At 40.9% G+C, this 68,806-nt stretch overlaps 1 protein-coding gene across 1 annotated transcript; it reads left to right on the top strand.

Annotated features, from left to right (window-relative positions):
• The first annotated feature begins 305 nt into the window (after positions 1 to 305).
• plpp4 (phospholipid phosphatase 4) lies at positions 306 to 58,740 on the top strand. Its single transcript, XM_075475703.1, has 7 exons — positions 306 to 807; positions 32,503 to 32,611; positions 37,527 to 37,617; positions 43,501 to 43,564; positions 43,692 to 43,816; positions 51,947 to 52,117; positions 53,438 to 58,740. The coding sequence occupies exons 1-7, from the start codon at positions 719 to 721 to the stop codon at positions 53,644 to 53,646; spliced, it is 858 nt and encodes a 285-aa protein (XP_075331818.1). The 5' UTR covers positions 306 to 718; the 3' UTR covers positions 53,647 to 58,740.
• Positions 58,741 to 68,806: the final 10,066 nt, after the last annotated feature.

The raw sequence follows: 68,806 nt of genomic DNA on the forward strand, positions 1-68,806 counted from the left end.
CATTGTTTACCCACAATGTTTCTTGAATGCAGAGAGGACAAGCAGACATTCACTTGTCATAGTCATGGACGTGTGCTTTGAACTTGTTTATCAAGCTTTCTGTGAGGTCCCAAGTGGTCTTCCAGAAACTTCTAGTCATCTGATTCTTCATAAGCCAAGGGGTGCAAGCAAAATACACACACACACACACACACACACACACACACACACACACACACACACACACACACCGAGCGATAGAGAGAGGGAGAATCTGCACACGCAGTGACGCTCGGAGTCTTTCTGTAGTTTACCGTCTCTCATTACTCTCCCGCTCAGTTCTGTCCCGCACCAGAACGTTTTTCCAGATTTGCCGATGTCCTCTGCACCCCGAACTCCGACCCAGATGAGCTAATTTGAAGGAGTGGAAAGGGAGCTGTCAGCAACAGAGTTGCATTAAAGAACATTCGCTCGAGGGGGACTGAAAACAGTCGAAGACGAGCGCAGACAGGCTAGGGAGGAAAAGAAAAGACTGCTTCAGGTGACCGAGTTGCAATGGAGGCGCGTGGCATGCGTGATTAGGATCGCCTGTGGAAGCACTGTTTTCAATTTTCTTTGCTTCTTTGCTTCTTTCTTCTTATTCTTTTTTTGTTTGTTGGGATTATTAAAAGTGAACAGCCCCCAGCACAGACCGGGACTGCTTTTCCATCCGCTCCAGTTGACAGATTTTCTCAAAACCATGAATGTGTCACCCACAGACCGCAGGAAAAGCATGCGACAACTGGCTTTGGAAATTGGCATCCGAGTTCTGCTTTTTGGAGTTTTTGTGTAAGTAAAGGCTCAACCAGTCTGTGTTGTCTGTCCTCTGAAAAAAAACCCAAAAAACCCCAAGAAAACCTGAATCTTTCACTGTGTTCTTTTGCAATGACTGAGTTTCATGACAGATGTTGTCTACATGCCTTCCCACGATTTAGGCACAGAAGTGAGGCATTGGGATTTATTTGTCGCGAGTGTTGCTGTAAAAGCGGGTCCATCTGTTAATCCGCAGTTCAGCACCATGGACAGATCTCATCAAGGCGCCGCGTTAACAGGTTGCATCAGCATTTTACTTTCTGACATAAATCAGTGTGTAACGATTGGACGATTTCATTTCGTTTTTGTTTTGTTTGTTTGTTTTTCCTTGTGGTATTTTGTTTCTTCTGAGCGTAGATGCCTAGAAAGGGGCACAGGGCGGCTTCTTCGATCACTTCACACGAAACAAAGTAACCACAAAGGAAGCCCACAGTGAGCTCTGATACGCTGTAGTGAATCTAAGATTTTATGAGAAGATTGTGCCTCACAGGCGCGACCTTAAACACTTGCATGAACATTAATTATTACTTGACTGCCTTGCCTTTGAGGTATTAAGTCTGTTTGCATCATTGTTGTGTCATTCATTGATTTTTCCAGCTTTATCTACAGGGGGTGAGGAGAAAAAAAGCCCCCGAGCTTTGTTATCTAAAATGACTCACCTTGCTGTGGCTTTGATTCTCTGGGAAAATAAAGTCAGAAATAATCCTGCTGGAGCGCTTAGCTGCACTGCCGGCATTGCTTTTTGCATTATCATTAATATCTGTCCTTGGGCAAAGTGTATGTGTGCTGTCACAGTAAAGGGATAATACAGCCAAAATAAGCCCAATAGTGTAAATGCAGTGGTTTTTGATATGGGCAAACTCAAGTGGAGGGACCTGAGGCAAGAAGATCCTTGGTTTGTTTATGTGAGGGAGAGAGTCTAGTAGATTTGAATTTGGGTTAATTTGCTTGAATGAATCAGTAACCAAGGTTGAACAATAATAATTTCACACAATATCATCATTAACCAAATGAAAAAGTCTATGATTATCATAATGAAGTGAATTTGTTCTCTCCTCACTGCAAACTAAAGCTAATACTAAAGCTAATACAATCGTGTCTCTTATGAAGCTCCATCAGTAAACTTGATCTGCTTTGTATACGAACAATGCCTAATCTGCCAATGACTATTTAGAAAGCATCTAGTTGCCTTCCTCTGTGTGTGTGACCATGCACAAATACACCCATGCAAAATGTGCCGATTCATATTTACACTTTACGTTGATCAATCTTGAAAGAGTTGTGACCTTTCGGCAGGGCAACATATTTATAATCATATCTATCGTTACATTTCAACAACTAGATTGCAACGTAAAGTCATACAAGCCCAATACCTCTGTGTAGTTTAATTTAGCTTAATTGGATCTAATTAAGAACAATAGCAGAACATTGTATTGAGCTCTCTGTTTATGACTGAGAGCCTTTAATCTTGATTGCAAGTGTCAATCGTGTAATTTGGCAGGAAGGTAGGACTGTGTTGTCAAATGGATTTCTCCAAGACTAGCTGTAGCTGTTGCATCGAACAACCTCTAATCCCAGCAGACCAGACAAAGTCACTCTCTGGCCTCAAGGGTGGCAGATGCTGTTCCTGTTTCAACTCTGAAACCATTGTGAAAGCAGGATAATTGAGGTCACCAAGATCCACTGTTTTCTTCGCTGGAGATATAAAGGACAGTTTTCAGCTGTCACCTGCTGTTCAAGTGTAGATGTTGCTCACTTGTTCACTTTATGTTGGGAGGGAAATGGCTGCTTCGTGTTTACCACTGAGATTTAGAAGTCATGTATCTCTATACTTCATTGCTTTGTGTCTCCCATCTGAATTTAATTTCAGTGTTTCCTTCCTCGGCAGCTTGGTATCAAATTTAACAAAATGGAAGAAAATAAAAAAAATAACTCTTTTCTCATTTGCTCTTCCTATCTCTTCATAATCGTGAACGTCCAGGGATGCTGGAAATAATTAGTCCTTTAGTTAAAGTTCATAAGCAGATATGAATGCAGCAGAGTGAGTCTCTCACCAAAGATCGCACTCACAAGTTATGTGATTATGTCAGTTTCTGGTTGGGATTAAATGAACCTGACTGTAATATCAAAGTTATTTTCTATTCTTGATTTGTCACCCACACATACAGGAGGATTTAAACCTGAGAGCCATCAATTCCCTATATATTAAGAATTTAAATTTTTTACTAGAGAGAGAGGATAATGAGATTGGTTCTTTTTTCATGTAATGAATGTGCACAACAAGAGCAAGTTTAGACAAATACAATGAAGTCATTTCTCCCTTGAGTGGTTGTACTCTGTCAACATAAACTCATTGTGTTTGTTCCACGCTCATGGTTGGACTCCTGAATATGCAATACCCATAAATATCATAAAACTGCTTAAATATAGAACAGAAGATGAATCAAGAAGGGCAGAGACAAAGATATAGAGGAGCAGGATAAGATGGAGTACATGCAGCTGGATTGTTCTAAGATTTTACAGATAAAGATGTAAGGCACAGAAAATAGAGAAGACCAAAACCACTCTGATGATTCTCATCAGTGCAACCTAAAAGCCTCTTGATAGACTGATTGGCCCGAGCAGAGAGCAGTTGTTTTACAGAATGACATTTGTGCCAAGAGCTGCAATTTAGGTTTAAGAAGAATTGATTCTTTCATTTGAGAAAATGATGGTGGTAAAGAAAAGACTTTGTTAACTGAATGTTGTGACATCAATGCATACCAAAATTTCCATTGTGGAATGAGTATGAATACAATCTGATGCAAGCATTACTTTGAGGATAATTTTTTAGATATGGTTGTTGTCAAATGAGATTAATGGCAGGTATTCTCAGACAACACAGAAATGTTTATATCACTGCAAACTTGTGCGGTGCTCAGGACTGTGGCCTCACAGCAACAAAGTTCTGAGCCTTATGGATGGCTATAGTCATTCTGGGTTCAGTCTGCAAGCTCTTACCTGTGTTGTGTTCTTTCTCAGTGTTCTGTTTCCTTACCACAGTTCATAAACATGCATATTTAGTTAACCTTGCCATCGTGAGTTGGGATATGTCCCAAAGGATTAGATGGGTATACAGTCGCGAATGCACAGATGGATGCAATTTTGATTGAATCATTCTGCAGATGGTTTGGCTGCAGGTTACAGGAAGCATAGTTTAATGGCACATCCATGAGCATCAACTTCTCACATGAAATACTAAGTCAGTGAGTTTATCAATTTTAGAGTATTGGTGGTGAATATTAACTTCATTGTTAACAGTTTGTCCAATCAGGTCTCAATTTGTTTCCTCGAGCCCCAACTCTTTTTTTCATATATGGTCACTTCTAACTTCAAAAACACCAAGGAAGCCATTACCAAACGGCATACTTGATACTTCAACACTGCAGCTCAAAAACCAATAGATGACACCACACCTCTACCCATCAAGTATACAAACCAGATAACAGCAAGAGGGCTCCCTCACATCTGTCTTGCTTCTTAGCCATATTGTCCACTTTTCTGTTTATTGATAAAGGTGAAAAAATTGTACAGTGACTACTTTCTACTTCATTAGTGCCCAATAGAAATTTAGAGCACATCTAACATTTACATCTTGCGACATGTTGATGTAGACACTGCTAACCAACAGTGCTAATTTGGTGCCAAACGCTTCTAAGAATTAAGGATGTTGTCACGCCCAGAGACTCATGTTTTTAGTTTTCATGTTTAGGTTATGTTTCTTTTCAGTCCATGTTTAGTTTTCCCTTCACTTCCCTCACTCAGGCCATTAGTTCATTCCCCTCACCTGTTCATTCCCCACCAGCTGCACCCACTCACTTAATCACTCAATCCCTATTTAGTTTCCTGCCTCCCCTTTCAGTTGGCCGGATCTTTGTTGATGTCACTGGTGTTGTTGATGTTACTGATGATGTTAGTTTCCACGCCACGTTTCCACGCCTCGTTTTCTTCCAAGCTAAGTATTTATTCCATGCCATGTCCTTGTTCTTTTGTTTTTGTTTATAGCTCAGTTTTTCTCCGGCTCTGCCGCGTTTTATGTTGTACTTTGTTTTTTGTTAATAAATCACCCTTTTCTTTATAAGTCCGCATCCGTGTCCTCCCCTTCTACACCACATGTGACAGAAAGATCCGGCCAGAAATGGACGCGGCGGACTACACTGCCTTCTGGGAGCTGGCTGGGGACTTCTGGTGCCTAGCGGGATCGAGCTGCACCTCCTGGGAGAAACTGAACTCTTCCAATGAGCTCATTGACTTTTTTTTACAGAAGCAGGTCCTCCTGCACATGTCAGGAGTGACGCACATCTGGGAAGAGGTGAGGTGTGTACAGCGCGCTGCCATGCTGGATATCTTTGGCATGGAGCCACAGAGGGTAGCCGCGCTGTACACACCCTCCCTCACCACTCCAGCATCCCAGGCCCCAGCCCCAACCGTTCCAGAGCTGGCCCCAGCCGTTCCAGAGCTGGCCCCAGCCGTTCCAGAGCTGGCCCCAGCCGTTCCAGAGCTGGCCCCAGCCGTTCCAGAGCTGGCCCCAGCCGTTCCTGAGCTGGCCCCAGCCGTTCCTGAGCTGGCCCCAGCCGTTCCTGAGCTGGCCCCAGCCGTTCCTGAGCTGGCCCCAGCCGTTCCTGAGCTGGCCCCAGCCGTTCCCGAGCTGGCCCCAGCTATAGAGGCCTCCGGGCCTGACTCCGAACTCGACCAAGAGGCCGCAGGGCCTGACCAAGAGGCCGCAGGGCCTGACCAAGAGGCCGCAGGGCCTGACCACGAGGCTTTAGGGCCTGACCAAGGGGCTTTAGGGCCTGACCATGACCACGAGGCCACAGGGCCTGACCACGAGGCTTTAGGGCCTGACCATGACCACGAGGCCACAGGGCCTGACCACGAGGCCATAGGGCCTGACCACGAGGCCTTAGAGCCTGACCACGAGGCTTTAGAGCCTGACCACGAGGCTTTAGAGCCTGACCACGAGGCTGTAGAGCCTGACCACGAGGCTTTAGAGCCTGACCAAGACCAAGAGGCCACAGGGCCTGACCACGAGGCTTTAGAGCCTGACCACGAGGCTTTAGAGCCTGACCACGAGGCTTTAGAGCCTGACCACGAGGCTTTAGAGCCTGACCACGAGGCTTTAGAGCCTGACCAAGACCAAGAGGCCACAGGGCCTGACCACGAGGCTTTAGAGCCTGACCACGAGGCTTTAGAGCCTGACCACGACCACGAGGCCACAGGGCCTGACCACGAGGCCGCAGAGCCTGACCACGAGGCCGCAGGGCCTGACCACGAGGCCGCAGGGCCTGACCACGAGGCCGCAGGGCCTGACCATAAGGCGGCAGGGCCTGACCATAAGGCGGCAGAGCCCGACATGGACTCACTAGTTCGAGCCCCTCCCTCCCACCCCCAGACTTTGGGGATGTCTGGGATCCATCCCTTAAAGGGGGGGCTCCCCCCCCGTCGGAGGTCCGTCCGACCGGGGGACGGTCTTCGCCTCCTGCTGCCACGCCACGGGATGTCTGGCCGCCCGCCAGACCACCGCTTCCTGCTGCCACGCCACGGGATGTCTGGCCGCCCGCCAGACCACCGCTTCCTGCTGCCACGCCACGGGATGTCTGGCCGCCCGCCAGACCACCGCTTCCTGCTGCCACGCCACGGGATGTCTGGCCGCCCGCCAGACCACCGCTTCCTGCTGCCACGCCACGGGATGTCTGGCCGCCCGCCAGACCACCGCTTCCTGCCGCCACGCCGACGGAAGTCTGGGCGTCCGCCAGACCACCGCCGTCTCCTGCCGCCACGCCGACGGAAGTCTGGGCGTCCGCCAGACCACCGCCGTCTCCTGCCGCCACGCCGACGGAAGTCTGGGCGTCCGCCAGACCACCGCCGTCTCCTGCCGCCACGCCGACGGAAGTCTGGGCGTCCGCCAGACCACCGCCGTCTCCTGCCGCCACGCCGACGGAAGTCTGGGCGTCCGCCAGACCACCGCCTGCTCCGGCTACGCCGTCTGCGGTCTGGGCGTCCGCCAGACCACCGCCTGCTCCGGCTACGCCGTCTGCGGTCTGGGCGTCCGCCAGACCACCGCCTGCTCCGGCTACGCCGTCTGCGGTCTGGGCGTCCGCCAGACCACCGCCTGTTCCGGCTACGCCGTCTGCGGTCTGGGCGTCCGCCAGACCACCGCCTGTTCCGGCTACGCCGTCTGCGGTCTGGGCGTCCGCCAGACCACTGCCTCCTGCTGCCCAAAGCCGGTACCACGCCCGTTTCTGGTTCCCCGACCGGCTTCGAGCCCCTCCCTCCCACCCTTGGACTTTTTTGGGATGTCTGGGATCCACCCCTTGAGGGGGGGGCTCTGTCACGCCCAGAGACTCATGTTTTTAGTTTTCATGTTTAGGTTATGTTTCTTTTCAGTCCATGTTTAGTTTTCCCTTCACTTCCCTCACTCAGGCCATTAGTTCATTCCCCTCACCTGTTCATTCCCCACCAGCTGCACCCACTCACTTAATCACTCAATCCCTATTTAGTTTCCTGCCTCCCCTTTCAGTTGGCCGGATCTTTGTTGATGTCACTGGTGTTGTTGATGTTACTGATGATGTTAGTTTCCACGCCACGTTTCCACGCCTCGTTTTCTTCCAAGCTAAGTATTTATTCCATGCCATGTCCTTGTTCTTTTGTTTTTGTTTATAGCTCAGTTTTTCTCCGGCTCTGCCGCGTTTTATGTTGTACTTTGTTTTTTGTTAATAAATCACCCTTTTCTTTATAAGTCCGCATCCGTGTCCTCCCCTTCTACACCACATGTGACAGATGTAGTCAGAGAATAAGAAGTCCTGAACTCTAGAGCAAAGTTACAGTCCCATCCAACACAGTGCTTTCTACAATCCATTTGCATTTCTGCTTTGGTTTCAGTTATGAACAGTTAGCATTTTTTAAATAAGATATCATTAATATATGTCGGAAAGTTTACATTTTACTCAATATATGGTTAGGTTAAAAGACCATACACGTTGAAGATTTACACTGTTTACTATTTACGAGTTGTGGTTCCATGTCATGTGGACACTGCCCAACACAAAACAACAGCCACATCATGATTTACAACCTTGGATTGTGACACTGCTATGTTTTAGACATGTGACATTTATGCATAATTTTACAGTTTACAGATCAAAACAGTTTAAATCAAATTATGATATCATGCTTGTACGAGTAGCTATCTGCACAAGAGTGACAGTTGAGATGTTCACCACGCTCTGTGGGCACCCCTTCTTGTTCCTATTAACATTTGAAAATGATCCACTCATAAAATGGTTCAAAAGAACAATGCAATTCAATTTAGTTTTATTTATATAGCGCCACAACAAAGGTCATCTCAAGGCATTTCAATAATACAGTCCAATTCAAGCCAATTAGAGTCAAATTCATTGTAATCACAATCCAATCAAATCCAATTAATTTAATTAAAAATTTGTCCAATTCATACATACAGAGCCAATTCGAAAACTATTTCCTAGCTAAGGAAACCAACAGATTGCACCGAAACTTGTCTTCAGTCCAATCGCCCGTCCTGAGCATGCATGAGGCGACTGTGGAAAGGAACGACTCCCTTTTAACAGGAAGAAACCTCTGGCAGAACCAGACTCAGGAAGGGTCACCTGAGCCATCCCTAACTATAAGCTTTGTCAAAAAGGAAAGTTTTAAGCCTAATCTTAAAGTTACAGAGGGTATCTGCTTCCCGGACATTTACTGGCAGCTGGTTCCACAAGAGAGGGGCCTGATAACTGAAGGCTCTGCCTCCCATTCTACTTTTAGAAACTATGGGAACCACAAGTAAAGAGCAATCTGAAAGTGCTCTGTTAGGAAAATATCTCATAATGAGATCTTTAAGATATGATGGAACTCGGTCATTAAGAGCTTTATATGTGAGGAAAAGAATTTTAAATTATATTCTGAATTTAACAGGGAGCTAATGAAGAGAAGCTAAAACTGGAGAAATATGATATCCTGTTAGTTCTCATCAGAACTCTGGCTGCAGCATTTTGGATCAGCTGGAGGCTTTTCAGAGAACATGTGGGACAGCCCAATAATGAAGAATTACAGTAGTCCAATCTTGAAGTAACAAATGCATGGGACAGTTTTTCTGCATCACTCTGAGACAGGATGTTCCTGATTTTGGCAATGTCATGAGTGTGAAAGAAGGCAGTCCTAGAAACCTTTTTATGTTTTATATGTGCATCAAAAGATAAATTCTCGTCAGAAATAACTCCAAGGTTCCTCACTGTAGTACGAGAAGCCAAGTAAATGCCATCTAGAGTAACTATTTAGCTAGACAATTTCTCCATGAAGCGCTCAGGTCCAAAGATAATGATGAATAATAAGCAGTTCTAGCTTTAGGAAGGGCTTTCTTATACGTTATTAAACTATCTTTCAAGACTAATTGAGACACTTCTAAATTATAGGAACGCCACTGTCTCTACAGCTTTTTTGCAGTCTGCTTTAAAGCCCGCAGCTGTGAAGTATACCAAGGAGCCAACCTCTTCTGACTGATTACCTTCCTTTTCAGAGGGGCAACATTATCCAATGTTGTACGCATTGAAATTGTAGTGCTGTCAACAAGAGAGTCAAATTTTACTGGAGTAAAATTTAGGTAGCTGTCCTCTGTATTATTTGCACATGGCAGTGAAGAAAAGGATGATGGAATTAACTCTTTAAATCTAGTTACAGCATTCTCTGATAGACACCTTCTATATGCAAATATCTTCTCAGAAGCTGTATAGTCAAGTAATGTAAACTCAAAAGTTATCAAAAAATGGTCAGATAAGACAGGATTATATTATTATTATATTATGATGGAATACTCTTAACTGTTTAGTTTCAATGCCATTGAATTAAAGTTAATATTTAGGCTGTCATTTTCAACATCTACGTGAATATTAAAGTCACCCACTACAATGATTTTATCTTTACTCAACACTAACTGGGATGAAAACTCAGTCTGAAACTCAGAATAAGGGTCAGGTGGACGATACACAACAACAAGTAGAAGAGGTTTTTGTGATTTCCACTGTGGGTGGGAAAAACTGAAAATCAGAGATTCAAAAGACCTAATCTTGGGTCGAGGACTGATTAGTAACCATGATCTGAAGAGAGCTCCCACTCCTCCTCCTCTGCCTGTGGTTCGAGGAATGTGAACATTTAAATAGTCAGAGGGAGTTGATTCATTAATGCTAACATGATCCTCCTGCTGCAGCCAGGTTTCTGTAAGACAAAATATATCAATATGATGATCACAAATCAAGTCATTCACTAACAGAGATGAAAGGAGAGATCTGATATTCAGCAAACCACATGTAATAGTTTGATGTTTTTGTTGAGTTACATTTTTCGACTAATAAATTTGTCCATATCTCTAGAAATGAGAGCTGCCCCTTCCAAAGTGGGATGGATGCCGTCTCTTCTAATCAGACCAGGTTTTCTCCAGAAAGATTGCCAATTATCTATCAAACAACGTCCACATTTTGTTTGCTGGTCACCATCTGGACAACCAGCGGTTGAAGGATGACATGCGGCTGAACATGTCATGGCTGGTCAGATTTGGCAGGGGTCCAGAGAAAACTACAGAGTCCGACATTGTTTTGGCAAAATTACACACCAATGCAACATGAAAGGGAAAGTTTGTTTTTTTCAAAGCTGGAGCTTATTTCTGGCATAAAATACGTTCATCTACTCACCAATAACAGTTCGGTGAAAGTCTGCATCCTTCGGATGATATTTAAATTACTCGAGATCTGCGTATATCCATATAACGGGAGAGAACACGGTATAGACAATACAGCCTCTAAATAAGGCATTGTCGGTCTTTATTTCACCAATACTTTAAGACGAATGAATGAATGAACGAGTACTATTGCACTGTTAGCTCATAGCTGCCGTGTTGTTGTTATCGGGGGCTTTCTGCACATGCGTCTACTGGGATGACGTCATCGACACGCGCCGCTGCAACACAGCTTATTTTTCGGTTTAAAAAAAACTAACTTCCCCATTAAATTTAGTGACATGCAATGAAATCTGAAAAATGTTAAACTTCCCACATAACCAACTTGACAAGACTACCCATGTTTTTCCGACTTTAGATATGTGCGCGCAACTCAAGGAGTTGGCATCAGATGACCAATCACAATTTTTATTTGGCAAGTGGAAAAGCAACACAGCTGCTGCAGTCAAACCAGGAGGAAAAGCTGACAAAAAAACAAAAAATAAACATAATTCGAATAATGCTGACTGGGTATGTATGCTTAAATTAATAAGTTAATCGATATCACTGCATGTCATTAAAGCAGGAATAGATTCAATAATTTGAGACTGTGTATTTCATTAAAATGCATGTGTTGCAGGTGTATGTGAGAAGCACTACTGTCAGTTGCAACACTGTCTGTTTCAAATGATATTTTCACCATATAAAGAACAAACATGAAAGTTATTCAAACAGTTAGTGGACATTCTTATCCAGGCTCTATGGTGAAAGAAGGGGTTTTAATTCTCCACCGATTTTGATAAATTCTAAGAAATTTTTTAAGGTAGATGTAGATATGAATATGAATGTACAGACACCATTTGATGCAGTTTGGCAAATTTGATAGGCTGCACATACACGGTATGAGAAGATGGCAGGAAATCTTTTATTGTTCAGTGATCATTTGAAAAGAAAGAAAAACAGAATTAATGTTAGTTTCAAATCGTTAAACACCACCAGGAGCTAACTTTAGAGAAATCAGTCTCTGTTTTAGGCTATTGAAGAATCCCCTGATAATGAAGTCACTCTCTGACTTCAGTCAGATCCGGAAAGGAACTCTTTCACTGTCCACACACTGATATCTCTTTTATTTTCTCATTTTCTAAGAGAACTGATTGGTCGGGAAATCCAATCTCTTTTCTTGAAAAACCAAACCTAAACGATTCCAGTATGAGTTGTCATGGTGACACAGCTTGGTAAAAAGTGAACCAAATTTGCTATACTTAAAATCCAAAGCTGAACCTCACCAAGCCACTAATTCTGCTTTGTAGTACAGGACAGTACAGTACATAAAGAGCAGAATCAAATACTATCAGTCAGCATGTCTAATATAAAGCAGTAACACTTGGATATTGTTGAGAGTTGTATTGTTGTAAAGATACAGGCAACTCAATATTGGAATACCAGGCAGACACTAACTGGTGAGAAAGGACAGTCTAGAGGTATGCTCATGTTGTTCTATTACTGTTCACACAAATTTTCCAGTTGTCTTTTTCTTTTTGCACCTTTTCTTCTTTGTGACAGATCTCTAGCCCTCCGCCAATCCCTTGTGCCTGCACGATTATCATACTGTATTGTTTTTTTCTGCCGCTAGCTTCTGAAGTACTGCCAGGCAGGTCATCCAATCTATAACCCTCATTATCTTGGATATTAATGAAAAACTGATTGTGCTTGTCTGACAACTGACTGTGGCTGCACAGACAAGGGTAAACCTGAATGCTGTCGACACAAAAAACTGAACAGAAGCAGACGGCAAAAAATAATTACAGAGAAAGCGTGACCTCAACGATAGTTCTTTCTTAGATCTTTTCAGAAACAGCACAGGGAGCTTATCCATTGTAATACTTCAATACATAGGCAAATATTAACCTGATTAACGACCTACTTTTTGGAGAAGTAGCTGTTGTAAAGTGGCAGTCCATTTACAGAAAACTAATCAAACCCAATCAAAGTAAAATAATTAACCGCGAACATTTGGAAGGAAATCAAAATACAAAGGAAAAAAGCTAGAGTATAAAGTATTTCATGATTAGGGGTCTGTTATGAGAAACCACATGACGTCCAGATAGATGAACAGACCCAGGCAGAGAAGAGGATCCATACAGAGAAGAGGGTAGAAGAGAACCGGCGGGAAAGGGGAGAATTTTTGATCAGCAAACCGGGCAGGTGCTGTGACAGAATTAAAACATGACTTTGAATGTGAGCAGAGGCAGCTGACTGTCACACCAGGACCAGGGAATCCCTGACAGCTCAGTCTGTGGCTGCTCTAAGCCACTCCGGCATTTCATTTGATCAGCTCATTATGTCTCACTGTCCCTGTAGCCATCTATCCCACCCCATCTCTTTATCTCTCCTCTGACATTAGACCGCTCAGTCACTCTGTCTCTGTCTGACATGTTTTTGGTAAAGACTGCCCTGTGGGTCAACCTGCGCGTTAGAGGCGTTTACAGCAGGCGCAAAAGTGACAGGAGAGTAATGAGGATAGTGGTCTTGTTTTTGTTGAAAGCGGAACAACATGAAATTGATCAAAACAGACAAGTCTGACTGATTTGTTGTGAGTGAATTGCATCATATATTCAAATATATATATATATATATATATATATATATATATATAGTCTGTACATGTATCACATAACAATTTAGGAGCAGCTTTGTGCAATTAATGAAAATGTCACCTCTGTGAAATGTTCCCCTCAGCAACAAGCTAAAATAATTCCCAACCTTACGGTCTGGCCTACGTGCCGCAAAGTAACAGAACTAATGTATCATGATGAATTTTGTTTGGCTATCAGAATTGTAAAGTGACATACTGTCACAGTTTTACTAGAATTTGAAATGGCCTTTAAGTGTTTTGCTCTTACTGTGCAGATGGCATGTTGTGTTTGTGGAATGAAATCAGGTTCTGTAAGTCTCTGTGTCTTTCCCCAAAGATAGTACAACATACAGTAAATGGATTGGACATTGCCGTGTCCATTTAAAAATACAGAGGCAATCACAGGTCTAAAAATTCAAATTTTTGGACAGTCACTTTGTAAATTTGACCCAAAGACAGCTGTCTTTTGCCACAAAACTAATTATCTTGTCTGATGCCATTCTAATAATTTATCATTGTGACACCACAAGTACAAGTGGGCATATCCTTCAACCGGTAAGTCTATCTTATTAACATGTTTCAATCTATTCCCTGTAGTCTGTAACTCCTGCATGAGGCTACATGTCAGCTCTGGGCCTAGGAGCTTTAGCACCTCCTGTTGTGATAGATGCAAAATCATGAACAAAGGAAGGGGATAGGACAGGAGCCCTGGAATCTAGATGCTGTTGGTAAAGGATGAGCAGTTAGCAGGTGGCTTCAGATGACACTCTTTGGGCATCATGAAGAGACGAAGATGAGGAGCAGGTGGGTTACGTGAAGAGGTATAGGGGAGTATGGCTGAATTAAATCAAATTTAAGAGGAGATATTAGGCTGATTGATTCACATAAAGTGGGCAAAGAGGTCATTGAACTTGAGGTGTGTAATGAGAATTAAGAATGAGGTGAGTGTGACAGCGTGGGAGTGGAAGTGGCTAATGGAGAAACAAGGGGAAAGAAAAATACACCCTGGAATAAGAGTAGATAGGACAAAACAGGTCATCTTTATTGAACTTTCACCAAAACCTTCATTTTAGCTTCCTCTTCTTGAGAATCGCTGTGTGGTTCAAACATGTAAGGCTTGATTACCTCAGTATTAGTCCTGCAGGCCAGGAACTGCAGTGTCATCTGCTGACAGGCAGAGATGTGGGTTAGATTAGTATATTTGTGCTCTAACTATCCTCTTATTTACTCATGAACCCGCTATATCATTAGTGTTTGCAATATTACGGACCCACTAGGGGACAGCGGTAACTAAGTCATGCTGCATTTTTGGACACTACTTAAATGCAGACACTGCTGAGGTTATGGACAGCATCAGTTTTTGGTTGGGAACACCTTGCAATTGACATTTATCTCCACAACATACAGTAGATGTAAGACTTTATGACACAAAATCTAAAAGCAAAGTGCTTTTTGGTTGTAAAGACTCATATGCTTCAACAGACTAATTATGAATTGATATAACTCACAAAAGAACCATTAAATTTTAAGAGCCACAAAGTCTGCGCTGCTAATAGGTCACGTGCAAATATTTCAAAAGCAAGCGACAGTGCAACTTGTCCCTAACATGTTTGCTGCTTAGACTAAAAAAAAACACGCAAATAATTGACCAATATTTTCCAAAAACTTATGTCTCTTGTGCAGCTTGGAGTACAAACACTATTCAAACCAGATCGCCAAAATTACTCTTTACTTTTTTTCTTTACTTTTACCACTGTGACTAGATTTGTTCACACCACAGCTTATTGTATCTTTTGGGGATCAATAATTGTACTTTTCAATCGAGGATAGAAATGATATCAGACTGTATTATTTAATAATGGGACCCATTTTAAAGTATTGACCAGAGAAAATAAAGAGAATCCGCTCCTGAAAAATAGACAGTTTTATGCTTCTCTATCTCTCTTTTGAGTATCTGTGACTACTGTTTAACTAAAATGTTACTAAAGATTGCTCTTGAATATCAAATCTAAATCAGCTGTAAAATGTAAAACTTACATTATTTTTCCCAGTTTACTAGTATTAGTTTAATGGCCTGTTTGCCATCTCCATTATTGCGGACACGTCGACATATTGCATCATCTGGCTGAGGCAGTCAATATGGCGTCTATGCAAATGTGTCTATGTACACGACGAGTTTGTAGTGCAGAAAAAAATTGATGAAAAGTGAAGGTTGAATTATTAAACAGCACAAAAAATGGCTGACTTGCTGCTTAACCGGGGAACATTTTTAAATAACCATAACCCTTTTTGGTGGTAAAAAGGTATGAAGAGGTATGAAGAAAATTAAAAAAAAGATCATAATATTAAAGTGTATGTAACGCATGAGCTACTCAAAGCACAGGGGGTCTGAAAACAATGATAGTATAAAGATAAATAGTATCATAAAAGATGCATGGCATTTGCTTCCATACAGTTTTAATTGCTTGGAAATGTTCTATAAGGATATGAGTTCCCTCATTATTGTAGAAGACGAAGAAATATTTTTAAATATTTTGTACGCAGCAGGTGTAAGCAGCGAGGAGGGAGGACACTGTAGACCTCGGTGCAGGGAGAAAGATCCCTACACTGCTCTGCACCTCTTCCGATCTCGATATTTCTGTCTATATACATCCTTTATCTCTTTTGCTTATTGCACCCTTTCTCAGATGTTTCCTTTTATCTGCTCCATTACTGTCATTTGCAGCATCTTGCGCAAAGACAAATGAGGAGCTGAGGAAATGAAGGAACCTTGCTCCAACACACACACACAGAACAACATTTTCAAGCTTATTGGCCTGAATCTCAAAATATAAGCAAGCCCTTCTCCCTCAGGAAAAGCCTTCATTGCATCTCCATGCGTGCCCCTCAGGCCCCGAGGATATGCTGTCAGACCGCTCTTTGTATTATGACTCAACCATTGTTTCCTTTAGTCAGTGGACTGCAGAGCCAAAGCTCACTTTTTTGCCATGGCAAGGTGAACTCCTTTCGGCTTTCTTTGAAGGCTTGAGTCAATTGAAAAAATAAGATTAAAGAAAGATGCTAGTTATGACCAACATGGGCAGAAGCAGGAAACATTCATATCGGTGAAAAATTAAAAAGTAGACACTTCGCCAGATGACTGTCACTGACCGCACACAAAGATTGCAATTCAATCTACCAACTGTCCACAGACACCGGCATTGTCTAATTTACCCTTTTAATCTGTAAATGCCACACACGTCACTGCCACATAGACAGGTAATGTGACTAAAATCAATTACAGCACGCTGATTAGTCCTCATCTCAGTAATGCGCAGTGAAGGACTGCTTGATTGAAATGCCCTTGACTTCAGCATGTATTTGGAGCTTGGTGACCTTTGTTTTTTCCTGTGTTTGTTGTGGCTAAATTAGAGCAGCACTGATCTGTTTCCACAAAGCTTTATGAGCCTCAGAAAGTGACCACAGTTGCCACGTAGAAGACCTTTATTTACTCTTGTGACCTTCCATCACTGGAAATACACAGATGCAGCGAACCAGATTAATGATGGCCCTGCTTTACCTCTTTGTTTTAGTCATTTTGGTCAGTCCGAACGCCTGCATGCACAGAATGGCTTTGTTGAACCGCAGTTTCATAACGCAACAGAACATAATTGAACACAAAATGATGATACAGAATTAATTAGGAGCATCTGTGGAGGAATCACACTTCAAACAAATGAGAAAACATTCAGGTGGGACAAATGGGGCTGAAGATATTCATTTTTGAGTCATCTTACGAACAATCATGAACCATTGTTCTCAACCAGGATGGACAACAGTCCAATGCTCTGCACCACCATGTCAACCAAAACATGTAATTCCAATTATTCTATGTAAGTACAGCTTTTTGACATGATATAGTTATTAAACACAGGTGTTCCTGATATTTATGAAGCTTTTGTCACACTTTGGTACATTGACTCAAATCTTTAGAAACGTCTGTATCAGCCTCCTATATCAGGTCAAAGTGTAAAGGGAAAAAAAAGAAGAAATGTATTACTGCCTGAAATTGAGTGACTTTCAGCCAATTCCAAATAATCTGAAAATATGTGCGGGCTTATAGGACATTTAAGATATAATGTATAAACTACACCATACATAAAGCTCCCAAACAACATTTCTCAGTGGAATCAGATTGTTATAAATTGATTTCCACGGGATTGTTGGAAGCCAAAAAAGAAGACAATAAAAACCTGAGCTGTCTGAACAGATTCACAGGTTTGCCTGCTTTCTTTTGGTGCCTTGTCAACCCCAGTCTTTTCCTTAAAGGCATTCATCTTGCCAGAATATAAAGCGAGAGGAAGAAAGAAAAAGGGGTTTCACAGGATTTATCTCAACATTCCTGTATACGAGCTGCATGCGGAGCAGTGCTGTCCATTCACTCAAGCTGATGCGAAAAAAATCTGAAAAAATTTCATTCTTTTCCCTGTGACACATTGCTTTCAAAGCACTTTCCTCTAGACAACTGACAAAAAATCCTGGTGGAGAAGGTTGATTTTCCTCAGTGGAAAGGAAAATCAAAATGATGATAAAACTTAGAATGGTGAATGGTAGGCACAAAACAACAAAAGAAGCCCAGGAAGAAAAATAATATGAAGTCAAGCCTTACTCATGAAACTTACACGGCCTGGGGCAAGCAAAGTTAGTGTCACAGTGAGAGAACATTCACTATACCCGCTTTACACATTGACAGCTGTGCAAGTGATTAAAGATCCATAAAAGTCCAGAGCTGCTGTTTGCAATTGTGTATGTATACATGTGTGGAAGAATAAACTGGATTATTCGTGTTGTGAACTTGGCTTCTGATGCTGCTAGAAACCGCCTTTAGTGCTCTGTGAGTGTAACAAGGATTTGTATTTTCTTTTGCAAGAAAACTGAAATCTGTCTCCTGTTTCTGTCAACTTTGACATTTACCAGAAGGAACAATGAGCGCGACGCCTGAGACAATTGTGTCCCAGTCCCACGTCTGTATATCTCTGTGAGCCATCAGTGTTTCTGTTTAATTCCTTCAATGTTGCTCCTCCGCTCCCTTTCTGTGTCTTTTCACCTGATATGCCACAGATGGTTACCTGCAAGCCTATCTTTATAAACTTTGCAGGCAAGCAAGACCGCATGCATACATAAACACCCAACCAAATGCCTTTCTGTATCCTCTGCTTGTTGCTTGCTCTGAACTGAACACACACTTGATGACCTTAGAGGTGACTACAGATGCCAGTTCTTCTGCTTACTGAATTAATTATCTCTGCTTGAGCAGGCCTGTTTTATGTCTTGAAAGTCAACAGTTTCAAAGGAAGAAAAATGAAAGTCATCTTTCTAGATTAAAACATCTCAGGATGAACTGAAACACAAAGTCACCCTTTGGAGCTGGGTTTTATCTACAGCTTGTGGCAAAGCAGTCACTGCTGCAGTGAAAAAAAAAAAAAAAGAATAGCCCAAATGTGAAGTGAGTCATTTCAAATATAAAGTTAAAGATAAAAAAACCCGAATAAAAGTTATTTCTTTTTACTTTTTCTTACAGACAGTATATTATTATTATATATATTTGAGCATGATTTGTCTCCTCAACCCTGTCCACTTTGTTAATATTCAATGATGGGAAGGGGGCAATGATGATGTCATGATGTCAGCAGGCGATTGCAATCGGCATTTGATCGGAAAATGGTGTCCATGAAAGACAGTCCTTGAGAATATGTATGAGAAAATTATTCAAACATTTCAAAGATTTCTACAGTATATAATATCATCATATGATTAAGGGAATTTCAGTGTGTAAACGATAAAGGAACAAGCCCAAGCTGGAAACCTGTGGTCACAAATTCATTGGATTGCATCAACAACTGTCACTTATTGGTAGCTAATATAACCACATGGGCAAAGGGTTACTGGGAGGGACCGCCATACAAAGGGGAAGTTCAATTCATAAATGCCATTCAAGGCTTTATCGTGCGAAAAAGAAACAGCTTCATGTAACATTGTCCAGAGGCAGCTTCAACTTCTCTGGGCTCAGAGGCATGTGTGTGAGTGTGGTGAGACCAGTCAGTGTTCCAGATCTTTTTTTTTTTAGAAAGAAATGGACATAATGTGCTCCAGACCAGAGACATAAAGGACTGTCTGACTCTGATGGTATGGGGTCGTATCAGTGGCCTTGGCTAAAGTAGTTCACACTTCTGTAAAGGCAGCCTTCACATAGGCGAGCACAAGGATATTTTTCAGGGTGGCATGTTTTTCGTGGACGTCCATGCATTTGTCAACAAGACAATGCAAAGCCACATTCTGCTTGTTTTACAAACATATGGATGAGGAAGAAGAAGCTACGGATACTGAACTGGTCTGCCTGCAGTCCTGACCTGTTCTCAACAGAAACTGTGTAGAATTGAAAAAAAAATTAAAAAATGCAAAAATTATGACTCAGTACTGTTGTACACCTTAAAATGTATTTGCAGATAGAATTAGACAAAACTACACTTTTTGCTTCATCACTTGCTATCCTCAAAGCCAGAACATTGTAAGAACATGGTCAAAATTTTACAATTTCATCTTTGGAAAGTGTTTCAGGCCTGAAATGCAAAAATAGATGTTTTCTAACAAATCCAATGAAGGTGAAGAGACAAAACATCTTTCTGAAATATCAATGATGAAGATCGATTTTGAAATTATCCCTTGTCCTAAAGCTTTAGTGTTGTTTGCACCAACACATTGTCACATTATAAGCTACGGATTGAATGCACAAAACAGGGCCATGGGATGATTTTATAAGCAACTCATACCCCTGGGACAGATAGACTATCCTACTTCTTCTGTCAGCAAAGTTGACAATTAGTGCTCATTACGTCGTGATATTGCAGTACTGTCATTATGTAAAGTCATTACTGAGAAGTAATAGTGTTATTCTTAATATTGAAAGACTTTCTCAACACTTAGTCAAGACAGGCTAGCCACAGATATTTCAGACTGCTAGCAACTAGCTTGAATAGCCTGGTTGAAAACAAACATAACAATACTTCTAAATCCAAATGAAATATGGTGGGCATGATATGGTGGGTTTGATCTCTCCATACAGTCAGAAATGTAGATATAATTTTCACTTTCAGGTCATTTTCTAGGCAACAGATGAACAGAGTTTCTCTTTAACAATGTCACACACATTGTTGTTTAACTGGATTAGAATGGATCCTTTTTTTCCCTTTTTGCTGTTTCCTATTGTTCCTAGTTATTTTCATCTGTGCTAACTAGTAGCTGGCCGTCACTAGCAGGAACGTTGTCAGGCATGAGAAAGACGAAGTTCATGCTTTCTGTTTATTTCTATACGGTAATAGTGAAGCCACTGTGAGAAACTAAAAACTTAGAAAGACTACATTCATCAGTACGAAAAAGTAGTATTTAAAGAATAACTGCTTTTGCGTGATGCTGTATAGGAGGATTAAAGGTGATCATTTCCACCATACAGTAGAATTGAAAGGAAGTTAGCTCAATAACGCTGATAAGCCGACACCAAAGGGCCCTTCAGAGTCTCTGCATTTTCCTAGCAAGCTTAAGCTTTGAACCTGTGGAGCATTAAGAATAGCCTCCTGGAAAACCTTCAGTGCGTGGCAGCCTGACTCAATTTCTTTCCTGCTGTGGGGTATCTCACTATGCCCTCCCACCATGCTCGCTTGAATCCTAAATCCCCTCCATGTCCCTCTGGCTGTGTCCTGCCAGCGTCAGACCCGTCTCAAACAAAGTCCTATGACCTTTTTGAAGGTGTCGCTGGAGCTTTGATCCTGAACAGACATCTGTAGCACGACCAACTCAGCCCCCATTTGGCTTCACATTATAATGTAGGATATTAATGCACTCCCCTGAATCAGAATGCATTAGTGGGTGATTAAAATAAAAAATAAATAAAGAAGTCAGTACTTTCCACTGCATCCCCTTCCAGGATTTTGTGAGACAAGTGAAGGCTCTTTTTTTTTTTCTCTTTCCCTTTTAGTCATCTTGAGAGGGGATATCTTCAGGGAGTTTGCTGAGTGTCACTCAGCATCTATCCAGCTCGCCACTCCTGTCAGGACTGATGCTGTGTATTCCTGACACGTTCGTCCAATGCCCTGACTGTAACCATTAACACAGAGAGAAGAGACAGAGAGACGGGCATGTGACATTTAGTGCACAGGCAGAATTCTGAATTGCATAGCAGAGTATATGAAGCCCCCAGGTCAGGAAAACACTTAAAGTATTTTCTGAACACATCCTAGTAATTACTTTGCTTTACTGTAATTAGGTGTGCGGTTTACTCAGTTTGGTTGCTAGTCTAACGAGCTAACTAGTCTGACTATCGCAGTACCGAGTTTCACATCCTCAGTTCTCTCTTGTTTACCATCTCTCAGGTCTTTTCTGAGCCAAGTAAATTAATAAAACAAATAAAAAGCAGATTTGAATATAATTGTTTTAGTTGCCTCCAATCCTGTGGGATTCTGCATGGTAGATTGCTCCTACATTGATTGAACCTTCTGTTCTAGAAAAAAGTTGAACTATCCCCCCGGCACCTACTAATTCAACAGCACAAACAGGAATACATTCATTTTTAAGACAGCAGAGCTGTGTGCAGCTCCAGTAGTGGCTGAAATAAAGTGTCATAATTAAATCCAGAACGTATCCTCAGTTTGCTGGTCACCCCCCCCCCCAAAAAAAAAAAAAAAAACCAATAGCAGCAGCAACTTTATTAAATCATCTATGCATATTGCAATCCAGTAATGCCAGAGGGGTAAAGATCTGATTTTGTTGGAAAAGCAGATGCAAGATTTTTTTTTTTTTAGGTGCAGAGTTAGAAATTGTTACTTAAGCACAATCTGTGCTCTCCTTTTTCTTCCAGCCATGCAGTGTTGAGTGTGCTAAACTGTGGATTTGTGATGAATTGGGGCACATCTGCTGCATCTCTCATCCATTTATTAGAAAATTATTTTTGTACGTTAAAACATTGTCACAGCATCTTTCTTACATACAAATCCTTAGAAAAGCTGATTTTGGCTGATTAGTGTAGGCATGCTGCACTGTCGCGAATTGTCTCTGAGAATTGGAGAATTAAATAATTCACTTCACAAAATTCTTCGGTGAACATGCTCTTTGTAATAAAAGCAAACATAGTAACCTGACACTTAATATGTCATTTGTTATGGTCGGTTTTGTGGTCATTAAGGGATCTGTGTTAAAAGCACTTTCAGCAAACAGAAAGAACGGTTCTGACTTAGTCAGAAATAAGAAAACTCATCCGCCATTATTAGTAAATTCAAATCCAAAGCAAAGAACTCCAACATGAGTCAAACTTCAGATTCATAGACTTACATGTTCCTTTGAATACCAATAACATAAAGTGTTTGTAACATCTTAAACAGAACCTAAAACAATATTGTTCGTATAAATTTCAATAGTGCTGCCCCTTGTTAACACAACACTTTTGGCAGTTACCAGTACCATCTCCTGTTTTGATGCATCTTATTTTTTTGGTTCTCTGTGTGATCTGATATCCATATGTTTTTAAGCGGGATCAGCTTCATGACGATGATAACATCTTCAACAAACACTTTTTTCATAGCACTTCATAGAACATCTCTTTTTGATAAGGATAATATATTAATCAAAGACTTGAATGAACAGTACAGAAGTGCAGCATTAAACATATTCTAAAAGCAATGAATTTTTAAATATAAGCTTTTTTCACAATCTCAGCATTATTTGTCCTACTTCTCGTGTTTGAATGTCCTTTGTTCAGACAACTAGAAAGCCATTCAAGCATTATGTTACTCATTTGGCAATTCCAGAACTGCCTGTGTTAGCTCCAACCACCCCAGAGACAGAACTTGGCCAGAAATGGAAAAGCCCCGGCTCTTCTGCTCCCTCCATTCACAGCAGTTCTTATGTCTCCTAGTTTCTTCATTTTCCACAATGACCGCTGAAAATTTTTGGTATATTGAACAGTCCAATTCTCTAGTTGCATTCGATGCATTTTAAGAAAAGGATCTGGAATTTACCAATACTAAAGAAGAACAAAATATGAGACATAAGAGACTTTTCAGTAACTCCCAACTGCCCGATTAAATGACAGGAGTTATGAGTAGGGGGAGACATGTGGGAGCCATCAGAATGAGCGAAAGGCAGTAATAATCATTCACCTCTGGAGGGAAAAGTGATTGTGAATTCTGTCCCAGATCTGGCAGATGGTCAGAACCCCACTCCAAACCTTTCACAACACACAATACTCGCTCTTAAAAGCTCAGATGATTACCATTTGTGCACCTGCTGAGAGAGCAAATGCAATCAAATGTGAATGGACAAAATGCCCTGCATCCTTCTGAATGTGTCCCTTGATTGCAGAGGGTAGCGCATTGTGACTGTGAACAACTTCAGGGCAATGTTTACCAGAGTGAGAAAAACAGCTTGCCCCTTAAGGTATGGCAAGACTTAACAGAGAGTTTAACCAAAATCACTGCATTAGACTACTTGCTGCTGTGCAGTGCTCTAAAACTGAACATTGTTAATGTTGGAAACTTCACTGATTTATTGTTCCCTGGGAGCATTGCTCTGTGGCCTCCTGGAACTGCAGACACAGTATATTCTGTGAGGCTACTGGAGTCGTAAGGTTGGGCCTACATTGGACTGGTAGACATCAAGAAATATAGACAAAAATAGAAAAATGAGGACCGAGGGTCTCTCATGTATGAAAATGCAGCGCAGTCTCACAGAAAAAAGTGAACAAAAATCTGAGGAGCGTTGCCAGTAATCCAGGAAAACGATATTTTGATGCACTATGCATCAAAATATCGGATCAGCTTTAAAGCAAGTCATGATGTTTGACGAATCTCAATTTAATATCCAACCTTAATCCAGTACTTTTTTATACCTTACCTCAATTAAGCAGTGTGTTATTTGTAAAAAAAAAAAGTAAATGAGTGTGGAAGGAAACACTGAATGCAAAAGTGACATTTCGAAACGAAGATATTTAAAAGAACCAGTGGTTTGGATGCGGCTCATCTCGACTCTCCCATTTGTCGGCCAGGTGTGTAGTGTCATGCTCCAGCTCCTCCGACCTCCAAACGCAGACTTCTGTCTCCTCTTAAATGTAAGGATGAAGCCAATATGGGACTATTTGATCAAATGCTGTGGAACTGGTGTTTTGTATCATAGAAAAACAGTGATAATCATGTCTGTGGATGCAGATCAATAGTTAACTAATCAACGTTTGTTGTGAGACCCAGAAGTTGACGGACCGATTCAAAGTATTCTACATATATAACATCAAAATACTCTCAAATCTATGAACTGGGTTTTTTGCAGCAAGTCATATTATCTTCTTAAGATTTTCTACTGATTTTCTACTGAGTTTTTTTCTGTGAAAAAGTGGATTGTGTGATGTGCTGGTGGTATAATAACTTCAGGTACTTCTGGCATATCCGGTGCGTTGAGTCATCATGCCAACTGGAAAGTTGTCTGCATGTAGAAGCAACTATTTGAACTATCGAAATCCCAAGTAATGCCTAGAACAAGACCTCAAAGCCAGACAAGTTAAAGAGGTGACATTGCCGATGTGGAACAGGAGCAACACACAGAGCAAGGAGGAAGTTGAAATCATTTCTTGCTTTGATTGTCGTGGAAAATGTTAAATCCCAGGCAAGTAAAGTGGACAAAAAGATGAGTACATAGCAGGGATTTCGGGAATTCATACTGAGGGTTTCGCATGTGACTGCTGAAACATGTTCTAAACTCCAGTGCCTCTTTACTGGGTTTTCAGACTATACGGGCAGACAGAGACAGCAAACAGAGGGGTAACAATAAAGGAGCAGGTGACTGCAGGGCTTGTAACAGAAAACAGGGTAATAATGAGGCATCACTCAATCTAATTCAGTTCAGTTCAGTTAGGCTCAATCCACAGATAGAACTTTTTATCTTGCACAACATGTAGTTCATGAATGGATACAAAGTAGTGTGGAAACAGAGCGTCTGGGAAAGTTAGTTAGCTTTGTTAATTGGAAAGTTGGGGTAATGGTTGGTGCTAAGTCCTGAACCTTCAAGTGAGCGATTGCTGGTTCAGATCACATCCTTTACAACCCTTTTCTCAGTCTGTTCACTTTTCTATATGTGATTTCCTACTTTTCTCATTCGGTCCCACCTGCTAATGATTAAAGTTATGACTAAAAAATATATGATTAGGGTTAGATTTAAAACATAAGGCTCAGTTTAGGGTCGGAAAAATGACATCTTCATAGATTATGAAGTTTTTCTGTAGGTGACTAGACGCTACTCAGCACAGAAAGTTTTTTAAAGCCTGGATTGTGAAACTATCGTGTATTAGAATTGTACACAGAAGTTCACATACTTTCAGGGTTGTACTGGAGAAAAATGTCTGACTTGTGCAAATGGAAGTTAAATTAAACCAAAGGATTGTACTCTTCAGTATACCTAAATGCTTTGAAGCATATGAAACTGATATCTTAAGATAATGATATGCTACTCATTTTATCCTCAGATTCTGCCCACAGTCCGTTGAAAAGCAAGAGATTTCCAATGAGCTGGCCGTATTGTTCTTTGTTTTGTTGTGTGATACTTCTCCTACATCTTTCCGCTTGGTGGAAAGGGAGGAGACCTTGAGAAAAGATTCAGTTTTATTTTGGTTGCTGTGGCTGTGCTCATCAGACAAGCATCTAGCAGAGACGAGCAGCAATCAGTGATGATAAATCGGTCCAATTGCAAATCCTTTTTGGGGAGAAATGGGGATGAGGCATAGTTCTAAAATATCATTGAGTTATAACATTTCAGACAGTAGGACAATTGGGGTCCTTTATAGAAAGTAATGTGGATAGTGTGGCAATCTCTGTGTGCACTCAGCTTGAATGGCCCTGGAATTTAGGACTTTAAAGATAAATGAAGCTTCTCACTTAGATCTCGTTTTGAAAACGAAATTAGACCTTTTTTCAATTGTAAGGTTTCTCATCCAAATATTAATAATTGATATAACAATAAAAGGACAAAATACAGATACATTGTGGGAATAGCTAAGAACACCACACGACTCAACAGCTTGTATAACCTCCTTTTGCAATAACAATAAACTTGAAAAATCATTTTCAGTATCAGTCTTATCAGTCTCTCACAACACTGTGGAGGAATTTTGGCCCATGCCTCTTTACAAAGTTGCTTCAGTTCATTGAGGTTCGCAGGCACTTGTTTATGCTCAGCTCTCTGAAGGTATGAAATGGTCTGACTGAGTCTGACTGAGGTCCGCACTTTCACTGGACCATTGCTGCACCTTGATTCTTTCATTTTTCTGCTATTCTGTTGAAGACTTTCTGGTGTTGCGTGGAATCGTTGCCTTGCTGCATGACCCAGTTTCAGCCGAGCTTTAGCAGTCAGACAGACGGTCTTACATTTAGCTCTAGAATGCTTTGGTATATAAAGGAGGTTATGGTTGATTCAATGACTGCAAGGTGCCCAGGTCCTGTGGCTGCATAACAGGGTAAAAATCATCTCCTCACACAATCATCACAATTTTTCTCCTGTCTGTCCAAAGGACAGTTCCTGAAGTTTTGTGATTTTTTTTTTTTTTAAGTTCCTACATCGAAACAGCATAGGTTTTTGATTATATATTCTCATTTGAAAAAGTTTTCCCTAAAGCCCAACCTGTTCAGACTTTCTCTAATTATACAGCATGAACTTTAACATTTAACATGTTAACTGATGCCTGTAGAGTGTGAGATGTACAGTTGCTCGGGGTTCTTTTTGCAATTTCTCATTACACAGTCTGACCTTTGGTTTAACTTGCTGGGAATTTCCTTTCTGGGTATATTGACAACTGTCTTGAATGTTTCCTAGTTGTGTGAATATTCTTTCTCACTGTAGAATGATGGATCCTAAACCGTTTGGAAATGGCCTTGTAACCCCTCCCAGACTCTAAGATCATTGCTAATGTCTTACCTTCTTAACATTACCTTAACACACACAACAATGCTCCAGAACAGCAAACTGACCAATCTTCAGCTTGTATGGAAGTGCTCACTTTTGCTGACGATCGATAAATCAATCATTTTGGTTAGCAGCACCTGGCCTACGGAAACAGTAGGGGGGTAGCTATTTTTTTCACAAAGCACTTCTTCAATTTGGCTTAGCTTTTGTTAGATAAAAACTGACATGGTATAATATGTCATGGCTTGTTGTTTAGGTTGTATTTACTTGGTAAAATCTTGGTACTTTCTTTTTTCACATGACTGCACATGTATTGGATTTTTCTGAATAATGATCCAACAGAAGGTAGGGAAGCAGTTGCCTCCATGGCAGCCAGCAGGCCGTGCTGATTTCAGGACATTTTGTGTTTTAAATTTGATGGGTACTTAGAGAACTGTTTATTTGGCCCAGAGATCAAGTCAGGCCACTGATTAGGCTGCCTTTGTAGGAAAACTGTCTTTATTTTTCTTGTGATGGATTTCCACACTGATGCAACTTTTATCACTTCTCTATTGCCTTACTACAGTCTCTCCTCAGTGTGACGATACTACATTAAGGCATCATGGTCACTCCCAGTAGCTGCTGTCATCTTCTCACAGTCAGAAGAGTGACAACAATTCAACAAAAAAATACAGAATATCGCAAACAAAAGCCATAAATCACATATCTAAAAACAAGCTCTTTCAACAGATTTTTGTTTACCCTGTTTGTTTTGTTTTTGATCACTGTTGTTACATTTATTTCTGGCAGGATGAATCGAGGCCTATGCTTTGTATGTCATTACCTCTCCAAATTCAGATATTAACTGCTAATGTGTGTGGAATCAACATTGCTCTTACCTCCCCACATAGACACAAAGGTATCCTCAATCACCGCCTGGAAATAAACTCAAATAACAATAAAAGCAAAATTAGTTCCAACAGAAGACAGACTGCTACATCCAATGAAATAAGGATTAAGTCTTGATTAGTTCCGAGTTTAATGTTTAGAGCCAGGGGTCCTCAATGTGTGCCCAAACAATATTGGAGTTTATCTTTTAATAAAGATCATGAACGGAAAAGAGAAGATAAGCAAAAAATTCATTCTGAATCTCCTGTCAAGGAAAACTCTTGAGGGAAGCATTGATTTGTTGGAGGTGATTTGATGCTGATTCTCCAAAAGAAGGAGGAATATTACTTGCCAAAAAGGCATTTCATTTTGAACTTATGAGACTGTGCAGTCCCAGATAATAAAGAAAAATACTGTGACATGACGATGTGAAAATTGAAGTATTCGTTGCTATCTGCTGCTGAATTTAGCTGTCCGCCTGGATGAATTTCATCATGAATTATTAAAAATGATTGTTTTTATAATAGCTATTTCTGAGCAGATTACAAAGTCTGCCTCTTCCAATGATGTGCTACCTTTGAGAGTAGTAGTAACACACCAAAAATTGTTTGTGTAGGTCATGCAGTCTAACTTGTAACTTCTAACATATATAAGAAAACGCTGTCAAAATAAATTGTAACTATCCGTTTACCATGGGGGGGGGGCTGTATGCCTCAAACTCATTCAGATGTTTACGGCTGGATGCAAGCTAAGCCTTACAGATTGACAAATTGAATTATGGAATGACCCAAGCGCTCTGTTTGTCTCCACAATGGAGGTTTTCTCAGTCTGTTTTGTGTACGGAAGTGTCAAAATCGAGGCAGAGGTCCGTGCCAACTGACTCTGTCTGTCAGTTCTCTGTTTCCCTCCATTTAGTCCCCGGGAACTGTTCCCAGTCACTGATGCCTGAACAAGAAGGCTGAGGAGAGGACAAGCTAAAAAAATGGAGTAATTCGTGAAGCATACTGCATATCATTAGCAGCGTATCATTTATTGCACACCCCGTAGTAAGAATGTAATGTGACTGAAGTGAATCATGTACCCGGGCTCAGCAAGGTGTAAAATGAGCTTGTACTGATTCGGCTGCTCTTCTGCAAAAACATCTTGACATGTAGTTATCAGCAGACCAACAAAAAGACCACAGCCTGCGCTTGAGGCAATGTGCTATTTGTGCGCAGTGCCATGATGTCATGTTGGCTTGTCACTCCTAGAGACATGTTGCATGTCTTTCAGAAAGCTTGAATATGTACATATGGTTTCCCAGCAGTGATGAGAGAACAAATGGAAAAAATGAGCTGAACATTCATTTTCATGTTGGAGAAGTCGGCACGAGATGCATGTACCATTTATTTTTTTTACCTTATTAAAGAGAGATTCCCAGCAACAGGTTACAGAGGAATTAGGATAGATTTTCTGTTTCTGGAAAGAGATCATTACTACTAGAACAAATAAATGTGAGGCTTAAGGTTATGGAGTTCTTTCAGGGAGCAGTACTCAGTTATTAAGGCTGATTAATGCTTCAGACGCAAAGCCTCTGACGCTCGGACGCAGAGCCTCTGCGAGCGTCAAAATCTTGACCACTCCCCCACGCAGAGGCTCTGCGCGCGTTGTCGTGCACCTCAGAAAAATCCTGACTACGCGACAGACGCACGCAGACCACCAACGGAAGTGCGCAGACAAAAGCGGCTGTGATTGGTCCTCCGTGTGCCTTTCCGGTTGTCTGTGTGGCTTCCTCCTTTGCATTTTCGCCAACTCCAATAAAAGAAGCTGTTCTTCTTCGATGTCGAGCAACTCCAGATCCATATCTTGCATACACTTTTTTTTTTTTGAAAAATAAACACTTCCGCCGGCGCCCCCGAAGTTCTCGTCACCGCCCACCGAAATTCTCGCGAGGGGAAACTGCTGTGCGTCCCGAGAAATTCCAGACCGAGGTTGCAGAACCATAACATGAAAAGTGGTTCGCGACCAGAGCAAAGCAACACGTCAAGACGATAGACGCAGAACTATAATCCGCCCTTTACACCTTCTTTTTCTGCTGCTCTTCTTCTTGTGGATTGACGTAGTTAATCTGAACATTGACCTGCGAGTTCTAAGAATTCTACCACAAACTTAAGCATTGGGTTATCATTTTTTTTTAAATTTAATGCAGAATTTTAGATTTTTTTTTTTCTTTAAAGCTGCAGTCGGCAGGTTTTCAAAATTGCGAGTCTAAAGTCGGAAAATTCGAACTGATACAACTTTCAGGTCCCTCCCTCAACCTCTAACAAGCTCCGAATCGCCCCCCAAACCCCTCCCCCTATGTGGACGAGGTTGTGCACGTGAGTTCACACCAGTGTGAGCGCACACAAGCTGGGGCAGACTCACGCTCAGTAGCGTGTGCACAAGCTGTGATTGACAGGTAGGATTCCTCCACCCTAACTTGATTGGTTAAAAACAGCCGGGAGCGCTCGATTTTTGCAAGCATGATTACAGGCTTCAGAGGGAGCTACAGATTTCGTTATTTTTTCTAAACAGCCTATTTAATATTCTACTTCCAGAATCCCATGACAGTTCAAGCTAATATGACTAAAAAGAAGTTGCCGACCGCAGCTTTAACAAGCAGTACCTCATTCTGTCTATACACCCCCCCCCTCCCCGGTACATTAGCACAGCCTACACATCTCAATGGTCTAATGGAGTGTTAGCAATTGATCCTTTGCAGTTTGAAGGTTGTGGGGTGCGTTCTTGCTTCCCACAAATGCCATTGGAACCCATCGGATTGGGAACTGGGGAGTTCAGAGTTAACACCTTGAAGTCTTTCGTCGTGTTCTTTGAGCCTTTCCTAAGCGGATTTTGGATTTCAAAAAAGGATCATCCAAGTGATCATCCTGCATTGTAACAACATAAACTCATTTCAGCTATCAATGGTTATAATGTTGTGGTTCACAGATGTAGGAGTCAGCAACACCATGTATCAGGCATCAACGTAACACTCAGTCCCAGCAAAACACAGAGAGAGATTAGCTTCTCCAAACAGGCAATGTCATAGCACCGTGTGCTGTAAAACATGCCTGAGCAGAAAGCCTATCTGTTCCTTTTATTTGTTCTTGAACAACAAACATTATTTTCAGAACAATCAGTTTTTTAGAATAGGTTTAGAATGACTTCGACATTGAAAATGTTAGCGAGTCAAATGTAACTTCATGTGGCCTCTGTGTAAAGTTTGAATTTGTCAGTTTGAAGAAGTAGCACATCTCCTTACACGATCAAGTCAGATCTATTGAGCATCCGAGTTAATACAAAGACAGCATTCAAGGCTGCTCCCATTGATGTAATACTTTGTGCACATGTTTAATGCATTGCAGTTAAATACTTAGTCTTAATACATGTTTATACATTAATTGTGACTTCTTATCTGAAGAGGAAGTGCAGAGGAAGCAGCTCAGTTCCACCAGTCAGCACAGTTTGCATAGTTTCACTGAGAGAGGATGAAGTTGAATATTTAAAACACTTTCCATGATATGGCCATTGTTTTCTTGGAGCTCTGAACAGAGTGGATTATTGATTGTTTTAGAGCACATTGACAAAAGACTTTGTTAAAGGAAAACTCCGGGGCATTTGAAGCGCAATCCCAATTTTATTACTGGGCATGTATTGTTGTAATGTTTTAAATACTTGAACGCAGTTTTTCTAGAGAAGATAATTGTTTTGTATATGTGATTATCGTCCATCGACTCTTTTGGGCTTTCACATGCGCGAGCGTACAACCAGCCGGTGAGTTACATGCTGTTTATAAAGTTGTTTTGTAACGTCCCCATGCCAGTAATGTGAGAACAATGGATATGGTTTTGATGGTAAGGCTTGTGACTTTATTGTCGGATGGGTTATAAAGTGGTGTGACGTTTCTGCAGTGTGCAAGTTGTTGTTTTACGTGGAAGGGTTAGCACTTGCCCCTAGCCACTACGTATTAGCCTCGCATGACAGGCTGCGCAAACAGCGCTATCTCCACACAGGGAGCGCAGATTTGCACCTGTCTGTGTCCTACTATCAGTATTTGACAACCTCTAGCAATGGAAACACGCTTCAAATGCCCCGGAGTTTTCCTTTAAAGTGACAGAGAACAAGGTGGTGTCGGACAGATCTCCAAGTGATCGGTGGGCTGAAGGGACCAAGAAGATGCTCATTTTTCCCAAGTTAGAAAATGTCTATGAGACGGCAGTTTAGGTGAAGTTGGGAGAAGTGGGCTCTTTCTTGTGTTTGATTGATCTTTTTCTTATGGAAGAATTGACAAGTGTTATTTTCCTGTACCCAATCAAAACCCGGGTGATCTCTCAAGCTATTTGCTGTGAGTCACTAAAAGTTAAACCTCTTATTATTGGTAACTGATCAATGAACTTTTTGTCCTTTGCCACAGATTCACAGAGTTTTTGGAGCCCTTTGAGAGAGTGATCCAACCGGAGGAGCTTTGGCTCTACAAGAATCCTCTCGTCGAGTCAGACCACATTCCCAAGAGGGTCATGTTTGTGAGTAATTGTGCTTTCCGCTTATTAGCGACTTGATTGCTACTAAACACGTGTTAATGATTGCAGTGTACAAGAACCATATCCTCTGATTAACTCTTAATTTGTGGCATACAGAAAACCTCCATTTAGGATGATTATTACTGTAATGTGTTTTGTTTCTACTGTTCTACTGTGGAAAGGACTCAATTATATTGATTGTAAATGACATATGCTCTTGGATTTCAGTTCAGTTTCAAGGAAAAATTAATTTTTGCCACAAAATAGACTAAAAATTATTATGTAGAGAGAGAATCACTTAGTAAAGAACTTCCATCCGGCACATGCATCCAAAATGAATTACTTGTTGAATTAACATAAAAAACGTGGAACAAATTTCCACACAATATAATATTCCTTCAGTATTAAGTTATTCTGTTTTATCCATTTAATGTATGTGCATTTGGTCAACATAATCTTCACTGACACAAAGTTGAATCTTGTTGTAAGAATTTAGTCTCTTTTTCTTATTTCAGTATTGTTGAAAGAATGGCAGTTGATCTAATTGAATCTTGACTGACATAAGTAAACCCCACAAAACCTCTGCTGGTTTGGCTGATTTGTTCAAGCCATCCCATTAAGTTAGGACCCATTCTGAGTAAATTAGTTTAATCAACTCCTGTGAGTTAAATTGACCTCATCCAAATGTATTATTTGACAAAGCACAATTGCTGAATGCTGAAACATAATGTAACTGTGTGGCAATTTCTTCCATCTTTTTATTCAGCGTGTGGTAAGTGCTTGATTTTGCATATATACCACACGAATGAATTTTTCAAAGTAAATAAGTGAGAGACTGTGTGAAATGTGTTGGCATCTCCTGCTCCTCCAGCGTAAAAACATGCACACATTGTAACGTAGCAACACGTTGCCGGTGATACATGTTATATTATCGCCTGGTGACGCCTGTAGCCTCGCTTCACTGGCTTCCAGTATCTTAAAAATTTAATTTTGAGATTTTGCCATTGACTTTTAGAAGTCCTAGTGGCCTCTCATCTTTTACTTTTTCGACATTTTAGTACCTAATGAGCCTTTAGACGGATGGAGATCATTGGGCAGGGCATCTCTATTTCAGACATCACTGAAGACCAGAAGTTAATTTGCTGTCAAAGCCTCAAAATTGTGGCCGCCTGAAGACTCAGCAGCATCTTAAACCTTATTTTCATTGGTCAATTGGAACTGTACTGACCTCTTGACCAATATAGCTATCAAATGTTCTGTTGTGAGATAGGATGGTTATTTTATTTGATCACGTATGATCAGGCCTACTATTTGCATCCTGTTTCACTGTTTTGGACAGCAATTGCCCGTTTTGTCACTACTTTAATAAAACATTATCAAAATTAGACTTAGAAGATCTTTACACTTTGAATTCGGTTCATGATCCAAAACTTCACTTCATTCCATTTCTCAGGCAGGTTCAAATGTTGTACTAACTTCAATCAAAATATGAAACTGGCGGAGCAGGCAAAGACTGCCCTCCTTATTGCTTTCTTTACTCACCTCTCTGTGAACTGTCAGCATGTCAGTGACAGGCACTTACTTCAATCCTCTGCTCCTCCGCACACATATACGTCATCTCATATGCGAAAAAACATCTGTAAAAGTTGGTGATGAGCTCAAACTGCTAGTCACTTCAAGCCAGAAATAGGGGACGGCTACTGTGAAGTTTAGTTTGCATAACGTAACATTTTCTCTCCATCCAAAGATGCCTCAATAGATTTTGAAAGCAGATACTGCGGTTTTCACGCCAGATCCGGCATCTAACATAAAATGGTCGAAACGTTTATGGAAACTGCTTTGTGGTGTAGTGAAACAAAACAAACACACACAAAAAAAATGACTCATCAACAAGCATTTGAACGGGGAATTTTGTGATAAGCACTTGAAAGTGCATTAGTCATAGAAATGATTGGCAATAAAGAGGAAAACACACACGCAAAAGCTCGCAATCTGGCCATTCATCTGTAGGGCTCATCGTCCAGCCAAGAGCAAAGCATAAACATTGGAGCTTGTTTGCTGTTTAGCCGTGCTCTATGATTTCTCTGCTCCTTTTCCAATATGCTTTAGAAAAATGTTGACAGTTTATATCAACTTCAGTGTCCATAGGTCTTTGCTGAAAGCTTACCTCTAAATTGTGAGTTGGAAAGGTATCCCTCTCTCTACCCTCCCCCACCGACTGCATGTCTCTTCAGAAAATACTCTCAGAATTGACACCCAGCAATACCCAGCCTTTTTTTTTATTGTCGCTTCCTTGATAGTATCCCTAAAGGTGTGCAGAGCATATCTGGCCATGAACTAGAGTCCATAGACAGGATTTACATCAAACTGCTCGCCATGACCTTCATTAAAATGTATACAGCGTTAGCCGCAAGGTAGCCTCAAGAGTTTCTCTTGCATTTTCTCATTAGGGGAAGTGGCAGGAATTTATTGTTGAGCCCCATAATCTCAGAATACGTACAGCACTATTGGATCAGTATAGCAAAATGTCACAATTAGAATGTCCAAACAGGCTATTACTGTGGCTTTTAGCATTCAGATCAGTGTCGGAATATGGAAATTGTAGCTATTTCCTTTTCTGCAAAATTTATGTTTATAATATATGCACATAATGAGCATTTCCAGTAGAAACTTTAAGGAATTAGATATTTACAAAGAAGCGCAACAATTTACGCAATCAGTTTTAATTCAATCAGCTCTTTATGTGAAAAGGTGTTAAAGAATGCATCAGTTGTTCCTTTTTTTTTTAAAAAATGAAAGGGTACACATTCTCTCTAAAAGCCAGTTTGAACTATCTTCTGTTATTATGGCAAAACTATCCACAGTCAGTTATTTAAGGTATGTTTGGATACTTTGAAGTGTTTCGATGGTAACACTTTTAACCATGAACGTACTTATCCTTGACAACAATAATACATTTTGAAGATGTAGTGAAAACTGTGAAAAAAATATTGTTGGTGTCAGCCACTATATCAGCCCAGCCAACAAAGTTGAACAAGCTCTGACAGACATTTTAAAGTCTCAACCAACAGCGGAAGATTTTTTTCCCAGTGGTTTTCCCTCCAAACCTCATTGAAAAATAACGGCATCTGCTGTGAGTTAAAGGTCACAGAGGAGGGATTTTGTGGGGGAGGGGGGCGCATGCTGCTGGCTGCTCCATTCTGTGTCTGCCAGGAAACATTTGAATAATTTTTTTTATTGTTTTACTCTGCAAAAATATACTAATAATTGTGTGGACCAGTTTTGCAGCATATTTATCAAAACTCGAGTGGTCTGTAATTTCTACTGCACCCATGTCTGTACACGTCACGAGGATATGAAACTGGCTAATTTCATCTTAAATCTTTTGCTGCTTAAAGGGATAGTTCGGGATATTTGACATGGATCTGTATGGCATCACCATAACCAGTGTCGTGCATTCAAACTGACTTACCCCCGACAGTGTCCTGTGAGCCGAGTTTTTGTCCAGTGTTGGTCAAGGCGAAAGTAGTCCGGCTTGTTTGCTGGGGTCAAGAAATTAGCGCGTTTTTCTTCCCAAAACAGTACGTGTGCTAAAGAGTGATTTATTTCATCACAAAAACCGAAGCCGGCAAAAGTCACTCCTCGTTATCACTTGGGCCCTATACTGTCTCTTATTGTGTATCAGTGCGCACGTCATTCTGACCGCGAGCTGTGCGCACGAGTTCACTTTGTTTACTGCTCGGGAAGATGTCTGACAACGAGAGCGACGAGGAACATATTGACTTCCGTTCAGAGCCAAGGGGGTATCTTTATGAACCCGTTTATACTGAGGAGGAAGTTCGCCAAATGGACTTAGATCGGGCAGAAAGAGAGAGGGTGGACAGAGAAGTGATGGAAACAGAAGCTGGAGCCAGTGCTGGAGCTGCGATACCCAGGGTGGCCGACAAATCCTGGTGCACTTGTTTGAAGTGCGAAGTAATGCAGACAGAGGTGGAATGTTACTGCTGCCACGAGTGGGATTTAGTTATGCCCCAGATACAAAACCTTTCCATAGATGAGGATGTCGGCGGCCGCGGGACAGCTGCTGCCTGCATCACAAATAACGGTGACTTCCCTGCACTCCTGAATGCAGGCGTCTGAGAACTTTTTTCCATGTTCCCAAGATCAACTGGAAGAGGCGTCCCAGACCAGCTGGACCCGATGGCCAGTTGTCTGCAGAGTAAGTGTTGAGCACTGCCAAAGAACAGAAAGACTCGTGCGCACAGCTCGCGGTCAGAATGACGTGCGCACTGATACACAATGAGACAGTATAGGGCCCAAGTGATAACGAGGAGTGACTTTTGCCGGCTTCGGTTTTTGTGATGAAATAAATCACTCTTTAGCACACGTACTGTTTTGGGAAGAAAAACGCGCTGATTTCTTGACCCCAGCAAACAAGCCGGACTACTTTCGCCTTGACCAACACTGGACAAAAACTCGGCTCACAGGACACTGTCGGGGGTAAGTCAGTTTGAATGCACGACACTGGTTATGGTGATGCCATACAGATCCATGTCAAATATCCCGAACTATCCCTTTAAGGCTGGGAAATTTATTAAATTTGTCTAGAAAGTGATTAATATATTCAGTGTCAGGAATAATAACTCCTGCGCTGAGGGGTTTAAGTCTATTATCAAGTTGTTGGGTGAAAATTCTATTTGTGCAGACAGGGAAACCCACCAAACAATAAAGAGGCTTGTTTTGCCCCTCAGTTTTCCTTCCCGAAATTAACTCTGAATAATATATGTGTTCAGATCATACCCTGAGGCTAAATTCATTTTGCTATTAACCTGCAAAACAAACCTAATGGAATGCTGCAGTGCATCTTTAATCTCACAGTAATAATTGTCTGTGTTTTATTGTGTTTATTTCCTTACAGGCTATTTCATTCCTTACCCCACTGGCGGTGATATTCGTTGTGAAGATCATTCAGAGGACCGACAAGACAGAGATCAAAGAGGCATGTTTAGGTGCGTGGAGAATCTTCCTATTAATGTCACAAATCTGTTGCTGTCAGTCAGCCTAAAGAGCCTGATCTCACTCTAAACTAGACACATATAGATGCTCTGTCACAACCACTAGGCATTACATTGCAACACACTAGTGTTCCCTTAGTGCATACAGCGCTCAGCAATAAGCCTTTTTTTCCCTTTGGTCTGGCCCCTTTCTACTTGGCACATGCTACAACAGGAGATTTAATTCAAGGCAAAACTATTACATTTTCCAAACTGCAGCTAAGCAGTTTTGGTGCCTAAACCTAAGTGAAAACCAAAAAAAGTTCTAAATGGAAAAAAAGATGGACATGACAAATAAAGAAAATAGTAAATAATGACCTTGGAATTAGAATGGCTTTGTGTATCAGAGTCTTAAACTGACAGCATATATAGATATATATGTTGTACAGAAGTTTCTGCAAAAGCTGCAATAGCTGTTTTTCTTTTTAAATGTCGGAACCATGAAAAATAGCCTCTCTTTGCAATCTCCTTGCAGTTCAATAACTTCAATCTCTCCCTAGTTCTGCCCCGAAGCAAATTGGTCGCACATAAGTACTTTATTGTTCTTAATGGTGCAGATCTTTAAACTCTGTGACCTCTGTTGCAGTTGGCATGGTATTGTGGATATTAATCTTAATCACAGCAGCCATGACTACTTACCAATTTGAAATTTCATGCCATTTGTCTCATTCTCAAAAGGCATCTGGGGATTTCTCCAGCACGGATTTTTTTTCCTGTTTGGCACTTTTCCCCCAAGAGTCAAGAAATCTGCAGAGGTTTCAGCATATTAGAAAGCATTAAGAAAGTTTAACACAAATCCAATTAAAGAGACACAGAGATGAATCAGTTGGAGAGAGGGTGGCTCAGTGCAGCAGTGCAGAGATTACAGTGCTGTGTAGAATTCAACAGGCTCACTACCACCTGCAGAGAAGGACTTCCACAGGCAGTGTTGAAAAACAGCAAAACTCCAAAGGGCAACGAATGAAAAGGAGCCGATTATTTCAACAAATTTAAACACGATCATAGCTTTGAGGATGCCTTTGAACCAGCACAGCCTTTAGACCTATTGCGACAGAAATACCAGGCAGCATTTGTTTAACTTAGGGCGTATTCACACCTACCTCGTTTGGTCCGGACCAAACGACCAAACGGCCCAGATTTTCGTTGGTTCGGACCTTTTGGGATGGTCTGAATACAAACCACCGAACTCTGGTCCGGACCAAACAAGCGGACCGAGACCGAGCTGAAAGGTCGGACTCGGTCCGGATCAAACGAACCCTGGTGCGGATCTTTTGGAGGTGTGAAAGCAGACCGGACCTAATCCCAGACTTTTTGCTTTTTTGTACCTCGGGAGCATCCGTCGTTTGTCTGCTGCTAGGTAACAGATCAGAGCGTCGTTCTTCTAATTACTAGACCGGCTGTGGTAAAGCTAACGAAAGACCGAAAATAATATTTCTAGACCGAAAATGAGTAGGGGACAAACGTGGGCCGAAGAGGAGACCCGTGCTCTTGTGGACGTTTGGGCAGATACGTCTTGCTTGAAGAGCCCGAATTGTCTCAGCTTGAGCACACATCAGCGTTAAGGCCAATTTATACTTTTTGATGCTGACGGTTGCAGAGGCTCTGCAACCGTCAGATCTGCTCTGTGCGCGACCACTTAGCACTTTGTGTTGCGCGTGTCGATTCTGACCAATAGCCGAACGACTTCAGGGCGCGTGGCTTTGTTGATATATTTTGGTCCGTTTACTGAAATGTACAGTCTGAAAGCGAACCGCACCAAAATGAAAAAAAAAGGTTCGGACCAAATCAAGTGAACTATCGGACTTTCCTGGTCTGAATACGCCGTAAGTGACAGACCTCAACCTTAGTTAAAATCCCAGAAAAGCAGCTGTCCAGTGATCTTGCACATTCATTTTTAACTCAAATTTCGTTCCTCTGGGGCCTCTAATTCTGAATTCATGAGTCACTTTTTCAAACAGATAGTGGAGCTTGCATAAATTGGGGTTTTGGAGCGAGATTTTAATCCTTGGAATGCCAGTGGTTTTGTTTAGCCAGTATTCTGCATTCATCGTCTGATTCAGTGCTTTCTACTCTCACACTGCCTCTTCATCCTTCTATGGGGGGAAAAAACGAACACAGTGTTCCTTTAGTAAAATAGTCTAATAACCTTTTATCATTTCCGAACTCCTGCTACGTAATTACATTATTATCTTTCAGTCAGAATATAATGAAGCCATTTGAGGATTGTATGTTCCACAAGACTACCCCTTTGAAAATGACACAGAGATTAACTGTAGTGCTTGTTTTTAATTTTGGTTACACTGCATAAATACCATTATTCTTCATCCGAATATGAGATCAAATAGCATGAAGAGACGTAACTGTTTAAGATGCATTGCGAGACTAATCTTTCACGTAGCACAATGACAGCTTTGGATAGAAGTTTGCATGGTCTGCATGTTTTTACTAATGTGTCAAAGCTTCAACTCTCAGGTTATGAAAGTGCAATTTGTTTTTCTCAGGAAACTTGGATGGTAGCAGTTTATTAAAGACTAGCAATACTTTTGACATTCAGAAAAAAATTCTCAATCAGCCCTTAAGCTTTTCAGTACTGCCGGAGAAGAACTTGGCAATGATGTAATGGCAGCACCCATGGCTTTATTCAATAGGCCTCTAATTTCCTGAAACTGTGTCAGAAACTCTCGGCTACCCGCTTCTTAATATTTCCAATTTTTGACTGGAGACATAAACCCAATCTGAATGTAGCACAGACCTTTTTTGTTAAGGAGACTGTTGCAATTTCAATCCATAGTTATGAAGATGAATACAGTAAGTTGTAGTGATCTCTTCACACCAGCTGTCCTTAGACCATGTGTTTAGTAGATGCAAAATGAGTTCATAATTAAAAAGCTGGCAATATACAGTAAGACAGGTCATGTCTTCTTCGTGAGTTTGATTACCCTCTCAAGCTAATTCATCAAAGATTCCAGGAGTTTAACCAACAACCTAAATGACACAAAAAAAAAACCACAGGCTGTGACAGCGCTTTACCTTGCTAGGCAGCTGGATTCCCACAAGATCCATAACATCGACATCATAAAACAAACCATCTGCTGCATCAGGGTGGTCAGGGCGACTGTTTGAGCAAAGTTTTAGGCCTCGTCAAACAGACACTGTTTCACTTTGGGCTTTCAACTGATCTCCACTGTGTTTGCCTAAATTAATAAGATGAGAAATAATACTGACACTGACCTCTTCTGAGCAGTTTTGGGAGATAATAAATTTCAGAAGTGGCAGCTTTTGCACTGGCAAAATGTGAGCGCTGGTGAACTCAGTTTCACTGCAGAGTACTACTTGGATGGAGCTATGAGGGGAGGCATTCTCCCTCATCATGGGCCCCAGTGGTTTGCTTTATTGCTAGTTAAATGAGCATTTGGTTACAGCACAATGCTATGTGCCGACCAATTGCAATTCTCCTGTTTCCCATGACTGACATTCAACCGAGGCACTGATTGCTACAGTCTGCTGCTATCTTTTTCCCACTACTTCTGTAAGGATATCCTCCTCCCTTTATTTCTTGCTTTTAAGAATCTGGGACATGAGCTGATAGGCTACTGTGTGCACAATTTTGATATTTTACTTTGTACAGCTCTGTGGTCTCCTCCCAGCGACGGTAGAGTGATTCTTGAAGCTTTATACACAGTGCTGGCCGATATCTCAGAGGCCAATATCTTAGCCCTCTGGGCTGAGTGAGGATCCACTTGAGTGATAACTCTCGACTGCCTTGGGAATGCCTCCGAGTCCCTCTGGAAGAGCTGCAGGAGATGGCTGGGTAGAGGGAGATCCGTGGATCTCTTCTCAGACTTTTGCTCCCTCGACCCCGTCCCAGATAAGTGGCAGAGAATGAATGGATGGATGATTCTGAGGTTGGCCTACAAGTCCATGTTCAGAATGTCCATGTTCAACTATTGTCATTACATGTTTTGTAACTTCCATGGTGGTCACTAGATGGTCACCATGCAAACCAAAGATGGTTGTGCCAGTAATTATATGTTGTAAATCCATTATCTTAAAATCACAAGTTGATTTATTGGTAAGTAGCGTTATTGGTTCTGAAGATTACTGTACCAACAGCAAAATGCAAAGAGTACTGAAGTGGCTCTGATCTGAACTTTTTCATGGCTGTGTGGACGCAGAAATACAATTGTCAAATCTTCAAATCTGATTTATCAGATACATACCTGCCTTGTACTTCCATGCTGAGCTTTGTTGTCATAAACCTGCAGCGCTACTACAGCACTGCTAGCAAAAGCCGCAAAAACAGCAAAAGCAAGCCATCCAGGTTTGTGTTTTGTGCCTTTTCAATCTTTTTTTTCTAAATAGCTGGACAAATGTTTGCTGAAGCCTATCCCAGCTGTCATTGGTAGCACCCTGGACAGGTTGCTAGTCCATCATATGGCCACACAGAGACAAATGAGACACACAACCATGCATGCTCACACTCACTCCTAGGGATAATTTACCAATCAACTTTGGACTGTGGGAGAAAGCCAGAGTACCCGGAGAGAACATACAAACTCCACACAGAAAAGCCTCAGCTGGTAATTGAGCCTTGCTGTGAGGCAATGGTGTTAATCATTTATTGTAATGATAATTAGGACAGAAAACAGCTTAGCTTTCAAAGAGATGTGTGGCACATAAGGACAAGAAAGACTGTTAAAGGAACACTTGATGATCTTTGTTGGACTGGATGGAAATTTCGTGTAGATGTACCTTAATATAGTGTTTTGATTAGCTAATTTTATCATGTAAGTAAGCTCATTAAATCTACACACACACACACACACACATACACACATAGGAGAGAAAACCAAAATCAACTCCTCATCTTGAGAAACAAAGTTTGTTTTTGTCAAGATTAGAAGATGGCCAAGAATATTTAAAAAAAAGTGTCTGGTTTATTTATAACTCCTGATTTAATCTTTTTAAACTTGATTTAAGACTGTGACAGAGAATCCATAACTGGACATGAAATCAAGCAGACACTTTCCTCCTAATGACCATAAGAGAAAACTATTAACTTTTTTCACAAACTCATCAATTGATGATCATGAAAAAACACGCTTTGTTATTCCAAGATAGCAACAGGAATTTGCCAATTATCATAGCAAAGAACAATTGATTATCTTGAGATAATGAGATAATTAACCTTTGATCTTGAGATAACAGCCTTAAAGAAAAAAACATCATTCTCACTGTACATGCTTCTAAGAGGTGCAACAATTAGGATGATCCCCTGGTTTTATACTTCTTCTAAATCTCAGTTCATCCATTACTTTGGTTGATGCTAAATACCTTAATAATTTCCATTACCATCAACTCCAGCTGGGCTTATTATTTAGTGCGTAAGAACACGTATGTAAGCTGCAGACAAGCTCAGATGATAAAGTTCGAATTGGACAAGGTCACTCTCGTGTGTTTTTGTGTATATGTGTATGAATTCAGCAAAAAACACCACAGTGCCTTTGAGCAACCTGCAAGGGCTGCCAGTAAGGCTTGTGTTGAATCTAATTGCTCCTGTCAGAGCTCTGAAATGATGAGAAGCTGTTTCACACATAAATCCTGACAACCATCTGTCCTGCTCTGAGGAAAATTCCCATGAATCTAACTTGTTTTATTTATATATTAAAAGAGGGGAGCTAGAAACCCACCAGAGCCCGTGTTGCATTAATAGTTCAACTTGATTCTTTTATCACATCGTCACTGTTTCTTATCTGGGAAATGTCAAACTCCTGTGTTATATGACTTTAAATGATAGACCAAAGCATGGTTCCTGTTCATGTGTCTCTCCTTCTCCAGCTGTGTCCCTGGCTCTCGCTTTAAATGGAGTCTTCACGAATACTATCAAGTTGATTGTTGGCAGGTATGCTAAACAAACCGAGGCTTACAGGCTCCGTGAGTGATGCAAAATATTAAGATTTAAGGCTGCCTTACTTGCCTTTGCCTTTGCCTTTGACCATTTAAATAGAATACTCTCTTTTAATTTGCAGACCCAGGCCAGATTACTTACATCGTTGTTTCCCTGATGGGCAAGTGAATGCAAAGATGCTGTGCACTGGGGAGCCAGAGCTTGTCTCTGAAGGACGGAAGAGCTTCCCCAGCAGCCATTCCTCCTGTAAGTACCACGAGGCAGCAGCACCGAAGACAGCAGAACTCTCCCTCTGCCTCATTAAAACTGCGCTCAGCAGCTATTTCTCTGCTTGATCTTCATGTTTTGAGTTACGTTTTGCTCAGTCCATGTGCACTAACCGGTGTTTATTCTAATATTTGAAAGGTATTTACAGGATCTAATTTACACATCCTGAGGCAGCTCGTCAGGACTACCGTATTCAATTTTTGAAAAAAATGACTGTCAAATACTTTTCCAGCTTCATCTGACTTCAAGCTGTGCTCAGCTGAACACATCAGTTCGGTACGCTGAGCATCTTTTCCACCACATTGCTGTGCAATCTGTTTTCACCTCATATGCTGTTAAATAATTCACATGTTTTTCTGTTGTCCAGCAGGTGAGTGGTAAGTATGGTTTTCTCTGGGTAACACAGATGTTGTACTGTACCCTAGTATTTTATGCTGGATGGGGCATTTCAAGGTAGCTTAAAAGATCCATTTTTGAAAACATCCCTAAACGATTTTGATGCCTTACATAGAAACGTAGGTTCACGTGGCTTTGAAGATTTTTTCCCCACATGCGCCATCGATTGTGTGCCTCCAAGTCCACAACTGTAAAAATGACTCTGATTAGCTCCTGCTGACTGTCTAGCAATAGCAAGGGGAATATTTATACCCTCTGGAGAGCTGCATGCGGACAGTGACACGACTCAGATTTTGTCATTTTGTTTGCTTTTGTTCCCTGCCGTTAACAAAGGAAATCATGCAGGACTCAGGCACTTCAAGGAAGTGTAAATTAGCAAATGTTCCATCCTTGTGACATCTTTAATTACCACAAGTTGAAATGTTTGAAGGAGCTGTGGCCATTCTTCTGTAAGCCCAACTGCCTTGGACCTTTCTGCAACAGGTTCTCTGTGTGTGTTACAATGGCACAGCAAGACAGCATAGAATGAGAGGCTTTATTTGGTGAAACGTTTTATTGATTTTAAAAATAGTCATTTCCTGGACCAGTCTGATTTTAAATGGTTGTTTTAGCTCAAGTGTAATGCTCGCAGCTCCTCAACACACCTGCGTTAGAATAAAAGCTGTCTGTGTACCACTAGACATACAAAAGAGGGACAATGTTCTGTAATCCTCTGCAGCTCAGTGCGTGGATTACATTCATCTACGTGACAGCTTTAATAGCCTTATGTTGTTGCACTGAGAGTAAGAAAATGAACGAGAGAGCGGTGCTTTAGGGACACAAAGAGCAGCCATATGGCAGCACATCTAGAGACCCGAAGAAATCCAATTTTCTGTCCGTGTTCCTTTTCACCAGACGACACTCGTTGAAACGATCTTAAGTAACAGAGCTTTTACTCCAGAAAATGTGACAGGGTACGGACGAGTAAGGCCACACAGTTTCTAAAAGTCAGCGTTGCCTTATATAAAGTGACACCTGAAGATACCTGAACACAATAACACCTCTGGCCTGTGGGAAAACCTGAGAAATTAGAATTAGATAGTTCAAATTCAAATTCTCAGAAATTCATTTGCAAAAATAAGTTTTTTTAGCATGATGTGCTGGTAAATTACAACCCCAGTTCCAACAAAGTTTGGATTCTTTGTAAAATGTAAATAAAAACGGAACGCAATGATCCACAAATCTCATAAATCAGTGATATGTTGGCATATTGCTGCCATCAAATTCAAGATGAGCTAACATTTTTCATTAGATAGGAAAATGTCTTACTTTCAGCATCTGATGTTTTCTATGCTCTACTGTAAACAAAATATTGGTTTAAGAGATTTGTAAACAAATGCATTCTTTTATTTTTTCATTTTTTATTATTTACATTTCACACAGCGTTTGGAATTGGGGTTGTATAAACCAAAGAAATGTATCATAGTCAGCCAGGACAAAGATATACACACAAGACTTGCTGACAGCTGTTTCATAAAGCACACAAGCTATTTCTGTTGCGTTCCAAAGTTTGTGAGGCGGCTCACGTTTTCCATGATTAGATTTCTTTTCCCCACCCCGTAGCAAAGTAACAAAATAACAGAAATTGGAGGAGACGGTTCTTTGAGAAAAAAACAACATACAAATAAATACCAACTCCTCTGAAACCACTACACCAGCATAGGCAGCAGTAAAGGGGCCTATCACTGGGGCACAAGCTGTTGAAGACACTTTATTCATATTCAACTTATCATTTCCCCTTTGTGCATATCAAGGCAGTTCATATTGATCTGTCAATAAACAGTGTGAAAAGCAATCTGATGTCTGTACCATTTCCCTTCAAAGTTTATGGGAATCCTGTGACACAAACCTAATGGATTGCTACTCATCTGGTGCAATCCATATCACCATAACTACAGCTTACAATATGCATCGTCAAACTTTAGAATATAGTGAGGATTAGTTTCCGCTCACCGATCTCTCCTGTGACAGTCCAGTACACTTCAGCTCCACAGAGTGGAGAGCAGAGAAGTAATGTGCTATGCAGTGCTGTTGAGTTTTAGCGTGTTCACTGATGAGACCCACTGAGGACCCGAGTGACAGGTGAATATGCATTCCCTTCTGGTGAGAGACGGAGCGCTGTCCAGCCTGCCCCTGCAGGGTGAAAAGTCAGGACAGGAGAGAGAAAAGGTGGCGGGGGCTGAGAGATGGAAAGCTTTACAATGTCAGTTTTACAGGGTTTTTTTTCCCCTTCCTGAGATAAAGTTTTTATCCCAAAGTGAGAAAGACATTTCAAATTCCAGTCAGGTCCAACTCCAGCGCTCACTATAAAACCAATGACACGCGCATCATTCCCAGCTACTTTGTTTTCACTGCTAATTAGCACACGAAGCAGTGAAAGGCCGAACAAAGGAAGTGAACACACATAAACGGTGCGCTTGTTTGCCATCGTTGACGTGTCTGTGAGCGTTGCCAGATAGAACATTTTGTAGTACCACCAGCATTAAATTATATTTTTGTTATTTCGTAATTTACAGAGATGTCAGCAGCCACCGACAAGAAAAAAAAAATGAATTGTTTGAACCACGTATTCTTGTGCACACACATTAGTTTTTCTTCTCGGTTTTGTTAATTCTCAACGCGTTATGGTTGTTTTGTTCACACGATATGAGAACATACACACAGCCTGGACAGAAGAGTAGCCGTTCACCCTGGAATCACGATGTACGTTGTTCACTTGGCTGGGCTCTTCTTAAAAGGTTATTATTGCTTTTTTAAAGATATTATTGTGAATGATCTGATTAGTAAATAAAGGTCTTAACAAGAAAAAGGCTTAGTCTGTAGAAATAGCTTTGTTCAGTTTTGTTAAAACACCAAAGTTAGGTGTTATAGGTCTTGTGATGCACTTTATGACCAGTGTCATGTGTTCTGACACCACTTATTTTACACTTTAAGCACTAAGATTAAGAATATAACTATATAGTCTATGAATATGAACGTGAACGTCATTAAACAGTTAAAGTACAGTAAAATGATAAAAGGACTAAACTTTCCACATGACAAAAAAAACCCCAAAGAAATCTCTTTAACTGCAGGGTTCCACTCATAGCTATTTTATTGTACCAAGGGGACATTTCCAGCTACTATTTCCAGCTACTTCTATGCATTTTTCTTTACAGTTATCTGTGTGCATCTTATGTCAGCTTACAAACGTTTTATACATCCAAACACTTAGAGTTTCGTGGCATAAACAGCAGACTCAATGTTACAGAGAACTCCTCTGCCTCTCCCAAAATAAGTTGGCAAATTTTGTTTTCAGGAGAAGCTTTGTCTTCTTATAAGAACTCCCAAGGATGAATTTATATCTGCAATTAAAATTCATAATACTGCCAAACTGGAGGAAAACAAAACCAAAATACTGACAAAACCAGAAAAGACTAAATTAACCACGGAAAACAAAAGTCACAACTCTGAGAAAACTTGGATTAACAAGACTGACATAGGCACAAGGAACAGCACACGGGAAAGCAACAGCGAGGATCTGACAAATGCTGAGAACAAACCGGGAGACTAAATATTGTGGGGAGAGTGATTGCAGCTGGGGATAAATGAACACAGGTGGAAGGAGTGAAGTGGGAGGAAACTGAGGAGAAAAGTGAGGAAATAGCAAAACTGAAACCAGACGGAAAAAAAAAACACAAAATACACAGATCGTGACAGAAATAGAATTAAAAAGATGCAGCAAATTTTGTGTGAAATATATATGGTTCCCAGTATTAACAAAGAAATATTCCGAAACAGTGTCAACGTCAGACAAAAACAAAAGAAAAGAAGAAAAACATCAAGTTGAAATGTGCAAATGAAGACTGAAACACAGTTTATAGCTTCTGCAGCACTCTTAATGCTGTGGGATACTATATCATGATGGCCAAGATGGAGTTAATACCCTTAAGGGCTGTAGCCTATCCCTGCTGCCAATGGGCGAGGGGCAGGGTATAGGTTGCCAGTCGGGATTCGAACCAGGAACCCTCCAGCTGTGTAGTGAAATCAACTCCAGGCTTTTTTTTATTATTATTATTTGTAAACTATGTATGAATAACATATAAATCTTCACTGTAAGATATTTAGTAAATTTACCTGGTCAGAGGTTTGTTGAATCAACTTAAAGGGCCTAAAATCATCCAAGGTAATTTGCTCGATGCTCTTTACCCGACGCCTTTCCTACTTTTTGTCTTCTACCTTCTTTATCACCTCCTCATCATTATGAAAGTGTAATCAGAATCAGCATCTTCTCAAAAGCTTCTGAGCGCACCTCATGCATTTGTTTAAAGATGAAAAAGCAGTTGCACGGCACTCATCACTCTCATTAGGCATCTCTGTTTTGTCTCTGGGGAGTTGCTTTTTCAGGCTTTACAGATTCAAAAAGCAGATTCATTACCATGATGTTTTTCCCCTCTCTCTGTCCTCTGGCCTTTCGGGAACAAATGCTCGCTGATGAAGAGCATCCTTCTGTGGTTATTAGATATATTCCACTGCCTTATCTATTTTCTTAGTTAATTATGCTAATTCTGTATGTATGTGTCTTTGTGGAGCATGCGCAGGACACATTTTGCTGTCCCCACTGATGTATTATGCATAACACCAAAGTATTTGTATTTGGATAATCCTCATTATGTTGATACAATGTATCTGTAAACTTGTTGGTTGTCAGTATTATGGAAATTGAAGTTTGCTGCTCTTCCACAGTAAACCATTTCAATCATGCTTAAGTAATTCATATGCTTTTTATGCCTGGCTTATTTGCCTAACAAGGTTTCATTTGCTCGCTTTTGTGTTTTGTGTCGGAAAACTTTGAGACAGGTTTGAGAAAAACTGCTTCTCTGTATTGTCAGTAGGAGTTCCTCCTACTTCCTTCTTAAACTGTGACTGTGGATGAATTGATATGTTCGACCTCTAAGGTTTTGGAGTTCTGTCTGGGTTGTTTCCCAGCATCCATCTCAAAGTGTTTGTGCAAAAGCTCCATCTCCAGCCTTTTTAAAAGACTAATATTGTGAGGAAAGCATTCAACTGGACCTCTGCTCTTGCCGCTTCACAGAGAGGTAAAATGTAACTGATGCTTTTGGGTCCATAGCAACAATGCAGGGGGAGAGAAAAGGCAAAATAATTCCACAGGCTTTTTAGGGTGATGTTGATGAAATTGTGCTTCATCTATGTTTTCGGTGTCACAGAACTGCAGCTGAAGACGGATCAGCTCTGCAGAAAATATTTTGGTAATGCGGGATTTTTTTTTTTCATGTGACACTGCTGCAAGTTAAAATTTAAAATGTTCAGTCAGCAGACAGAGTCTTTGGTTCATGGATAATTTAGTTCTGTCTTCCAAACTGAGTAATGGAACTGCCTTAGCTGTGGTTGGAGCTATTAGAACGAGGAGCGTAAGCAGCTGTGTAGTTGGAATTGTGGAGACACAGAAAATTGAGATGGATGGATGCTGAGGGATGTTCAGTCAGAGGAGCCTGGACGAGAGGATCTTGATGATCAGAGCAGGAAATTAGTGTTCGTTTCTGTAAAAACCAAGGGGCATTCTTTGTGGGTGGTGATGACTAGGTGCAGTGTTTTCAATACCACAAGGTGCCAATTAACTTTTACTGTAACATGATTCATATCTCCCCTGACCCCTTTCAACTGGCTCAATGCACTGACTTTATTATTCTAGTCCCTGCTGAGTTTAGTCTACAAGCTACTTTAATCTTAAGATTCTTTTCCATCATGCCTCTGCCAACTGGGAAGATTTTTGGAGTTGACTAAACAGGTGTAAAAGGGTTACGTTTTTGTTGTTTATTCCCGAGTGTTTAGGAATATTCTCTGGCTGAATCATAACCCGGAGTTCATTGAGTGGAGCATCTTTTAGTTCTACCCCCTGGTGGCTAATTACGTCTAGTTTACTCCAAGCATGTAGCTAGCTGTTTTGTATTTCTCAAAACAAAAAATACATTTTAAAAATGCTAATTAAATGTCATAAACAGATTGATCATTTTCACATATATAGTGAAACAACCTTCCTGAGTCCTTTTATTGAGGAGGTGTTGCACTTGTAGGAGCAACGCTAGAGTTCAATAATAACTGTAGAAAAGGGTAAAAGATCAAGTCCAAGAGCAGTTATCTGAACTCTGAGATGGATTCGCAAGAATCACACATTCCCAACCAAACAGCTAATTTTACTCTCAGGGAGTTCATTCTAAAGGTCAGAATTTGCCTTGCTGCTTTACAAGTTTGATTTGCTCACATTTTGGAATTTAGATCATTAACAGCAACCACTCCACCCAATTCATCTCCAGTTTATCCATTTGAGTCCACCTGTAAGCTTGCCTTGGGTGCAAACCTGAACAGTGGGTTAAGATTTTTGCATTAGTACAGTTTCTGTTGGAGCTTTAGTCGACTGCATGTTCACCCAAAACACCCCTATCTGTGCAAACATGCAGTTATGTTTGTATCTGTCCTTTTAAGGTATAATTCTTGCATTTCTGGGGTGCATGCTATTAGTCTATGCCAACTTCATGAACTAATCTAACTCACACCAGCAAGACCTGCTGATTTGCTACAAAACAAGAATTTGCAATGCACAATAGGTCATTAGATTGCGTTCTGTAAAAAAGTTCAATATAAAAGTTCACTTTACATTAAATCTGCCTTCAAGCAAACTACAATATATCCCTGACGTCCATATATAGGTTTAAATGGCCAAATAAAAAGGGCTGAGTTATGAATGGAGCCGACCTCCACAATCTAACAGCAGGACAGAGGGTGACTGGGCAGCTAGACTTGTGTCATTACCCTCTTTTCCCACCATCCATCACCTATTGCTGCAGGTTGCATGCTTATCCTGTTGTTTTTAGTGTGCTTGTAGTAACTTGTGGTATGAGTGACAAATAGGTGCTGATGGATGCTGTTTCACCCGCTGCAGCAGTAGACTAACTTGTCACAGCATTACTTCATTTTGATCCATCGCACAGCTTTTAAGTCATAAACTGAGACCACCATTGTTTCACTTGCATTTACCAGTAAACGTTGCTAAGCGTTAGTTCCAGCAGCCAGTTCACTTATATTTAGCACAGTGTTGAAATAAACTTACACATTGATGGAGCCGTGTAGAGGTGAGATATTGCACCTCTACACTCCTATTGTCATCTAGAGATAACAATAGGAGCCAGTTATTGGAAAATAAGTATTGTGATGTAGGATACACTCTGATGTCACATGCATGTAACAGTCTTTGCAAGACAATGAACGATTATCACAGAAAGTGACTCTCGTTCAGTGTGTGGGCTCTGCTCAGTGTAGCTTGCTAAATGAAGTTGTCTGCTGGCTTTTGCCTGCTCTCAGGCACCTGCTGCAGTGATTTTAGTGCTGGAGGTTTTGCCTAATGGACTTCAGTTTGACCCTGCAGTGAGATTACCTGCGAGTGGGTGGCAGTTGACTAAACTTGCATCAACTATCTTTGAAAGATTATTCTGAAATGCTCTGTTTTCTCACAAGCACGTAGAAACATTTTCAAGACAATACCTTTTAGACATTATTGTTGTTCATGTTTGTTTATGCTGATATGCTTATGGATTCAACAGCTACAGTGACTCCACATTCCATCCATACTGTCTGATTTGGATCCAGATCTCTTCTTCCTCTTTGTCTGCCTGTCAGTTGCATTCTCTGGTCTTGGCTTCACCTCCTTCTACCTGGCGGGAAAGCTGCAGTGCTTTACGGATCAGGGTCGAGGGCGCAGTTGGCGTCTCTGTGCCATGGTGCTGCCTCTTTACAGCGCCATGATGATTGCGTTGTCCCGGACCTGCGACTACAAACACCATTGGCAAGGTTTGTCCAGTGGCTCTTTTTCAATCAAATGGGGCTCAGTGCACTTTTATAGTTAGAATACAGATAATTCAGAAAGCATACGATGAAAACTAGTTTTATTTAAACTATGCAATTGCACGCTTTCAGTCATTGTATAATGACAGGTTTGAACTGCTAAAACTACCGCAGATGAAACTAAGGTAACATTTTATTCAACAGGAGGTGAATCAAAATGACAAACTCTTGTCCTTTTTGTCTCTTTTGGACAAACTGGAGTGAGACTTGTGTAGATGGGGAGATAAAACTACTTGGATATGGTGTGTGGTAAATATATAATAATGTGATGACAGCTTGGTCATATGGTGGTAATTAGTTTTGGGGTGCCATATGTTCCTAGGCAGCTACGAAACTACAACTTCTTTTGTTTGTTTTTCTTTTTTACAACTTGGTTTATTTGCACCCAGTGCGAGACACTTGCATTTGTTACAAGTAAGCCAATCACTCTCTGAAAACCTTTCGATGTCTTCTTTTTCTCCTGTCTCTTCACTGCAGACTGAAAGTAATAAGTAAGCAGGAATAGAGCAGTCCATTAAACTTGAGGGGCCTCAATTTGCTCCCAGTGTAAACACAAGCTGGGAGCTCCCATTAGCCCAGCTGGTACACCGTTGCTTGATGGATATCAACACCCTCACCATCCCTTTGCAGTTTGGAGCTGCAGAAAAGTCCACTTAACGAATGTATTAAATCAAGTCGCAGCCTGTCAAACTCATTTGACAGGGTTCGGTGAAACAATCAGATTGTAAGCTTACATACTGTGCAGTTTTTGAATGGTTGAAATTATGTATGTTTTTTTTTTTTTTTAAATCATATAGATGGAGTAAATGAAGGGAAAATATAGTTTGAACAATATGGAAGCCTTTGCTTCAGGAACCTCAACCACCAACTGGCTGTATCATTTTGATCTATTCCCAGCAATATATGCTTTATTTTCACCACAACATTGCAATACTATATTATGATGTATTATAGCTTAAAGGGGACTGGATACTATACAAAATTATTAAGCATATGACAAAGTATCAGAGACAGCCTGTCCCAAGGCAAGTCAGCACAGTGCTTAGTTAAAAAGATTCATTGCTTTGCCTTTCTTGTTATTTTCATCAACCTCTCAACTAACCAGGCATGATAAATGTTCACTGAAACACTACAGCACATGCAGAAATGCCTAATTAACCAAGCACATTCTCAGAGAGCAGTTGTTATTTATCTCCTGACATGTATGGTTTAAAATTAGCTGTACATGCATACCTTAAAAAAATATGTGTTTGCATATCTTTGCAGACGCCTTTGTAGGAGGAGTGATCGGGTTGCTGTTTGCATACATCTGCTACCGCCAGCACTACCCACCCTTTCTGCACATAGACTGTCACCTGCCTTATGCCAGTCTGGCTGCTGCCACCAATATGCCCTCGCATCCTCAGGACGACCCGCAGCCCACCGACAATGCCACCACCCTTCCCCTGGAGAGCTTGACTGAAGGACCAGTATGACTAGTGGCCACCACGGAAACAACGCACAACACTCTCACCAAGCCGCCAAGCCCACCTACCCATTCCTAGTGACTGACTTGCTCTTGTATACATTCCAGTGGACAGTAAAACACTTCATCCATTCGATTCTGTAGCTCTAAGTCTTGGTGACGCCTACATACTTTTATGTTTGTGTGAGTGTCTTTTTTTTTCTTTTTTCTAAATCTATTTCTTACTCAGCAGCCATTAAAGTCTATATATAGTTGTGATGTGTGAGAGAAACCTACAGATATGGGACACCACCGCTGAGAGGAAAAAAGAGAGAAAAACATACCAAAATCTTGGTGAAAGAACTTACCGTAGGCTGTGAGGAAAGATGGAAATGTTGGCTGTTTTTGCTTAAAACTTTTGTTTAATATGAGGTGTAACTATCATGCCATTTTATACCGGGGTATCTTCATTATTTGGGTGTTAAAGGTTTGGAACAAACAGTTGGGGAGACACAGAAATCCCATAGTATGTCACAGCATGTAAGCAGTTTGTATACAATCGGGAAGAAGAAAGTGCAGACTTTCAAGCCTAAGGATTTTTGTCAGGACATAATAAAATAAATCATCTGGTCTTTACCAGGTCTTGGAATGATGTAAATTTAACCTTAGAACAACAACACGTAACATATTATACTGGACCATTATAGATTTAACGAAAACTAAGCCACAATTCTTGAGCAGTGGGTGGAAAACTAAGCGCATCCCATTATTCAGCAGATTGTAGAAGCACTTATAGCAGCAATAACTTGAAGTAATCGTTTTCTGTATGACATTATTAGTCTCACATGGATGTATTTTTGCCCTCTATTCTTCACAACCTTGCTTCAGATCATTGAGGTGGTCATTCATTTTTACAAAGCTTTCTTAAGGTCACACCAAAACCTTTCAAAGTGGTTGAGGTCTGGACTTTGACTGCACCATTGCAATGTCTCGAATTTGAATTTCTTTCAGCCTTTCTGTTGCAGACATGCTGCTGTGCTTGGGATCATTGTTCTGTTTCACAACCTGTTTTCAGACAAGCACTAAAGGTGGCCTCACCTCTGGGTCTGAAAAACTTTGGTATCCAGAGGAATTTTTTACTTTAACTTGCCCATGGCCTGCTTTTCCACATTTTCTGGCTTATCTGCGGTGGTAAAAATCCACTGGTACTTTTCAGAGCATTGTAATTTATTTAGGCTTCATTCATTCATTCATTCATTCATTCATTCATTCAAGATGTCTTCAGGAAAAATGTTTTAGTTGTGAGGTAAAGTTGAGCCTTTTCAGATCCCTCAGAGACCCAGCAGTCTTGGATGAGAGGGTGTGGTTTGCTTTTCTTAGCCGGCAACACAATCTGGAAAAGGTTTTGACTTGTTTGGTATACTTAACGGACAACAGTTTTATGGACACAAAGCAGTGTGACGCTGGCTTTGAGGGGAGACTGAAGCTGAGACTCAAGGACATTCCAAAGTCTGGGGCCTGTAAAGAGTGAGATGCAGCTCTTGTTTTTTTTAGCTATTTCTCTGAGTCTGGCCTTGAAGTTGACTCGCTGTGATGTCCACCATTGAATATTAGAAACTGGACTAAATGTTTTCTACTTGTGGATAATCTTTCTCACTGCAGCATGATCCATACTGTTTTGAAATGATCTTATAACCTGATGACCAGCAACAATTGCTTCTCTAAGGTCATTGCAAGGCAAGGAAAGGCAATTTTATTTATAATTTATTTTTTATTTATTTTTATATAGCACAATTCACACACAGGGCAATTCAAAGTGCTTCACAGCTACATAAAATCACAAGAAGGCAATAAAAGCATTAAAAAGAAATTAAAAAAAATAATAATAATTAAAAACCCATTAAAATAATCATTAGTTAATTAAAAAGTGAAGAGTGCAGATAAAATACTTTCAGGTGTCATATGCACAGCTAAACAGAACTGTTTTCAGTCTGGATTTAAACATTGTCAGAGCTGAGGCCTGTTTCACATCTTCTGGAAGACTGTTCCAGATTTTAGGAGCATCAAACTGAAACGCAGCCTCACCTTGTTTAGTCCTGACTCTGGGCACCAGCAGGAGACCCCTCCCTGAGGTTCTCAGAGCCCGAGTTGGTTCATATGGCTCTAACATGTCAGAGATGTACTTTGGCGCTTGACCATGAAGAGACTTGTACTCAAGCAGAGCTGTTTTAAAGTCTATTCTCTGAGCGACAGGAAGCCAGTGCAGAGACCTGAGCGCTGGACTAATATGGTCGTATTTCCTGGTTCTAGTCAGGACTCGAGCAGCAGCGTTCTGGATGTACTGCAGCTGTCTTACAGCCCGTTTAGAGAGCCCAGTGAGCAGGCCGTTACAGCAGTCTAACCTGCTGGAGACAAACGCATGGATCAGTCTCTCTAAGTCTGGTTTAGACACTATTCCTTTGATTCTGGCAATGTTTTTTAGATGGTAAAAAGCTGCTGATGTTACAGATTTAATGTGGCTGTTAAAGTTCAGGTCTGAGTCCAATATTACCCCGAGATTTCTAACCTGATTATTAGGTTTTAGAGAGAGAGTCTCAAGGTGACTGATAACACTTTCTCTTTGTTTCTGTGGGCCACAGACAATGATTTCAGTTTTGTCTGAGTTTAGCTGGAGGAAATTGTTTTGCATCCACAGACTGATCTGTTCGATGCAGCGACACAATGTATCTACAGGCCCGTGTTCTCCTGCCACCAGTGACACGTAGATCTGAGTGTCATCTGCATAGTTATGGTAGGACACATTATAGCTGCGTAGTAACTGGCCTAGTGGAAGCATGTACAGATTGAACAATACGGGTCCCAGGATTGACCCCTCAGAGCTCATGTCTCATTTGTATTGTGTTAACACACACCTGAATGCTCCAAATCAGCAAGCTGCCACAACTTAGAGGTGTTCACGCTTACTACTGAAACATTAACCAGTTGTGTTTTATCAGCAACACCTGGCTGCTCATTATCCTTTTGATTTCTATGGCAGCAGTAAGAGTGGACTCATCATTAGGTTGTGTCTTCCTAATTTAAAGACCAGATGAATTTAAAGGGGGTGCAATTACTATTCTATTTCTATTCTATTTTTCATTGGACTATAAATTTCACATGATCCGATTGCAACTAGTGTCGGATTAAACTAAGTAGTGTTAAACTTTTATTTAGATTGTACATTGCATTTTCACAGGCAACTCATGTTTTTGTTTGAAATTCAAGATCTTTCAGCACTACTCTGCATTCATACCTCCTTTGTTTTTAATCATTTGGCTTGTCCATAGAAACATAATGATAAACATAGAACCAATACACACTTGGGGAGGCAGTGATCCATGTCAGGAGCATTATTCAAAATTCCATTTGTCCCTACTCTCGTGGGCATGTAATCCTGCATTTCTCTACTCCCTCATTCCTCTTCCTCTCCCTGTCAAAATTCAACTGTAGTTTTCATAGGCGCTGCATTTAAGACTTGTTCTCAGAGGTTCCACACAGACATGGATCCTTAATGAGTGCAATCAATTACCGGCAGGCGGAAGTGGGTAGGCAGGAGTGTGTCTCGACAGGTACAAACTCCAATCTGATCCTGCATTAATCCTCATTAAGTGAGGTCAGTCATTGCTGCTTATGGGGACATTAGGGCTATTTGACTTGCCCTGCAAACAGCCCAAGCATAGCAAATGGCTTTCAGCCCACTGATGCCCCACAAATAGACAATCTTGCATTGGAGATCCCCCCCCCCCCCCCCCCCCAGGACTATACTTTTAATGTATTGGTCATTACCGTTCCATTATTTATTAATATAAAGACAAAGCAGACACCAAAGACTTTCTGCGTGGCTCATATGTTTTATTAACGGAGTTAACACATTGCATGATTACTTGCCTCAGTTTACAGTGCCCCTTTACCATTGCTGTGACATTAATGGGAAAGCGCAATCTCAGCTTACCTCTAACCCAGCCTCAGGTTGGGGAGGAGTCTCTGTCTCCAGTCTCAAAAGACCTCACATATTTCAGTAAAATGCATCATTTAGGACAGATTTAGGACTTTCAACTGTTGTTTAACTGTATTCCGGCACAATTTGGCTTGTGGCACAAGATGTGACAAGGAAAGCTGCACTGTGTTTAAAATTATTTTCTACATCATTTACTGGGTTAGGTCAGCCACAGTTAAGCCTCTGTCATATATGCAGTCCATTGGCAGCTTCTTGCTGTAACTGTGTGTGTATTTGTGTGTGTGTGCGTGTGTGTGCGTGTGTGTGCAGGGGTTGATAAGGCCGATCCCTGATGCAATATAAAATAAAACTTAACATAGGACTTTTCACCAGAGGGTAAAAGGTGCTTGACTCTGCACTTCAGACTCTATGAAGGGACTTGATGAGACTCGGAGAGTTAGCCCTCTTGCTGATTCCACACAGTCTTTCAACACTGGCCATGAAATATGTGACTGTTGGTTTCTGGCTTCTCGAGGAGTACTTTGGGAATTAAATGCTTGAAATTTAATTCTGCACACTTGCATTTGCCTGAGCTGATGTCTGATATTTGTACTTTTGTCATTTGGTTCTTGCTATTCGATGGTACAGTGTGTGTTGACAAGAAAAGTTTTTAGTCGTCATATGTGAGTGTTTGCGCTTTAAAGAATAGATTTAAATGACCCACTATCCTTAAAATCATTCCACGATTGGCTTTGACTTGGTGCTATAGATATTTTTGTAGCAGTATTCGAAAGATGAATGTGTCATTTGAAAATGAAAGAACATGAAGTAGTTCTATATTTCACATCACATACTTCAGATGCAACCAGTGATTGTTACTCTGTGTGTGTTTTTTTATGTCGTTGCCTTCTTAACAACTGAAGGGACAAAAGCTACTCAAATATATAAAATAATAGTTAAATAATCAGTTATCATGAATAGATGTCTAAAGAAAAAAAAAAAAAAAACGAGCGTAGGAATGTTAATGTTATGGCATGCCAGTTCTGTTTGTGAGAAAAGACCGTTTACTATGAATAAGCATGTCAGGCCTTGAGAACTGTTTGAGCTGTGTTTTTGCCATTTGTATACTTTATGTACAATAAAAGACTGCTGCTGTGTGAACTTTACACACAAAGAAAACAAACGATTGTGATAATTGGAGTGTTTGTGTGTGTGTGTGTTTGGCTAATGGGAACTCAGAGCGACCTCGATTGAATTAAAGACATGACGGGAAAAAGAAAAGTCAAGGTTTGACAATTTTTGCAGGGAAAAAATTGTGCCCTGTAATTTGTATTCTGACATTTTACTTTATCATATGCAAATGAACAATCTTAGATTATGCAGCAGGCAACATATGAATGAATTACCCAATAGCCCAAGACTAGTTTAATCAATTTATGCTTCAGTAGATTTGCCTTCAGGTTGCAGTGCCACTGGAAGAACTGACAATGTGTGCATAAAATTAGCCCTGTAAAAAGGTGTGTTGAGCCTTTCCATCTGTTGTGTTGCTTGCTTTAGGGAGTCTCCAATAAATATTTGTATGCTTAAGATTGGTTGCTCCATGTAATGTCAGTCACAATGGGCTGCTGTAAGAAGCATTTAAACCATGTTGCATCTGACAGCTCAGACTAAAGGCGGAGACCACCAGAGGCAGGTAAATGTCCAAAGCTTCAATAGCAGGGTTGAGGTCATATTTAGGTGGTCAGATATAAGGCAAAACATTCATGAATTAATAAAATAATAATAAAAAAAACGAATGACAATTGTGACCAAAAATCTGACAAAACTAGTGTTCCAGTTCCAGCAAAAAGTTCCTGTTTATTTATTCCTTACGAATCTGTATGAAATGCAAAAAAGAGAGAAGACAAACAAGAAAAAAAAAATTCAATGACATTAGTACGAAGACGGTCCTTCAGCTGAGTTGGGACTCCCAGCAGGAAACAATAGATACATTACAGAGGACACAGCGTGATTAAACTCAACGAACTGAGCCCCGAGGCAGTGGGGAAACAAAAAAAGGAGATAAAGCAACAAAAGTAGTGTATGGAGGTGAGTGATTTCACAATGAAACAGGTAATTACTTAAAATGTAACCAAACTGAGTAACTACTGTGATACTATGAGTTTTAGCCTCCAGCACAAATAGTTTCATACTGGAGTGAAATGCTTTGAAAACTGGATGAACTTACAGGAAGCCGTACAAAGGATCGTCATTCTCAGCGGATGACAATCCTTTGACTTTTCATCCTGCCCCATCAAACACACAGGTGTGATACTCTTTTCATCCTTAATAGTGTCACTCTGAGACATTTTTAGAGTTGCTATTTCCTTTCCTTTGTATTTTATTAAAACTTCTACAGTGTATCCTATTCTAGGTCCACACAGAAAAAACTACAAAGACTCAAAATTCCTATAATTGGCCATTTCAAGGCACCGAAATGAATCCGTACCTTTCGTACTGTGCCTTTAAAATGGTCAAATGATAATGTTCTGTTATGTGTGAATCTGTCAAATAATTCAAGCTGGCCAAGATTATAATCCATTAAAGCACTTCTGAGGTAGCCAGTGCTGTTAATCAGGCAAAAGAACATTTTATTCCCAATATTATTCCCAAAATAGGAATGTATTTTAGTTGGCTGTTCAACAACAGTGATCATTCATCAGTTTTGGGGAAAAATATATATATATATATAATTATTGCAGTGGGCAGGGATGACCCCTTGTAATGTTCTTTGTTGCTGGTGTGTCTGATTTGCAACAATTCCTAAGAAAGCTGTTTATCCAGGAATGTGAGGTCTGTATAACTGGAGGCAGTGGAGGAAAATGTTAATCCTTAACCTAAGCTGAACCTAGTTATATATTTGACCTGTTTGGGTATTAAAAATACAAGATTGGAGTTAACCATCACATCGTGTGAATGCTGCCCTGTACAAAGCAAATATGCACCCCGCTACGTCTGCCCATTTTCAGCCTATATTGCAGCAAAAGCATGTTTTTGTGCTGTGGACAAGTGTTGCGAGCTTGCAATTTTACTGTGAATGAGGAGTTACTTATTTTGGCTTGAATCATGTGCCTCTTGTCTAACAACTCGGTGTAGAATCATGAGGATATGTAAGCAACATAATGCAATAACAGAAACTATTAAAAAAAAGATTGAAGTTGGAGACGCATTCAGGGAGACTTTTGCTTTAATTGTAAAATGATTGTTCAAGCTATGTGTCACTCTCAGTCACCATATGCATGCATATATATATTTAAATATCAGTGAAAGTCAAAACTAGAATTATGGTTCTTCGTTTCATTAAATACAAGGTTCTTGGTATTGTAAATCTGGTGATTCACAAGGTGGTTGCTGAATAAAAAGATTCACCTAAAAAGACTGACAGTGCTGCGAAGGCATAACTGTTGAAAGTGTAAATAATATGGTTTGAACATTTCTAGTTATTAGAAAGGCTGAAAATGTGACTTTAGGATGTTTTAACAAAGGGGTTTTAATCCTTATCACTTTGTTTCTCATAAAAGCGATGATAAGATTGAGACATCGATAATGATGGTCTGCCATCTTTTGTGCGCCGATGAGCTATTTCAATGCTTCTTTTTCAAAGCTTCTGAAAGTGGAATGTCATTTTCAAAGAGCACGAGGCCTCAAGGTTGGTGAGGATGAAAGCTTGAATGCGAAAGAAAAGCACCCATTTCTGTAACAAGTGTGAGAAAGGTGCCCTGCTGAAAAATGTCACTCAGCACACGACATCGCCTCTAAAATCAGTAAAGTGTGATCCATTTTGATAGTTTCTTGTTCGGAGTTGAGAGTGAGCTGTCAAAGGACACACACACACACACACACCGCAACAGCAAGACACCCGCATTGTATCAGCAATATGTTAGATACGGTTCTTTTAGTAGGAGGCTCAAGAACGGACCGAAGTAATTCAAGTGAAAATGAAGTGTTTATTGGTAGTCACACATCAAAGCATATCAGCGCTGGGCTCAGTGGAACAGAGCTCCCGCAGGAAGTCTGTCAGACTGGCCCCGATTTCCGGTTATCATCTGTACTTATTGCATAGTTTGGACTCACATTCGACCGAATATGATTGGACATGAGTAGGTTCAACATGCTTCGTCATATTCTCTGGATCAGCCCAAAACAATGTGTGTGTGTGAATCTGCCCTTGCTTTCCCAGGCTTTCCTAATTGTTTTGTCTTTCTACTCCTGGATCACTTTAGGTCATCATGGAAAAGTACTGAGACTTATTTAATTCATAATGTCTAAGAACAAAGCCAATTTTAACAATCAGTAAGGGGGATTGTTAAAATTGGCTTTGTTCTTAGACATTATGAATTAAATAAGTCTCAGTACTTTTCCATTATGAAGGCAAGCAAGGGCAGCAAGGGCAGATTCACACACACACATTGTTTTGGGCTGATCCAGAGAATATGACGAAGCATGTTGAACCTACTCATGTCCAATCATATTCGGTCGAATGTGAGTCCAAACTATGCAATAAGTACAGATGATAACCGGAAATCGGGGCCAGTCTGACAGACTTCCTGCGGGAGCTCTGTTCCACTGAGCCCAGCGCTGATATGCTTTGATGTGTGACTACCAATAAACACTTAATTTTCACTTGAATTACTTCGGTCCGTTCTTGAGCCTCCTACTAAAAGAACCGTATCTAACAAAAATCTCCACTGAAACTTTACAAGAAGCTTTCCGTGAGATTAAGTGTCAGTAATGTCATATTAGTTCCAGTTCGGCTTTGCCCACATTTTTCATTTGATTTTTCTTTTAACCCAATATTTATCCAGGTTAGATTTATCCCAGGTCCCACTGAGATCAGAGATCGCTTTTTCAGGGCAAGACCTTGGCCAAAATGGCAACATCAAAAAGTTACAGTACAGCAATAAACAAGGACGTAAAAACATGAACAGAAAACACTGAAAATAATCATTAAGACGGCTACACAACTGGTCCAATAATCAATGTACAGATTCAACTTTTAAAATCAGACAATGGTACCAACACATTCAGTTCTGGAACATACTGAAGGCTGTTCTAAGTGGTGGGAGCAGAGTACTTAAAAGATTTTTTTCCCAGACTGAGTCCATGCATGGGAGAGAGACAATAAAATCAGATCCTGTGATCTCAGACAGTAATTACAGCCGGCTCCCTGAGAAATCAAGGTGCAAATATAGGACGGTATATTACCAAGAATGACTTTAGAAATGAACAGGCAGCAGTGACACAATGGAAAGAAATGACCACCCAGACCTTGTATAAAGGGTACAGGGATGAGTGAGGGCTTTACGGTTTGTTATAGATCTCAGAGCACTGTGATACACTGATACGGGTGCATTCATACACAGTAGGTCACCATGATTAAGAAATGGTAAAAATGTGGCAGAGATCAGTCTCCTTCTGGACTGCATAGGAAAGCAGGACTTGTTTCTACAACAGAACCCCAGCTTCAACCTCAGCTTCTTAAGAAGACTTTCAATGTGGAATTTAAAAGAAAGACTTTCATCAAGCCAAATACGGAGCTATTTAGAACTGGAAACAACTTCCACCTTCTTTCCTTGTGCAGAAATAATGTCAACTTTTTTTTCTGGCTTTTTATGAGAATTAGAAAAATACATTACCGTAGTTTTTGTCAACATTCAGAATCAACTTCTGTTGGGAAAGCTGAATCTGAATGAAATCAAAAACATTCTGCACATTAGTAAGAGCAACTGTGGGGGCAACTGTTTATTGATACAATAGATCATGGTATCATCTACATACGAATAAAAATAAGCATTATCCAGTTATCCAAGAAAATAGCAGTGGATGCAAAACAGACCCCTGGGGAACGCCATTGCAAACATTTAACCAGTCAAAGGAGAGTCAATCAAACTGATCAAACTGTGATCTTTCAGAAATAGTCCAGGCAAAGTAGCATTTTACGACGGACTAATTGTAAAAGAAGTTTTTTCAGCTTATATCATTTCTATGAGGTGTCCAGAACAACATACTAAAAGTCCTAAGAAATCCTAGTTGGGGAAATATGTTATATTCTCATGAATCTGAGATGTATGCCAATACGGCCAGGCGACAATACACCTCAATGGGGCTATTTTTTCCCCTTACTCCTATCAAAATGAAACTTTACACAATGAAAGTACCCATGAACAGTAAAATATTTTGTATTACAAGTTTCTTTGAAAATAAATTGTAATATGCAAATGAGCTATACACTAATCGAATATGCCCAAAATACATCCAAATAGGCCTAATTTTTTCTTTTACTGCTACCACAATAAAAGTTCACACAATGAAAGTGTACATGAAAAGTAAAACATTTTGTATTAGAAGTTTCTTTGAAAATGAATTTGAATATGCACATGAGCTCCACCCTTATACTAATTTGCACAGGCAGAAACACCATTCATGTATGACAAATACATCGGCCCAATCTTCATCCAATCATCCTACTGCCAATGGGTGATGACAATGCTGCTCTTAGACTGGCCTCTAACCTGAAAACTGCCTGGCTTGGTAGTACCTGCCAGGGGTATAACCCCCCGCCGGTATAGCCTCCCCACCACAACAAGGTAGCAACAACAGGGGAGGGTTTTTTTTGTGTTTTTTAATTTAATTTAATTTTTTTTTTTTTTGGTTTTTCTAGATTTTTTTATTTACAATAAGTAAATAATTTTATTAGTTTTTTTCTTATTCATCTGATAAATCAGGCAACTGTGAGTTTGTGCAGCTAGTACCACGACATTCTCCGCAAATGGCAGTGCAAGGGAGTCCATGTCTTCTGCATGTGCATTTCTTTGTGCTGCAGTCTTTCCTGCAACTACAGCGGACTACATCGAGTATCTCTGGTGGTGCCGCAGGCTGATCTGTCATTATTGGCGTAAATCTCCCATCCAAAACATACCACCCCCAGTCTTTTGGGTCCACATGTTCACTTTCCCCTTTCCACTCCATTATCTGGTAAAAGACCCGAAGACTGTGGAACTTTGCAGCTGTTGATGTTGGAGGGAGAGTTTGAGGTTCCACTGGAGACGAGTTCTGAGTGGCTTTCTCACAGAATCGCCTGTATCTCAGCATATCCAGTGATTCATCTTTTTCGCCCCCATACAGTGATACCAGAACTTTCTCACCTGCTGCAATAATGATGCCTTTTCCCACATGTTCCTGTGACTGGCTGAACACCTTAGCATGTTCAAGAAAGCTAGTGTCATTCTTGACTTTTTTCAGTGCTATTCCCTTTCCTATGCCAAAAAGACGAGATGTAGAATCACAGCCTAAAATGGCATGGATAAAGAGGAGATTGTCACACACCTTGGGACCAAGTAACTCCTTCATTTGCTTTATGCACCATATCCGTCTTGTTTTTGTTGCTTTCTTTGGTTCTGGTGCCAGAAACAGCTCCTGTGCATTCAGATCAGCATGATGCAACAAGAGTACTAACATGTCTGTGTCATCACCTACTAAGACTGTGTCTTTTGTTCTGGCAGAGGCAATTGCAGTTTGAAAAATGAGCACATCTGCGTCATGCTTTGCATGGTCTGTGATCCACCCAGACCTCTCAAGTTTTTCACTGAGATAAACCAAGAACCGTTGTTTGTTTTCCTTATTGTTAAGGAACTGGTCCTTTTTGGATTGGATGATCATGTCACCAGAGAAGTGTACAGTTACACCAGGAGTAACACCTGTTCGGCGCAGTTGAATGGCATCTTTTATTGTTGGTTCTTCTTTGTAGCCATCAAAGACTATGACAGTAGCCGTACCATATTTCTGTGTGACATATCTGACGTACATTTCACACACACTGTCATAAGTGGAGCCTTGTGGCCATGGTATACGATGTAGTAATGCACCCCCATCAAGGACATGCTGGACATCACTGCTGGGTTGTCTTTGCTGCTGCTCAATAGATTTCCAGAGGACATCAGCAAGAATGGCCTTGTTTTCCTGTAGGGGGAGGTAGGATGATTCAAACAAAGCAGGCGGGTGACTGCAGAGTACATACTTGAACAGTGATGGCAAATCTTCACAACGGTCTCTCACTGCTACAATCCGCTGGAATAACAGCTGTGGATCCACTACCACTGTCTCTCCTTTGATCTTGACAGTTGATCTAGATGCAAGTGTCACTGCTTGGTCAGCTTTCCTGAAGGTGAATTCCTCCACTAGTTTCACTACCATAGACTCCAAAATCTTGCACCCAATTTCCCTTGATTTTTCAACATTGACTCCCTGCTGGGCTGTCATACCATTAGCAATGTTGTGCAGAGAAAGGTTCTCAGTGAATGGGTCTTTCTCTTTGAGATAGGTGACCAGGGAAAGAGTGTCACCGACATCTCTAGTCTGCCTGGCCTTGGAGAGGTCTTTATGTTGGTCACTGGTCTCATATGAGACACCCGTGAAGGACTGCATAGCATTGTTGATGTTTGCACATGCTGGCATTGAGAGGACCCACACCAAGCGTTGAGTCTCTGTAAATCATTTTCCTCTTGTTAAGCCTCCATGTGTTTTTACACTTCTCATGAGCACCTGCTCAATAATGAGATCAGTGGACAGTCCAGCCCAATACCGGTTGCTCCGCCTCATGACGTGAAATCCCTCCTCAAATTTCTTGTGGACATCTGGATGTGTTTCAGGTAGGGCTGTCATCATTTGCAGGTATACATAGGCTGACTTTGCATATAGTCTGTGTCCAGAAGCGGCAAAGTAGGGTTGCATATCATGAACACACTGAAGGTGCAATCTCCAGTTGCCTGTCCTCTCAGCTTTGATGAAGTTTCTCAGAATATCAATCATGTCCATGTACTGCAGCCAAAGCTGTGCTGTCCTCATATGATTTGTGTCCTTTTTGTTGCTGAGTCTGGGTAAGAATCATTTAGGACTTCCATGAATTTGACATCACTTCCAATTAACTTTGCAGCGGTTTTAATTATATTCAGCTTCTCGTCTTCTGGATTCTTAGATTTTTGTTGCTTGTGAAATTCACGAAGAATTGAGTGGGCTGTGTCTCGTAAAGTGACCACATATTGATTTACCAGGCCAGACATTACTACTCTATCTCCAAAGTGTTCCTTTATTTTCATTTTCATCTACTTTGCACAATATGGTTCACAACCTGTGTCTTGCAAGTACTCTGTCATCTTTACCATAAGGTCTTGAATAGTAATATGTTCATCATCGTATTCTTCTAAAAAGTTTGCCACCTTTAGGAATGCTGTTGTTCTCTCATAATCGTCAGGTCTTCCGACTTTTAATCTTTTGGGTTTGTTGCCAGGGTTTGCAGAGAATTGACTTATATATATATATATATAAATATTTTTCATATTTCGAAAGTTGGTGTTGCACATGTTGTGGTACATTGCATCAGCTGCATGAAGGTCATGGACAGATGATATTCTCCCCAAAACTGTATCAGACCATTCATCGTTCCTTAAAGGGGAACTCCGGGGCATTTGAAGCGCAATCCCATTGCTAGAGGTTGTCAAATACTGATAGTAGGACACAGACGGGTGCAAATCTGCGCTCCCTGTGTGGAGATAGCGCTGTTCGCGCAGCCTGTCATGCGAGGCTAATACGTGGTGGCTAGGGGCAAGCGCTAACCCTTCCACGTAAAACAACAATTTGCACACTGCAGAAACGTCACATCACTTTATAAACCATCCGACAATAAAGTCAAAAGCCTTACCATCAAAACCATATGCATGGTTCTTACATTACTGGCATGGGGACGTTACAAAACAACTTTATAAACAGCATGTCACTTACCTCTTGTCAGTAGGCGCGCGCATGTGAAAGCCCAAAAGAGTCAATGGACGATAATCCCATATACAAAGCAATTATCTTCTCTAGAAAAACTGCGTTCAAGTATTTAAAACATTACAACAATATTACTGGGCATGTATTGTTGTAATGTTTTAAAGCGATACAATGTAACTTCTCAAAAAGCCAACTTTGGAGCTCCCCCTACAGGCTTGGAGGTAATGTACGGTTACACTGTCGTAAATACAACACCCTTTCACTTTCACTTTTCACGTTTGTTGACGAACCGGCGAGGAGTTAGAAGGTGCAAGCTATGTCGACCAAGAAGGTAAGAGTAATCAAATGTACCTGGGAGCGTGAGAGGGGTCTATTTGTTTTTGCGGTAGGTGTGCCAGAAAGCAAGTCAAAGTACTTCCGCTCAGCTCCCGGGCCGCCACCGGGCCGCCACCGGGCCGCTCCAGCAAAGTTACATAGCGCAGTTTTTCCAACTCAGACCCCCGAAGGGCATAGGAGACAGGCCAATCGTAATATTAAAACTCATTCTAGCCACACAAATTTTTTCAAGCTGTTATTTTAAGGTAGAAATGTTACATAGTATTGCTTTAAATACTTGAACGCAGTTTTTCTAGAGAAGATAATTGTTTTGTATATGTGATTATCATCCATTGACTCTTTTGGGCTTTCACATGCGCGAGCGTACAAACTTGTTTTGTAACGTCCCCATGCCAGTAATGTGAGAACCATGCATATTGTTTTGATGGTAAGGCTTGTGACTTTATTGTCGGATGGTTTATAAAGTGGTGTGACGTTTCTGCAGTGTGCAAGTTGTTGTTTTACGTGGAAGGGTTAGCGCTTGCCCCTAGCCACCACGTATTAGCCTCGCATGACAGGCTGCGCGAACAGCGCGATCTCCACACAGGGAGCGCAGATTTGCACCCGTCTGTGTCGTACTATCAGTATTTGACAACCTCTAGCAATGGGATTGCGCTTCAAATGCCCCGGAGTTCCCCTTTAAGTGGCAAACCTGCACAATCCTTTCGTGGAAGTCTCCTGTTGTTACTGGGTAGATATCAATTTTCTCTCTCTGCTTTTTCTTATGATTTATTTCAGTTGATTGTCCACAGAACAAGCAATGCTGTTGAAAATTGAAGGTCTGTTCTGAGCGGAGATTGTGTTTGATTTGTGGTTGTTGTAAAAATGGTATTACATTATCACGTACAATATTTTCTGCTTTACAATAGCTGTGGCGGCATTCGATGCGTACTCTGTCTCCAGGAATTGTCACTAAGCTACTTCCACGTTGAGCACTGGCACTGTTCACACCATTGCTGCCTTTTGCTCGTAGAACAACCCATGTGTTTTCATCACTGAATGACTCATTACATATTTTACACTTCTCCATTTC

The sequence above is a fragment of the Odontesthes bonariensis genome, chromosome 2 (assembly GCF_027942865.1).
Source record: "Odontesthes bonariensis isolate fOdoBon6 chromosome 2, fOdoBon6.hap1, whole genome shotgun sequence".
NCBI lineage: Eukaryota > Metazoa > Chordata > Actinopteri > Atheriniformes > Atherinopsidae > Odontesthes > Odontesthes bonariensis.

Bases quoted from the DNA above. Each gene is read 5' to 3' on its own strand.
- plpp4 (XM_075475703.1), top strand. From the start codon at position 719: ATGAATGTGTCACCCACAGACCGCAGGAAAAGCATGCGACAACTGGCT. The intron at 808-32,502 runs GTAAGTAAAGGC...CCTTTGCCACAG, and splicing joins CTGCTTTTTGGAGTTTTTGT to ATTCACAGAGTTTTTGGAGC. The intron at 52,118-53,437 runs GTTTGTCCAGTG...ATATCTTTGCAG, and splicing joins CTACAAACACCATTGGCAAG to ACGCCTTTGTAGGAGGAGTG.